This window comes from Sylvia atricapilla, chromosome 2, assembly GCF_009819655.1.
Source record: "Sylvia atricapilla isolate bSylAtr1 chromosome 2, bSylAtr1.pri, whole genome shotgun sequence".
In the NCBI taxonomy this organism is placed as follows: Eukaryota; Metazoa; Chordata; class Aves; order Passeriformes; family Sylviidae; genus Sylvia; species Sylvia atricapilla.
Genome location: NC_089141.1, coordinates 1598615 through 1669300, shown reverse-complemented (window position 1 = coordinate 1669300; position 70686 = coordinate 1598615). Strand labels below are relative to the sequence as shown.

The window sequence follows — 70686 nt, the reverse complement described above, 5'->3', positions numbered from 1 at the left end:
CTGCAGGGCTGGACATCTGATTACATTTACACGAGGAGGAGACCCATCTCCTGGTGGAGCCACCCTTCTTTCTATTGCAAATGCACTGCTTCCCCTGTTCCAGGCAGAGGCTGCAGTTTCCCAATGGACTTTTATTCGTTGGATTCAAAATTATTTTATAGCATATATTTCTATAAAATACGAATTAATTCTCTAAAAATCACCACAAAGGCTTTCTCTGTCTATGGCAGGCCACTCTGTAGTTGAGTGGTGCTTTACTTTATTAGGGTTGTTCCCTGAGATGTGGATTAGGCAATGCAGTGGTTTATAAACCTCTCACTTGTGAGTCACTGTGTGTGGAGTTCACAAAAGACACAAAGGCCTTCAGCAGTTTTTAGATGTAGGTGCTGTAAAAACATCCAAACTGCATAAAAAAAGCAGCAGACAGTGCTACTGGAACACAAAATTTTTAACCATTTATGATTTATGCCCAAATATAACGGCATAAACTGGGAGCATCCCATTTTAAGCAGCTGCATTTAGCAAGCCAGTTCCCTGACAGCAGATGACATTAAAGCACAGCTCTCTCTCGTGCAAGCTGCTTTGTGAGCCTGCCCACTGTGACACCAAAATCCATCTCCATTTTCAGCTCTGGCATGAACATTTTGTCCAGCTCATGTACTTCCAGTGAGACTTGCTGGCACTTTACCACATATTTCATGGTATGCTTTTATTAGTCCAGGCACGTGGAGACATTCTGTTTCAGTTTTTTGGGGTTTTTTTTAACTGCATGTCATACATGATTTTGAACATGAAAGGGAGGGATTTCTTAGCTTTCCAGGTCTGGATTTCATCCTCTGGTTTTAGGGTTGTATCTTTTAATAAAAACAAAATTCTGGAGTCCAATCTGTCAAATTAAAGCAAAGATTTACCAAAGGAAAATACTTACAAAGTAAATCTAAATTAATTTAATCGGTTCCCATTATCACTTGTGTTGGAGTCTGCAAGCATAATCTGGTGGTGAAGTAATTGATTATGTGTGAAGTAGCTACTGCGCCAAAACTTGTAGGCAGTGAAAGTCCCAGACTTTTTGGCCTGCTACCTGCAGCATCGTGGCTTTGTTGTTTTGTACAGGGGAATGAACTGAACGCCAAGCTCTGCAATCAAATGCTCAGACAAATACCTTGGTTTGTGTTTTCATGACGGAGTGGTTACAACTACAGGCGTTTTCCCACCAAGACTGCTTTCAGAAGGGAAGTCAGCAGGTAGGTTTAGCACTACTGGGATGTCAGGCACTGATTTTTGTAGTTTTCTCTGCCTTAATATTGTCTTGGCTGTAATTGCTCTGGTTTTTTTTCCCCTGCCTGCTGTGACTGTACAATAAAGGAGCTTTGTCTGGTTGTGTGCAGAGGGGATGGGGAGCACTGGTGGATGGAGGATGCAGTGTTGGTACAGGCCTCAGCAGCAGCAACATTGAGAAAGCTGCCACTCACAGTCTTTCATTTCATTTTGCAAGAACTGTCACTCATGTAAGCTGGGAATTAGCTCGGAGCCCATCTGGATTAAAATAACCCAGAACTGCAGAGATTTTTGAGATCCTGACATATCCTGAGAGGATGCTCAGCTGCTGCAACTGAAGCAAACAGATGATGCTTCTTCCCACCTCCTGTCCTTTTGGGATGCTGGGATTTTCTTTTCATGAATCTTTCCAGGATCCCATCACACTTTCCAGCTACTGTCATTTGCCACCTCGGGCAAGTCCCTCCTTTCTTGATGGCAGCATCCACGAGGAGAGCTGGGAACCACTCTCCCATTCATCACTTACTTGATCTTGAAGCATCTCTAAACAAGAGGAGTCCCATTATGTTCACAAGCCAAATTCTTCCCTGGGCCGGATAAATATGGAGCTCAGCTTGGGAATTCACCCCACACGTCAGCATTTGCTCTTTCTCCTCTGGGTCTATCCCAAGACCCAGTGGAGAAAAAAAAAGCAGGTGTGAGGTTGGAATGGTGCTTGGCAAGAAGTGCTACATGGCTTAAAGTGCAGGAGCTAAAATCAGCACATGTTCTACCTCCTCCCCTGCACTTTGTGTTTATGGGGTCTCACGAGCAGCTTGTGGCTTTTGGGGACTGCTTCAAGACACACAAAAAAATTTTAGAGCAATGAGACAACACTAAAAATACAAGGACTTTGGGGTGATGGCTGCCCACACAAATTCCTGATCAGGATTAGAAACAGACTTTGATAGGGACAAGCCTTCACATGCCAGGACACCAGCTCTGTTTCCTGCAGTAAAATCAGACAAGACAAAAGAAGTGCTCCTATTACTAGAGCTGATGAAAATGCAGATTTAAGAAAAAGGGTGTTTTCTGAGCAAGAGCCCAACCTTAATAGGAACAGCCTGATCACTATTTTTCTATCTTTCCTCAAGGGAATGCAGAGACTGACCTTTTTCTTATACTTTTGAAGTACTATCAGTGTTCTGATTCTCATTAAAAATTTAGTTTGTGTAAAATTGTTAAGGTTTTGGTTTGTGAAACTTGTTTCTTTCCACGTCTTCTTTTCTCTATAAATATTTATGTGCATATTTAAACAAAAGCTTATTATTAATTATGTATTTCAGCAAGGGCCAGCATCTTCTGTATGAGTCTGCAGTTTTTTGCTCAATTCCCAGCCCTGCCAAGGCCACCTCTGTGCATCCTCCACCATTTCATTGTATCTACATATTTGGCTAATGCAATCTCACATCACTGGTGGGACTGGTGGGGAGAGAATTAAAGTAATTATTCACAAGCCACACTAATTTTCCTGAATGCTCAGGATGAAGGCAGTCCCATGGGATCACAGAATCCCAGATCACAGAATAAACTGAGTTGGAAGGGAGTGACAATGATCATCAAGTCTTACTCTCAGCCCTGCATAGCACCACCCCAAAGAGTCACACGATGTGCCTGAGAGCATTGTCCAAATGAAAATCCATTATCACAGTGCTCTGTTGTATTTTAGGGAGAAAGTCCCAGGTCACACAGGAGTCAGCAGGAACCAAGCTCACTCAGGATGGTGTAGATGCACCCCAATGCAAAGGCACCCCACAAAAGTGGGGTTGGTCCCCATCCAAACTGTCCAGAGCTTACAAACAGAGAGTGGGCATTTTCCAAGTGCAGCACCTCTCTCTAAAGCCCTGATGGACAACAAAGGAGGAAAGCACACAGACAGTTCCAGGTAGCCTCACTGTGAACCACTGAGGCTAGGAATGATTACAACTCACAGGCCAGCCCAGGCTGCAGAACCTCACAAATCATGTGGAAGTGCAGAATTATGAGTTTCCTCAAAGACCACTAATTGCAGTCTGCTCTCATTGCTGGTGAGAGGCCATGCAACTCACTGGTGAGCCTGGGAGGGGAGGTCTTGGGTGGGGTGATGCAGTTTCTGAGGAGGGCAGGTGGACCAACACCCCTCCTGAGGTGCAGGGCTGGAGCACAGCTCAAACGAGCATCATTCCCTGTCAGTGCTGTTACAGAGTTAGCAATCTCTGCTAAGGAAGCATGCAAAGTCTTAGCCCTGAAAATTGTCTGAACGTGCACAATTTTACTCCTGTGAAGTGCTTCTGAGCAAAGCAAAAAGCAGCTTAGACTGGGAGGAAAGTCAGGTTGTGAGACCAGCATCAATGGGAGCTGTCTGCAAAGAGTGATTACTTGGTGGTGCAAATGCTCCAGGGTCTGTGCAGTAAAACAATCCCTGTGATCACTCCACGCCTGAGCTGAGTGACTCAGAGGAAAAATAATTAAACATGTTAATAATTATCAAGGCCCCTTTTGATTAAAACAAATAAAGCTGGTGATGTGTAAGCAAGGAGGAATGTGTAGGTTTGCAGGGCTCATCTCACAGCCAGGAGCTGATGGCAAAAGCAGACGTGGAGTCTGAGTAGGGCATTAAAGGTGCTGGGGGCAGGCTCAGTGCACCCCAGCCAGAGGTGTCAAGGTTTTTTAGGTTCCTGCTGTAGCAGTTGCCACCATCCTTGATCCCAATGCACTGTCTCAAGGCCAGAGATGAAACAGGGGACTGGAGGTATCACATCTCCACATCTCAGCCCACCCAAGGGGGAGAACTGCTCGGTTTTGGGTAACTGCTCCTGGAACTAGCACCATATGAATTGCCGAGGGAAGGTGGGAAGCAATTTTGGAAGGTGAAGAAAATGTTAAATACAATTAAGTGAAGCTTGAAGCATATTCTTTCAGGAGCTCTGGGCACCTGATGAGTGGAGGAAGCTGGAATGGGGCCAGAACAGGCAGGCTGCAGGGCACTCACAGCAGTCTGGAGGTGCCTTTTCAAGGCCATTTTGATCTCTCAGGTGTACAGGTGATAAGAATCTACGTCAGACAGTGTTGGAAGGGCACTTAGAGACAAAGCAAAAGCTGCCTGTGAGGCAGGAGGGTGAGTTCAAGTCATATCACACCTGAGATCAGTGATGCTCTAGGGAAAGAATGTCCCAACTTCCTGGCAGGGCGTGTTTCCCACATGGTGCATGTAACACTGCACCCTGGCCATGCTGACTGCCAGGAGCAGGAGAGGATCCATCTGCCTCAGCTTCGCCACAGGAAGGCAAACTCTTGGTTGAGTGGAGCTGCAGTTGTTCCATGAGCAAATTCCAGGGTGGGAATGCTCTTTGTATCCCAAAGTATTTTTATGAATGGAACACAGGATTCAAATTGTCCTCTGTACACGTGCAGTGTCCCAGTTCTTGAGCAGATGCAGATTTTCCACTGGAATTTACCCCCTCTGTAAGGGGCAATCTGTAAGAACACAGTAAAGCATTGCAATGATTGGGGGAAGAAGCAAGAAAACAAAAAAACCCAAACAGCTCCAGTTCAAATGAAGGGGGAACCTGAGGATATTCAAGTGCATTCTCCCTCTCTGGAAATCAGCAGGGCCCTGGACCAACCACACCTTTTCAAGCCCAAAAGGGACCCAAAGACAGAGCAAAGAACACTACTCACAAACAGCAGACAGCTCTCCAACATTTTCCTCCCACTGTGGAGATGGAGCTTGCAGAGGGAGGGCAGCCACCACCACCACCACCCTCTGCCACATGGACTGTATTTGTTAGTTTGCACCCTGCTTTCTCACTAATAAAACAAGCAATGTCCTTGTAGTGCTTTGCTGGGGGGAAGCATAAAATGCATTTGGAGTTGGTTTATTTTTGTTAAGTCCTGTTTAAGAAAAGGAGAGGAAGGGGATCCTTGCAAAGGGTGCACTTGCTAACACGAGAGCACAATATTCTTGATTGTGCTTTCTTCTCCCACGGCACCTCACTGACCCCCTGGAAGGCAGAACAGAACATAAGAGGGGTTAGGTGATGCAGCTAAACCACGGATAAAGCAGCTGCTCCTTAACATGTGGTTGTAGTTACGCAGCTGGGGAGTGGACACATATTTTGGGAAGATACCTAGCTGCGATCTGACATCCAGGGTAACTGCGCCACCTCATGGTTCCCAAAGTGGGAGTTCACAGTTCACAGTGTTCACTGAGAAGCATCACAGCCGCCTCTGAGGAAAGCTGTAAGCAGCTTTATTCACTGTAGTGAAATCACCTCCTTTAGTAAGGCCAGGTGGGGATGTGCTCCGTGGCTTACTGCCTCATTTTGACAATGCTTAAAATAATCTCCAAAGGAGCCATTATTCTTCTTAAACAAAATAAGAGCTGGAGATGACCTTGGGCACAGTTGTCTCTGGCCTGTTCTGAGATTGTTCCTTGGAGCACACACAAAGCCAGCTTCTGTGGCTCCTGCTGATTCCCAGCAGATGGGAGCTCACAGCCCAGCAGATCCCACCCTGGAGAAGGGCAGTCCCAGATTATCAGGTTCTATTTCCTTTTCCTTTGATCCACTTGAAATAATCTCGCTGGTTTGGCACTCCAGGCAGCCCTTCTTTTAGCCTTCTCTTCTCACTCTTCACACATGAAGCTGATTGTTAGCTGTGTATCATAAAAGCTGTCAGTTGGACATTCAGACCTGGAATTTCCCCGTTTCTCCTCTGTAAGAGATGTGGTGGGAGTAGTTTTCACCTGCCAGTTGGACATTCAGACCTGGAATTTCCCCGTTTCTCCTCTGTAAGAGATGTGGTGGGAGTAGTTTTCACCTGCTTATGTCCAGCACAAGGTCATCACCTCGTGGTCTCCCACAGTAAAATGGAGAGCAGGGTATCACCAAGGGTTAAGCAAATCCACCCCAAGACATCTACCCAGCAAAGTCCTGGGACCCTCTTCTGGGAATGCCTCACTTGTCCCTCCTGCTGTCTCCTCTTTAACCGTGTTCAGCCACACAGATTGCATTTCTGTGGATGATTTCCCTTTGTCTCAGTTATCCAGCACCAGCCCTTGTCAATAACGATTGCAGTTAATTTATGTCCATATATCACTGACTCTTGGCATGGGTAGTTCCTGGCATCATAAAACATGCACAGTGCAAGGAAATGGAAATCTGATGTATCCTAAATCTAGATGCAGCTATTATTTTTCGAATTTCCCCTCCCTGCCCTCTACATCAATATTTGTTCATGAAAGGTGGCTTTGGGAGAAGATGCAATTTGCAGTAATGGGCTCAGAGTCATTGTGATCGTTGTCCTGCCTCATCTTCCTTATTCCCTTTGCTTGTCATAGAATCCCAGAATCCCAGAATGGTTTGGATTGGAAGGAACCTTAACACTCATCCATTTCCACTCCCTGCCACAGGCAGGGACACAACTTCCACTACATCGGGTTGCTCCAAGCCACATCCAACTATCTTAAGGTGATTTTATGATACTCTATTTCCTAATCATCTGCTCTATGCCCAGAAATGGCTGCTGTAGGTTTAAGATTAAGAACCCCTGGACTCCTGCAGGGGTTTTATTCCAAGCCTCTCTCCAGAGCTGGGCTTTCCCTGGGTTGGTTTTTGCTGGCTTCCAGCAAGTTTTCTTTTTCTCCCCTCCCCTAGCCTGGAGGCTGTACCGGGAATCCTCTTGCCAGCTTTATTATTATTATTATTATTATTATTATTATTAACTGTTCTCAGCTTGATTTTTGGTTCAGGAAGCCAAAAACCCAAATGGCTTTGGATGGGAGCTGCTCCAAACTTGAGACTTCAGAGAAGCTGAAGCAGCTTGGAGAAAGGACACCAAAACCTGCCAGCTTTGCCTGCTGTGAGGAGGATACCAGAGGACCAACAGGTTTCCCATCAGCTTTGCTCTGGGCTGATGCCTGAACTCCTTTTCCTCTCCCTTCCTGGGTACAGAAGAGGCCAACCAGCATTTTGCTTTTTGGGCAATGCAATCAGCCTGTGTCTATCCCATGTCTGTCCTCCCCAAGCATTTCTGATTTTTTTTTTTTTTTTTTTTTTTTTTTTTTTTTTTTTTTTTTTTTTTTTTTGTTCTTGGGGGCAGGGGATGTGTGAGAGGTAAGTTTCTGGCTGTTCAGTGTCTAGCATTTATTCAGTCATTTTCCGTGCCTTGCAGACACCCCCTTTTTGTGGTTAATGAATGGGTCTTTTCACTTTCACCCACTGGTATTAATTTCCATCATTGGCAAAAGGGATTACTGGAGTCCTTCTCTTCGGAGGAAACACTCATTTCAGAGTGGTTTTCTCCTAAATTTGTCTCCAAACCAAGACACCAACCTGGCCTTGAACACTTCCATGGATGGGACAGCCACAGCTTCTCTGGGAAACTTATGCCAGGGCCTCACCACCATTGCAGTCTATCCCACCTAACCCTGCCCTCTGGCAGTGGGAAGCCATTCCCCCAAAGCCCCTCTCCAGCTCTCTTGCAGCCCCTTTAGGCACTGCCAGGGACTCTGAGGTGTCCCTGGAGCCTTCTCCAGGCTGAACAGCCCCAGCTCTCCCAGCCTGTCTCCAGAGCAGAGGGGATCCAGCCCTCAGAGCATCTTCATCCTTTCCTCTGCGCTTGTTCCTGCAGCTCCCATCTGTCTAATGTTGTGAGTCTCTCTTTTTCTCCTGGCACTCACTGGGTTTCAATGAGCACTGCTGTTCAAGGGGAGCTGAATGCTGGCCTGTGATGAGCTGCCTGGGGGGACAGCTGCTCTTACAGAAACGAAATTCAGCTTTGGGAAAGGGATTTTACCTGCTTTGTTTGGAAATGCTATCCCAGGAGTCACCAGGTAAGTTCTTCAGATCAAGTCAATTTATCAAGAGTGGGTTACTCGCAGTTTGGAAATCTCATCTCTGGTTTGACCCAAATATGATAGAGAAAATGTGAACAGAACACTTAGGAAGCATAAATGCAGCTGTCCCTGTGTACAAACCCTTCACAAGGCAAAGGAGGAACTGGTTGGCAAAACAACTGACAGACCACCAAAGGAACCTATTTCAGGATATTTGAGAAGGCATTTGTAAACTTTACTTGAAATCTTTGCCTTTATCGTCCACAATGGATATAATCTTCCACTTCAAATCCAGTGGTTCCTCCTGGAATGAAGAACTAGGGACAGTTGTAAAGCAGAGAGAAGTGACTGATGCTTTGAGCAAAGTCATGAGATGCAAGGTGTCCTTGGAAAGCTGGGAACATCAGCCTAAAGTAATTGAAAGTGATTCAGTAAAAACTGTTCTGCTTTTTCTTCACTTCCCCTGCCAGCTTTAGGATTAAGGTCCTAAACACACTGAATATTCATGAAGCAAGGGAACTGAACAAACACATTAAAACTGTGACTTCTGGGACTTTCCTCACTGGGAGCAGGTAAAGAGAGGAGACACCCACACATCCTCCTGTTCTCAGGTCTGTTATTTGGGATGCCACATCAGGCTTGGGGACCAGCCCAAGTCCTGGATCCCATTTTCTATTCTACAGAATAGCCTAATTCTATTTCCCTCAGGCTGAGTGTGCTGTCGTGTTTGTTCAGAAGATATGTTGACCATTTTTGTCAGGTCCTAGAATTTATATCATACAGTGGCTTGTCAAAACTCCACCTATCCTGTACAGCACTTCCTTTCAGATAATTGCTACTGAGATACAGAGCTAAATAATGGAAAGGAGAGAAGAATCTCACCATTGTCTTGAGGGAAGTCTGTTAAAACAAGAACTCTGATATTTTCTTCCATGCTCCTCCCTTGATAGGCTTCTGAGCATCCCTGGAATTTCCTTGCATTTGGACACTGTCCTGAACTGTCATGGGAAACACAGTGAGATTGGGAAGGTGCCATTTGGTGTTGAAAGACTCTCAGTTTTGTCAAGAACAAATGGAAACACAGAGTGGTGAGGTGCTCTTAGTCTACAGCACTCCTGCATGTGAGATCCAAGGAGAACAAACACCTTGGAAATGAGCAAAGAGACCACCAGGGAGATGGGCTGTGGAAGATAATCAAAATATCAAAGTAGAAAACAAGTGCTCCAAAAGAGGACCAGTGATGGATGACAGCAAGAGTCTCATTGCTGGGATCCTTCCTGACTTTCCCTTAGCACCTCCTCTGGGCAGCCACATCCAGGGATTCTTCAGGGATGCCCCTGGTCCTCCTCTCCTCTGTCTCCAGGAAGCTTGAGGGAGTATGGGGAAAGACAAGGAAATCATTTGAGGGCCAGAGGAATTGTTCTTTGTTTAGTTCCTGAAGCAAAGGCGGCTGCAGTGTGCTGGGATTACAGTTCTGAAAGCAGACAAGAACAAATCCTGCAACTGGGAGCCAGAGAATGTCCAGGTAGAAACCCACCATTGCAGGCAGAGCAGAAGAAACTCCATCCATCCTGGCTGTTTTGGGGACTAGGGATTCAAAACAACTCCTAAAGGCAAAATCCCACAGGGCAGGAACATATAAGGTAGAAAATGTCACTGAAGATAAATTTCATTTGGTGTCACACAGATCAAAATGTTGAACAGTGTGGTCATGGTCCAGAGGCACAACTATCTATTAACATCAGGTCTATCATCCTCCAAATTATATATATATTTTTTTTCTTTGAAAGAACTCTATGAAAGGAATATGTAAATTCCAGGTGGCAACCAGAGTTTCTAATGGAATCATGTGAAAGTTTTAAGTTTTGAAGTGATGATGAAAACCTTTCAGACACCACGTATTAACTTTAAACAGTGACTAAAAGTTATTTTTGAAAGAACATTTCTTTGAGTCTCAAGAAGACAAGTATTTTTTGCTTTGTGTGTGTGTGAGTGTTGTGGAAATGATGACTATTGAGTGACATCTAGTGGATGTGAAGATGCTGAGCAGAAGCTTTTCAGAGGTACAAACCCCTCTGAAATACTGAAGTGCTCACAAAGGGACCATAAAATTAAAATGCTGTGAATTGTAGCAAGATGTAGGTAACAAGCCAGAGAGATTCCAGCTCTTCAAGGAAAGGTCACGAGCACCATGTTGCTGTATTTAGCAGAGGAACTCACAGAACATAAAATGGGAAACTGCACCAGGAACTGTAGTGACAGAACAAGGGAGAATGAATGGCTTTTAACTAAAATAGGGGAAATTTACTTTAGATATGCAGAGGAAGTCCTTGGCTGTGAGGCTGGTGAGGCCCTGGCACAGGCTGCCCAAAGAAGCTGTGGCTGCCCCATCCCTGGAAGTGTTCAATTCCAGGCTGCACAATGCTTAGAGCAACTTTGGTCTAGTGGAATGTGTCCCTGCCCATGGTAGGGAGTGGAACTGTAGGAGCTTCAAGGTTCCTTCTAACCCAAACCATCTGATTTTTGATGTTTGATTCGATAAAAAAGTTATAAAATTGTCATGCATCAGGATAGCTGCAAAACTTTACTTTTGAACCATTTCAAATTTAATCTCTTTCTGCCTGCTTGTCAGAATTTCCATCAGTAAAAGCACTGTAGTTAGTGCTAGCTCAGAATACTTTAAAACCCTGCAAAACACACAGAGCAGCAGTTTCCTCTGTCTTCAGCAAATGCTGCTCACTAGAATGGCAAAAACAAAGAAGAAAAAATCGTTAAAATAAAAGGCACCTTTACAGAACACATTCCCAAAGGCACAGCTTTAGTAAGAAATCCAATGCTATGTAAAAAGCAATTAATATTTTATTTTAAATCTCCATAAACTGTACAAAAAAGTTTCATTCTTGCCAAAAATAACAGCAATATTTTCAATCTTACTTCTAGACAAACAACGAACTCTTATTTTAATCTTTCCAGAGTGAGTTTACAAATAAACATACTATAAGATGCAAGGGTTTGTGTCAGAGTCTGGGCAGGGCAAACAGATTGAAAGGTTTGTGAAATAAATTTTAAGTCTTTAGTGTCCTTTAGGAATTTAAATACTCCTACCATGCCTGTTAAGCCTAAAGAAAACAAGTTTTGCATCCGACACAAAGGAATGTAAACAGTCAGCAAGAGATTAAAGAGGTTGACTCTTCCAACAAAACCATTAAAGTACCCCTATATCACTGACATTCACTTTACACTGAGACCTGTCCACAGCACTGGGATCGTGCAATAGCTGAATCCACTCTCCAAAATGCCACTTAAAAACACATCAAAGACTTTCTTAAAAGTTTGGGTTTGAAACCAAAAACCCTAAGTAACAGAACTGAAATAGATTATATTCCTTTTAATAGTTTGAGTTTCTTTCGTATCCTAAATTATCAGTGAATATGTAACAGCCCCATCAGGTCTACAATCATAATGTCCTTTTTCCACAATGCAATAAAGTAAATGAGCACCCAGTTAAGCCAATCAGATGTAGAAAGCACCTCTGTCAAGAGCATGGGCTTGTGTCAGGCTTGATTTTGCTTGCCAAACACATTTAGGATGGACTAACAACACATAATTTATTGATCACAGCCTGTTCAGTCCAAGGCCTACCATGGAAACACAGTTGCAGTGATTCTTTAAGATTTCAAGGGGGTTTTTTTCTCCCCAGCTTTGACACTTAATTAAGAACAAGCTTTTTCAACAGATTGGTAAGAGCTTCCGAAGTTAGGCATCATCTGTCACTTCAGAATTGTTAGAACGAATACAGTCTTGAAATTCCACTTTATCTGGACAGAGTTTAATGTAAGTGTCCACCATCAAATCTAAGTCATGTTTTATGTCAAAGTTGATGTTCAGCAAAGCAAGGTTGCTTGACCTTTGCCCTGTCAAGGTGTTTTTCAGGTACGCCTTTAAGCGCTTTCGTCCTATTCCGTATTTTTCATTCTCCACCTTCATCACTGGAAGCAAGCACAAGACTTTAAGCAATGCATAAACATTAGGGAAAAACTTTATGTCAGGCAAGTGAAGCGCTTCATAAATAGTAGCTGGAAGTTCAATGTCTTTTCCTCTGTGTTTCCACTTGATTCTCCAACAATGAAGCTCAGCAGAAAGCGTGTCTGGATTGGGCAAGTCATTTTTGAACATGTCAGCATGATGCTCCTCAGACGTATTGAATTTCAGCTGTCCCATGACTGAGGGCACTAAGGATAAACATTTAAGAGCTTTTAAATGTTGTTCTGAGAAAATATCTTTTAATTCTTGAATAATATGCTCCACTGTTGGGACACTTAGGATTTCTTTGTAGTAATTTTCTGACGTCATGTCAGGGTCAAAGTTCCCCTGTTGCGCCCTGCGAAATTTTCCTGGAAGTTTAATTTGTACGTCCAGTTTCGTAGCCAAATTTGTGGCTTCCTCAAACCAAAACTCATGGTAAACTTCAATGTTCTCCATCACTTCATTCAGAGAGTGCAATACTGCTGTTAAGCTGCCAGCTGCAAAGAACACATCTGACGTTTGTCCCTGGAGATTTTTTCCAAACGCTCTCGTAAAAGACAGAACATTTTTCATAATTACAATAGTGACGATGAAATCAAAATCCGTTAATGCACTTGAAAGCACAAATGCTCGACCAACGATGAAGTTGTTCCACCTGACAGACAAGTCACTGCTCACAGCATCCAAGCACAGTACCAGTGCTTGCAGGAGGTCCACTAAAACCTCAAAAGTATCATGCCTGCCTGTCCACTGAGAACGGCAGATCTTCTTCAACTCATTACCCTTCTCATCATTGTCCTGAAAAAGAGCAGAAATTGTATTGTCCAGTTCTACCAGTAATTGTGGAGACTGATGAAAAAGACAGCAAACTTCTTCAATTGTTCCTAATGCGATGGAAACGCCAACAACAGGAACAGATTTTGCCAGCCAAACATTTAAGGCACACGAGGAACACAGCGTATAGACAGCTTGTGGATACTTTTCCAAGAGTCTTGTAGCCACAACTTTCATTTTAGAAGCAAATCCACTGGAGACGATGTAGGCTTGACCTCGACAGTACTCCATGTTGAGACCCCACTTTTCAGTAATAGTTGCATGGAACTTAACAGCTAAAATTTCAGGATCAGCCTCATATGGTAAAAACCCTACGAATTCTTCTCTTAGATTGTGAGAATCATCAACGAACCTCACCAGCACTGGCAAATGTTCCTCTCCTGCTATGTCTACTACTTCATCAGTGACAATTGAAAAGAAGTGTGAGTCTCTTACTTCCCTCAGTGTCTCCTCTCTAACACAATTTTCACAGATCTCAAGCATTTGCTTCTGCTGAGTTTTTGAACAATACTCAAGGTTGACTGCAGTCATCTCAAATCGTTTCCTCAGAACTTCATCGCCACCATTTATTCTATATTCCAGTAGAGCCTGAAAGTTGTCTGAAGTAAAAATACCTTCTGGAAGTTCATCAACATTATGGCCATCCAAGGGAATATTTTGTTTACCCATCAGGATCAAAATTTCAAATAATGATTTAAGGTAATCTTTGTTTTCTCTTTCTTCCAGTGTTAAAGGGGGAGCTTTTTCCTCCTGCTCTTCTCCTCCTTCCTCTGAGACAGTATTTTGTTCATTGTTTTCATTCAATTCTTGGGTTGCCTGTTTCCGTTCAAAATCTTCATCAACTACAAAATAAAAAATACTGTAAGTGTCAAAAATAAAACGTAACACATACTTGTCCATTACTTTTAAGTTATCAGAGTCCAGAGAAGAATGTTTCCAGTTTAAAAGTGAATGAGTATTTTGGAAACAATTTAGACTGGCTAGCTGAATCGAGAAGGAACTCAATTAGCCTCCTGCTAGATATAAACTAATAGTTATGAGTCCTGCATTACCTTGTCAGCCTTAGCAAATAAAGTTATTATTGCAATTATTTTGACCACTTACTCTTTTGCTGCTTCAATGTTCTTATTTCATCTTCACTCTTAAAAAAACAAACAAGAAGAACTTACATTCACGACAATGTCTACCACGTGACCTTAAAATATTAACACATCATGAGCAGATACAAATACTGTAGATGAGACCAGTTAATATTTGCCAAAAAGTGCTAGAAATTCTAAGACTTGAAGTAGTTTATTACTTGAAGCAGTTTATTACTGCCATGACATGTCTCTACTAACTACAAGAGAAGAGTTGTATTAGGAGGTCCTTCAATATGTATAATTTTTACTAAATAGATTCCATTAAATAGATTCTATTGCAATTTGATAATGTACTACCACTAGACAGTGGACTCCATTTTCAGTCCACAAATGCAACCAAACTCATAAAGAAGTATTTAGAATGTAATTTTTCAAGTGTAAACAGAGTTTAGAAGTGGAATGCCTCTTAATTGTCAGTATAATTACAGCCACAGAGACACTTTCTCCCTCAATGACACACAAGACACAATCCCACAAAAAATTTTCTCAATCTTCATCTTATCCATGGATTATTTTCTCAGAACAATAAGCTAAACCAAGCAGGTCTGGACTGATTAAGATTTCAGAAGTTAAATGGGTGAACCAAAGACCACAATCAATATGCAGCAAGGATTTGGGGATATCATGCTTCAGTTGTGTTCAGTTGGCACTGTAGTAACAAGGAAAAGAAAACTATCCATTTGATTTGGATGAAAGAATCAGATCTGGATCAACACATTTAATTTTCCAGATTATTTCTTAAAGACTTCCTTAGTAGATAAAATTTTTATCATGCATCTAACCTATAATCAACAAAAAAAGCTATAGGAATAGGCAGCAAAGAAAATACAAAATGCTAAATATTTTTATTTGACATTTATGTATAATAATTTCACATTAACTTACTCACCTGTTTTTCTTTTTAATAATAAACAAAAAAATCTAACATTTAAAACTTACCAGCTCTTTTATCCTTTTCCTATGCCTGCTGTGGGGATTGTTCAGGTGACTTGTAAGATCAAATATCGTTGGCACAGCGTTATCCCGTAAAACTGTTCTGTATGGGCTCTGTAAGAAAACAGACATGTAGACCAGGGAAAATGTGAGAAATTTCAACCACTGGACCCTTTTTTTCTCTCCTTCTTTTCTTGTTCATGTTTTTATTCTAAAGTACTTTTGACCTTTTGATGTTGCCAAAGAGAAAGCTAAGCTATGCAATTGACATTTCAGGGATATCAAAAGAACACTGAAAATAAGAAGATAGATACTATCTATCCAACTCCAATCCAAACTGCAAATCCATTTTTTTGGTCTCTATCTTCATAGCAAAATTCATGGATGCAATAATTTTAATTTACTGCAATATTATAGTTTTTTTAAGAATAAATATTCTGGCTAAAAAGACACCTATGCATCAGCAAGGAAACACTTTGTTGCTTATTTCACAATTCGAGAAAAATTTCATTGTGAAAATGTTCAATTGCTTCTTTTTGTAGAAGTATGAAGTCCACCAAGCACTACAGTGAAAGATCATACTGAGGGAAAATTTATCTGTGAATATAAAAAAAAAAGAAGAGAAGATTTCTAGATGATCATGTAAGTGCTCCCAAGTAAAAAATATTTTAAGTAAAATTTTATATTTGGATGCACTGTAAACCTGTGTTGCCTATACTGGCTAATTTCCACTAAGTACAAAATTGTAACTGATGGCATTTGTCATTAGACTGAAATACATTTCAAACAAATGCAGTGTCACAGTTCCATTTCAGAGTCATCATTACCTCCAATTTTCATTTGTTTCTGGGATGATGGCTAATTAGAGACCTCATCATGGGTAATACCATCAGGACTTCAAAGTTTGACCTGTATTTTAATTATCCTTCAGAGTTAAAAGATTGGTTTTGCTCATGTACCAGAGTGAAATTCAGCCTGGAAATTAAAACTTGATGCAAAGTCCCAAGTCCACCCTTTCCTACTCTTCTGCAAGCTGTTAAAATCAAATTGTTGACAAAAAGAATTGAAAGCTATTACTTCATTAACAGAAAACAATGCCTTGATTAGAGCTGGATGAAAAACTGACAGGAAATAAAAGCCTGACAGATATAAAGAGTATTTAAATCTTGTGGCCATAACAGAGTGTGATTTAACCAAATCACACCCATGTCAACACTTCAGGAACAGGATATTAATAAGTTTAAATAATTAGATATATGCAAACGTGCACTAAATAAACTTACATAATACTGTAAGTATTATCTCTAGTGAATCAAAACAAGCAGGAGTAAAGCACTGCAGTGAGGGCCAGCTTTCAACAAATACATTAAATTGGCAGGAGCACCACTTCTTCTATCTCCTCTGACTGTTCATTTTCATTATCATTTTCATTATCATTTTCAAAGACTGGGAGCCTGTGTGCAGCCCAAGACAATGCAGTGATCCCAATTAAGCCTAAGAAATTAATTTTCCTAGGGACCAGTTACCCAGGAGCTGAAAGGTTACAAGGCAGAATCCTGGTAAAAAAAAATGTCAGTCACGTTTTGCAAGATGCAGAAAACAAATGTTTGGTTTTTACTTACACTTCTGCAGATCATAGAAGTCTCGAAATGTTTAGCACACAATCTGTAATGTTTGTTGAGTTGATCAGGAGTTTTGTCTTCTAAATCCGCCCTTCGACAGTTCTCTACCCACCTCTGACATCTGCACGTAAGGAGAAGAATTAGATCATTTTAGGATAAAGCAATATCCCTTACAATTTCAAACCACACTCAAAATTGGAGTGTAAGTGATCTTGGTGGGAGGCTCAGGAAAGTTCTTTACAACTTCCTTTGGAACATCCCATCAAATCTTTGTAAAAACTACTTTTTCTGCTGTTGCTCACCATGCAACATCAGCCCAACAAATGCAGGAGTCTTTTCTCTTAATTTATACATTCTTGCCTTTGTCAAACACACACACACACACAGAGAGTGCAGATTGTAGCACAATTGCTCATAAAACCTTGCTATTTAATGCTAAAGAATTTGCTCTTAAAAAGAAAAATAAAAAGACAAAGAGATGTGCATGTAGTCTAAAGTTATAATGTTTTCTAGGCAGCTTTTGCACTGTTCCAGTTTGGTGCTCTGAGGATCCTACAGGGGCACCAAAACCAAACTGCCCTGGGTTTTTGTGAAGCAAAGCCCTCGAGGTTCTTAGTACAGTTTTTTGTTATTAATGCTGTAGTTGTTGCTTTTTGTTTGCTTTGTTATACATACTGGTAAAGAACTGCTATTTCTATTCCCAAATCTTTTGCCTAAAAGCTTTTAACTGCCAATTTATAATTGGAAAAAAAGGGGGGAATGGTTTACATCCTCCATTCCAAGGGAAACTCCAGCTTTCCCTGGCAGATACCTGTCTTCCCAAACCCAGACACCTGGAGAAAAGGAGGCTCAGGGGGGCCCTTTTCACTCTCCACAACTGCCTAAACAAGAAGGTGCAGCCAAATTAACACTGAAGCTCAGACAGCACCAAATTTCTTCAATTCCACACAACCTGCAGATATTCCTTTGTGTGAGATCCTGAGGGTCTCAAAGGAGAAGGCAGAAAGAAACAACAGTAGCAACAAATCATAAAAAATGAAAGAATAAGAGTAGGCAAGCAACCACTTTGATTTCAGTTCTTATTAAAGCATGAGCATATGGAATATGGATTTTACTGCAATTGATTTCAGTTCTTATTAAAGCAAGAGCATATGGAATATGGATTTTACTGCAATACCTTGCATGTACTATGCCTCAAGAAGAGGTCTGGATGGCCAAGCTTTACAGCAAGGCATTGCATTCACCCAGAACTTCACAACATCCAAAATCACAACTTTAGAGAGCACCTACTACCTATATAAGCTTTTTGTAGCTTCATTTGAAATCGCTTGGAGGGTCTGTTTCCTTAGAAAATACTACATATGCATAATTCCCACGGGGTTTGGACTTTTCCAAAAATCAGGTCAAGCAGCTTCAAGGAGGGAAGCAAGCAAGGAAATACCATGTATAAATCATAAAAAAATTCAGCCTTAACTCTCTAGTCTTAGAAAAGAAGTAACTGGTGTTGCTCTATGCCTGTGCACCTTTCAGTATTGCGAGCATCACGTTAAATCATAAAAAATTTCAGTCTTAACTCTCTAGTCTTAGAAAAGAAGTAACTGGTATTGCTCTATGCCTGTGCACCTTTCAGTATTGCGAGCATCATGTTAAAGCCAAGTGATTTTAAGAGTGTTACCTCGATTGAAGGGTGAACATCCACACGGATGTGTTTAAGTACACGACTTATTTTTCGTGGCATTTCCCACTCTCTTCCATACTCTCCCACTAACACACTTTTTGCTGTAGCAGTACACCCACTGGGAATTCCTCCCATCACTTCTGCTGCTGCTCATGACGCTTTGCCACCATCCCATCCATCCATCACAGGAGTGTCCCATCCGCCACGCACACACCTCATCGCCTAACACACAAAAGCAGGACTGACAGACCTCCACTGCTTGAGCCAGTGCTGGGCCTCCCACAGCGCACGGCTCCAGCCGCCGCACACCTCTCACAGCCGTACATTCCAACACAACGCCACACTCTCACACACACAGAGCCCTCAGTCCCCTCACAGCCCCGTTCCCCGCCGAGCCCCGGAGCCGCGGCCGCTCCCGGGCGCAGGCGCAGCCGCCGGCCCGCCTCCCGCCGCCACAGCCCGGAGCGTCCCGCCCCGCCGCCACAGCCACCGCCACCGCCACAGCCATAGCCACCGCCACAGACACAGACACAGCCACAGCCACAGCCACCGCCACAGCCACAGGGACAGCCACGGCCAGGGCCACAGCCACGGCCACGGCGGCCTTCGGCAGGCGCTCCCGGGTGAGGCGGCGGGCGGGAAGGAGGCAGCCGCTTTCCCCGGCGCGGTGTCTCCTCATGCAGGCAGCGCTGTGGGCCTGAGGGCCAGAGCCGGGCGCCCCTCCCCGGGCCCGCCCCTCCCGAGGTGGTCTCACCTGGCCGGATCCCGGGGGAAGCGGAAGAAGGCCAGGTCGGACTGGGTGCTCTTGCGGGTGCAGTTAGGCGCCGCGCAGAAGTTCGGCATGGTTCTCCCGGCCGGCGCCGCTGCCCCTTTAAATCCGCGGGCCGCCGGGAGGGGGGCGGGGGGAGGGTGTGTGTGTGTGTGTGTGTGGGGTGGAAGAGGAGGAGGCGGTGGCGGCGGCCGGAGGGGAGGCAGGGCGGGAAGCGGCTCCACAGTGCTGTGAGCGGCCGGGAGGATTCAGCGCCGCGTTCCGCCGGGCCGGGGCCGCCTCCTTCCCACACTGCACCGCGCGCGGCCGCCGCGGGCACGGCGCTGCGCGTGCGCCTGGGGCAGCGGGCACGGCGGGGGCGCGCATGCGCGGGAGTCTCAATTCCACCGTGTGCGTGTTGTGCTGTGTGTGTTCCCCCGTGTGTGTGTGTGTGTTATCCCTCTGTGCATTCCGCCGTGTGCGTGTTGTGCTGCGTGTGTGTTATCCCGTGTGTGTGTGTGTGTTATCCCTCTGTGCATTCCACCGTGTGCGTGTTGTGCTCTGTGTGTGTGTTATCCCTCTGTGCATTCCGCCGTGTGCGTGTTGTGCTCTGTGTGTTGTGCTGTGTGTGTTGTGCTCTGTGTGTGTGTTATCCCGTGTGTGTGTGTGTGTTATCCCTCTGTGCATTCCACCGTGTGCGTGTTGTGCTGTGTGTGTTCCCCCGTGTGTGTGTGTGTGTTATCCCTCTGTGCATTCCGCCGTGTGTCTCTTGTGCTCTGTGTGTTGTGCTCTGTGTGTGTTATCCTGTGTGTCTGTTATCCGTCTGTGCATTCCACCGTGTGTGTGCTGTGCTCTGTGTGTGCTGTGCTCTGTGTGTGCTGTGCTCTGTGTGTGCTGTGCTCTGTGTGCTGTGCTCTGTGTGCTGTGCTCTGTGTGTGCTGTGCTCTGTGTGTGCTGTGCTCTGTGTGTGCTGTGCTCTGTGTGTGCTGTGCTCTGTGTGTGCTGTGCTCTGTGTGTGCTGTGCTCTGTGTGTGCTGTGCTCTGTGTGTGCTGTGCTCTGTGTGTGCTGTGCTCTGTGTGTGCTGTGCTCTGTGTGTGCTGTGCTCTGTGTGTGCTGTGCTCTGTGTGTGCTGTGCTCTGTGTGTGCTGTGCTCTGTGTGTGCTGTGCTCTGTGTGTGCTGTGCTCTGTGTGTGCTGTGCTCTGTGTGTGCTGTGCTCTGTGTGTGCTGTGCTCTGTGTGTGCTGTGCTCTGTGTGCTGTGCTCTGTGTGCTGTGCTCTGTGTGCTGTGCTCTGTGTGTGCTGTGCTCTGTGTGTGCTGTGCTCTGTGTGTGCTGTGCTCTGTGTGTGCTGTGCTCTGTGTGTGCTGTGCTCTGTGTGTGCTGTGCTCTGTGTGTGCTGTGCTCTGTGTGTGCTGTGCTCTGTGTGTTGTGCTCTGTGTGTGTGTTATCCCGTGTGTGTGTGTGCGTTGTGCTCTGTGTGTGTGTTATCCCATGTGTGCGTTGTGCTCTGTGTGTGTGTTATCCCGTGTGTGTGTTGTGCTCTGTGTATGTTACCCCGTGTGCGTGTTTTACCGTGTGTGTGTCACTATGTGCATTTATGTTACACCGTGCATTTATGTAGCGCCGTGTGTGTGTCAGCACGTGTGTGTGTTGCGCTCTGCATGTGAGGCCATGTGTGACACCGAGTGTGCATGCACGTGTTACGGCCTGAGTGTGTGACACCGTGTGACACCACATGGTGTTTTGGTCACTCCAGAACCGGGTAGGAGGGAGTTCATAACATTTTTTGTAGAGACAAACGCTTTCCCCTCCTACTCAGCTCTTTCTTCTCCAGTCCAACTCATTCACGTCATCGTCACATTCCTGCTCTTTCCTGCCACGGTATCCCTTTTTCTCCATTCATGTATTTGCAGCCCTACATAGTTTTCTCATGTAACCCCAGTCTCCAAGCACAGTTCCCCCATTAACTCCATTACTGGTTTCTCCCCTCTCTTTGCTCACAGGGGCTGGTCACCAGCCGCAGGTCTCCAGCTGGCCAGCCTCAGTGTTACAGTTCTGATCATTTGTAGCTAAGTTTCCCTTTGTTTGCCTCACTGAGGAAACTTAGAGAGGGGTGAATGGAGCACGGCAGGGCTGGTGTGCCTTCACCTGCTTCCCATCTGTGTATATGCTACACCACATCTGCTTTAAAACCAGGCATGGGGTGGACATCGAGGTCATAACATTGTTCTCTTGTCTTACTTTCTTTTGTTTGGCTCTAGGAGGGTGCTGTTGCTCTTCAGCCTGATGGATGATCCCACACAGAATCACTGGATCAATTAGGTAGGAAAAGACCTCTGATATGATCAATTATAACCTTGTCAACTGGACCAGAGCACATCCAGGCTTTCCTTAAACATCTCCAGGGACAGTGACTCTACCCCCTTCCAATATCTAATCACCTCTTCTGTGATTATATACTGTATTAGTGGTGAACATATAATCTGTATTCTTATAAATTATTCTTAAAGGAATTTTTGTGTGTTTGTGTTGCTTTTTCCCCCATGTCTTCAAAGGTTAGCTGTATCTTAAATGCAGGATTTTCTTTCACGTAATAGTGAATATAAAAGAACTTTATCTGTGGGCTTCTGGAAATGGACTGTATGTCTCTTTTCCAAGGTGAAAGTTGGTATACCTTAATTTTCTGAGAGTACTGTTAGTGTGACAGTGTACTCCTGCAGGTTTCCTGCTATGAAAAATTCATTTTTCAAGAGAATATTTAAAGTCTGAAGTGCTTCCATGATTCTTTCTACTACTGCATTTCTCTTCCAGGCCTTACACAGCCCTGCTGTTGGGATAACCTGAGTATAAGACCTAAAGGGACATCATTAGTCCCACAGAGCTGGTTTTGTAGATTTGTATCCAGAAGTATCCCCCATAACTCAGAGAACCCCAAGATACTTGTGTCCAGTTCACAAATCACTGTTGTAGATTTGTATCCAGAAGTATCCCCCATAACTCAGAGAACCCCAAGATACTTGTGTCCAGTTCACAAATCACTGTTGTAGATTTGTATCCAGAAGTATCCCCCATAACTCAGAGAACCCCAAGATACTTGTGTCCAGCTCACAGAATCAATCTCTTGGTGGGAAGAGACCTTCAGGATGGAGTCCAGCCCACGCTCTGTTGAGCAGACACTTCTCTCACCAGCTGAGTTCTGCCTGTTGTATCTGTGGGCAGGTGGAGCCCACCAGCCACTCTGGGTGGTGATAAGGACTCAAATGGCTCAGTGGAGCAATAACTTCAATACTTTACCTTATTCCATAGCTTCCTGTCCTGAGCGAGCAAGTTCTTTGCCAATACAGCAAGCCATAGAGGATGGAGGTTTCCATCTGCCTCCCAAGATTGCAGCGGGTACCACGTTTAATTCCTTCTTTGATATGTCACAAAGAATGACACAAGTGAGTTTTTTCATTAGCTGAGGTTATGCAGTTGAGTTTTTTGCCTCAGTGTAGCAAACTGTTTAAATAGATGCTCAACTCGATACACAGTGGCATTTTGATGCCTGTTTAATACTTGCTGAATTAAGATACTTTCATCTCAGGAGCTGTTAAGATTCCTAAAACAAAAGCATTTGTTGAATAGAATACATATTACTTACAGTGGCAGGAAAATATCTATTCATTGCCAACACTTCAGTGAAAATAGTTGAAATATCTTCGAGAATTCAAATACAAATAGTCCTGGGTGACAATCTACCTGACAAGGCTGTGTATAAAAACCTCCTCTGCAAGCTGCCAGCATCTGGACATTGTTGAGGCTTCTCCTTTTCTTTTAGTCTGGAGGAAAAATGTGATGGGAAGGTGTTTGAGGAAGAAGAGAGATTTTTAACAGTGGTCTGAGGGCAGAAGAATGATATTAAAATAGAGGTGCTTATGTCAGGAAAATGTATTGAGTCACTGAATAACCTATTAGGAGAAGTGGAAACTCCATTGGTTAAGCCACTTGGAAACAAAAAAGGCCAAGAAATAATTTAACTTCTGTTAGACTCTAGGTCATATTTTTCCATGAACTATTTTCCATATTCCAGGGACTGTTTTGCATGGCCCCTCCTTGGGTCTGCCTTTTTAGAGCTGTGTGTTTCTTGGCTGTGTCTTCATCATCACCTCCAATTTGGGCCTTGGTCCGTGCTTTCTTCAGATGGGAGATGCTGATAGTTGGTGTATCAATAGCAGAGTCTTCTTTCCATGTTCACTGGGTGTTATCCCAGCCAAACAGACAGTTTAAGCAATTACTATATCACTACTATCACTGTGCCTAATTTTCTTTACTAACAGCAGAAATAAAAACTTATATCCTTACCACAAACTTATCAATCATATAGCACACACCAACTTTAAAATAGGCATTTATAACACCCTGAAGTGGGTGTGATTTCTCAGCGATTTCCATGCAGCCAGTCTTGTGGATCAGATTCTTTTATACTTTCTCGCTGCATCGCGCAGCCGCAAATGGATGTGTTGCTTTTCGCCTGCACCCCAGAGACATTTTATTTTCTTTCCTAATTTGATCCGAGGATTTTTCAGATAAAAATTTTACTGCTTTTCACGGAAATCTTTAGGCAAACAAACTATAATGGCTGTAAATACCCAAAGCAGCGGCCAGGCGCGGGGCTCTGCCAATGGCACTAGCAGTGCTGGGGTGCGGGTACTCGGGGGAGCGGCTGTGAGGCGGCTCTAGCTGCGGAATTTATTCCCTTATTGTTCCCTGTAGGCGCTTCGCTACAGTCCCGCGCGTCCCTTTTAAGTTACAAAACTGCAAACGGCCAAATGGCGTCGGGATGATGTTTTCCCCTGCCACATTTCGCTCCAGAAGTTGCGGCCAGATGTTAATTCCTGAAGTTCGTTCGAACGGCGCAGCGCGCCTCAGCCCGGACGGAGAACGCGAAAAGTATTTTGTCCCCTCCGGTTGCCCGTAGCCGCCCGCGTAGCCATGGCGGGAAGGCGGGCGCCGCTCCGCGCGCGTCGGGCACCCACGGAGAGAACTATCATTCCCGACATGCTCTTCGGCACCGCGCGTGCGCAGTGCTGACTCGAGCGCCCATCTTGACAGCCGCCTCTTCCAGCTCCTAACGGCCGAGGCGCGGCGGGGACTACAATTCCCAGCGTACCTCGCGGCGCCCGCGCATGCGCAGCGCTCTTGTCCGCCATCTTGACCCGAGTAAACGCCGTCGCCGCCGCCGCCACTGCCACTAAACAAACCCGAGCGCGGCATTGGCGAACGGTGTGTGTGTGGGGGTGCGGCTGCTGCGGAGCCTTCGATGTACTGGGCACGGCCGGGCAGGTGGGTCCTGCTCCTCACCCTACCCGCGGCGCTCCGCCTCGGGGAGAGGGGCAACTCCGTTTCCGGGACGGCGGGGATCCGCCGCCCCCTTACGGGCCCAGGGCAGCGCCCCGGCCCCCGCCCGCTCCACCCGTAGACGGGGAAGCAGCGCCAGCCGCCGTCCTCTCCCTCTCTCTCTCTTTTCCCGATCCCAGCCCCGCTGGCTCCGGCCGGTCCCCCTCACCCTGGGCCCAAGAGGGGCGGGCGGGGAGCGCCCGGGTGGCGGCTGCCTTCAGGCGCCCTTGTGGGAGAGATCCTTCCCCTCCTCCAGCCCCCCGCTGGAAGCTGCGACGGCGCCAGGGCTTTTGTTCCCGGTGCATATTCCCTGCCACTGTGTGCAATTCCCTGCCCAGCCCAAGCCCCGCTTGCCCAGCTCGTCTCCAGCTGCTGTGTCTCCTTTATTATCCTCGTCGCATCCGGGAGATGCGCCCTCTCTCCCCGCCATCCCCGGAATCTCGCCTCGGCGGGGTCGAGGTGTTCCCGTGTTTCGCGTATTTTGGGGGGCTCGGGAGCTGGGGTTGCTGTGTGGAGAGCGGGTTTTCCCACACGATGTTTTTGCCATCCTGTCATATATAATCTGGGCTGGCGCTAAACGCCTTCTCTGGGGGGAAGGGGAGTGTGAGGTTCACTGGAAGAATTCTTTTAATAGGTACTCCGCATAAAGAGAGGGAGGAGACTTGGACATCAATTCGAAGAGCGTTTCCGCGTGAAAAAAGAAAAAGGCTTGAGAAGGAGATGGGAAACTCTGTAAAAAGGCTTGGGTGATGAGTTTGAGCTGGAGAGTGTAGGAAGTCCATGGCTTTGTGAAGCCACCGAATTCCTTCATGCCACTACAAAGATTGGGGCAGGGATGGGAGTGAATCTGTCCGTGGAGTTGTGAGCAGGCTGAGGGGAGTTCACATTAATCGGCTTGGGGAACCAATAAATTATGGGCTTGAGCATTTATATTCCTTTTCCAGCAAGGCTGAGCTCTGTGGGAGCACAGACACAAGGGAAGGATGCCTGTGGTGTGGCCAACTCTTCTGGACCTCAGCAGGGATGAGTGCAAGAGGATCCTTCGCAAACTGGGTACAGTAAGATATAATTTGTGGGTTTGTATTTTACTCTTTTTAAGATTTGCCTTCATGCTGCTCGCATGAAGTAGTTTAATATGTCTGCAGGGAAACTTGCAAGTAATTTCCTGTGTTTTTCATGTGTCGTTGGTTTGACAGCCCTGGTTTAAAGTTATGTTTGGCTGACACTCAGCTCTAGCAAAAGGAATAGAGAAGAATTGTTTTGGTTTGGTTGGATCTCTCTTGGATGTCCTAGCTGCTGTGTTTTTCTGTCACTATTAACATGCAACAGAATTTTCTCTGAAAGGAGAACCTTTGGGGTTGGTTTGATTGGGTTTTGTGTGTGTGTGTGGGTTTGGGTTGGTTTTTTTACCTCAGTTCTGTATTAGACACCTTTTTGTACCCCCCCAAAAAAAAACCTAGGGAATCCTGCTTTAACTGGTACTGAAGGAGTGAATTCAAGTAATGAAGTTACTATTGTGAAGACATAAAACAGGATTTTAAAAAATGCTGTTTGGGGTTTGCAGTTACACAGGTTTTCAGGGAAGTGGGAAAATTATGACCTCCCTTAACTGCCATAACCACGGGAGCCTTTTTCATTGTTTCAAATGTAGCTCAGTATTTGGGGCCCCTGCCCAAGAGATAGACACTGGGAGATATTTTCGTGCTTTGTCCTTGTAGATATAAGTGTATAAGGAAAGATGCTTCTGTGTTCTGGAAAGTAATAAAAACATTTGCTTTTTCCTCACATATCTGCTTTTGGCTACTGCAGGGGAGAGAATCCTTTGTTAGACCTTTGATGTGAGCTGGCATAGTTGGTTTTGAGTTCTTATGGCTGAATTTGTGTAATTACAGGTTTGGGATTTTGCCAGTTAAATGATACTAGATGGAGGGGGGGAAAAAAGCTTTAGATTTTTCAGGGTTTCTTCTGAGGACCATAATCTAGGAGATGATGTCAGGAAGGAGGTTGAGATTCCCTCTAACTTCCTGTGACTGTCACATGACAGCTTTTCTTGCTCTCATTTTGCTTGACTGCTAAGAGATGGTGTGCTGTATTTCTCAACTGTGCCAAGGTTCTCCTACACTTTAGAACCATCCATTTTCTCTTTTGGGAGTTGAGAATTTATTTTCCCTCCCTTTGCCCCTTTTCTTTCATCCCTTGGGAATATGGATTTTTTTTTTTTGTGCTTTTGAAAGGGTGCTGAGATGTTGCACACAACATTGCAACAAGCTGTGCTGTCTGTTAAGGTGGCAGCCCTAATTCTTAAGCGAGGCTCAAGAAGTACAAAAACTAGGAGAAACTGCAGAGTGCTAAAAGCTTTTGAGCAGTGCTACTAAGTTTCATTAATGCAGCTGGAAGCATGAAAAAAAAAAAAACCCTTCCACCTGAGCTGACAGCGGAGTGCTGGTGCAGCTGAGCCAAACAGAACTGCAGCTACACCTCCTTCAGTGACATAATCTAGGCTGACAGGAAGGAAAAAAAAAAAAAATTCGAAACATAATCATTTTTTTGTTTTGCTGGCATGAGCTGTGTCCCCACAAGGGGGCCCTGCCTCTGTGAGCTGAGAGCAGGCACACCATGGGACTGGGGCTGAAGGAGCAAGTGTGACAGTCACATTCAGCAGTAGCCATCTGCTTTTCCAGCTCACAGCCCAGCATCTGATTTAGCAACAGTACAGCTGTAGTGGGAGCACTCGGTGAGGAGTGAGGCTGAAATGCATCTGGAGGTGTGCAGAACCTGGTGTGGATCCTGGTTTCTTACTGAATGAGGTGATGATGGTAGCACCTAACACTAGCCATAGTGGTTTTTACTTGCCAAACCCATTTCAGCTATTTCATGTGTTTTGTGTTGGAAAGAGAGAGCTCCAGTTAATGAGTGCTGCATAAACACGAAGGGGAGGAAGTTACAGCTGGTCTGTAAATCCTTAGTAGCTTCCAAAAGACCAGAATGTGCATTTTTATGGCTCTAGTGTAGAGGATCTTTATTTGTGATGCATAAGGAAAAAAAGCATGCCCTTCATAAATAATGATATGGTTGCATCTGAGAATTACTTTAAGTTCTTAACAGAGGAAGATAATTAATATCATAAATACTGTAACGTGGTTGTCTAAATAAATGTTGATATTAGTAATAGTGATTGCATTAATTAGTGAATGTTTTATAACTGAAACTGTAAATGCCTCTGTAGGTCACTCAGCATCCCTGTGCAGGCTGCATAGTTAACCAAAATGACTCTGCTTTTTGTTTTTTCTGCTTAATTGGGACAGGAGAGCAGAATTTCTTTTCAGCATAATTCCTTGATTTCATGTGTAAATTAGCTCTTTGGAATCCTAAACTGAAAATTAATCAGAATAGCATGAGCCTTTTATTTTGTAGCAGACTTGGGCAATGTTAGGTTTTGGCCTGCACCTTTTATTCTTGGTTTTGGTTAACTGGGTTGTTTGGGTTGGCTGCTGAAATGTCAAATGAAAGGCACCTATGTAAGGATCAAAAGAATTTTTGTTTCTGGTTTCCCTAAACCATGTGGAGCTGAGAATAGTAAGTCATTCTTTGCCAAATTATCTTTATTTGAAGCCAGTTAGGCTTCATTATTTGCACTAGGTATATCCTCACCCTGTTTAGTAGGACAAAATTCAAAAATATCAGTAGCCTTTTATGGTTCCATTTTTTTAAATTGCTGATGGCATGACATCAGAGTCACCTGGAATTACACATTTCTGGTAAATCAGAATTGCATTTTTGTGAGTTAGTCTCTGTGGTAGCTCTGTGTTTAGGAATAGCTGGATTGTTTCTTTTGGGTTGGGCAGATTCAATTGTGTTGCATTTCTGTCAGATTCAAGCAGTTTTACCATATCAAGTAAATTGGCATAAAAGATTATGATGATCATATTTAACAAAGCTGATGTTCTCCATGCTAATTAAGGAAAGGCATTAAAAAAAAAAAAACCCAGTTGCTCCTTTGATAGTGTATTTATTTTCCAAGCCAAACTTTTCCATAGAAGTCTTAATAATGATACATGTAAAGGGAATTCTGAACTACTTTCCAAACACTTTCTTCAAGCTTTTTGCTGGAATTTTCAGGTCAGAGAGAGTTTGACACATTCATCTGGGTTTATAAACTAGATAATCCTCTGTGATAAGAGTTGTTTCATAGGAATGTTTTGTGCTGCAGAGTAATTGACTGAGTGAGTTCCGAATCATCAATCTCTTTTGAAAAAGCACGAAGTAATTGAAAAGCATGTTCTTCTTAATGATTTTGAAAATTATTAGAATACTGTCAGTAATATGGAAAACAACATTTTTTTTCCCCCTTGCTGTGAGCATTAAATAGAAATATTATTCACTCTAATCCTTCAGAACTGGAGGCCTATGCAGGTGTCATCAGTGCCTTACGTGCACAGGGAGACCTTACAAAAGAGAAGAAGGATCTTCTTGGAGAACTCTCTAAAGTGCTTAGGTAACCCTGATCTTTTTCAACTAAAAACCTGTTTTCTTTTAAGGTGTTACATGCTTTTTGTTTCACTAGAATCACAGTGTAAATCTGAATTTGGAGAAGTAATTCTCTGTGTTGTCGAGGTTTCATTCCTGTTCTCCTCGGAGTTTTTGATAAGGAAAAACAACCATTCTACAAGTGGTAGAAGCCTTTCTGATTGGTTGGTGCCTTCTGGGATACTGAATGTTAAAAGGGTTACAGCCAGGTCAGGAATGTACACTGGCTTGTGGTTTTGTCAAAGTCTTTGAACCCAAGGTACCTCAAGAAAGAATGCTGCATGTCCTGTGTGAATTTTTCTGCCATATCCTTTAAATATATTGCTCTCATTAGAAGGTTGGATTCTAGCTGTTTTTCAAGGATACCCTGTGAACAGTAATGTTCTTTTTTTTCTTCAGTAATAGTTTTATTTTTGAGCAATAATAAGATTCATTTTCTCTGTGACAGCAAGGGTTAAGTCACAATCTCGTAAATTTGAACTCCTGTTCCTTTTCTTCTCTTAGATTATTCATAAGTTTAATTTTAGCTGAAATATTTAGAGGAATGTTCATGTCTTCCTCTGATTAAAATATATTGCTTTATCGTTTTTTTGTTTAATAGTATTTCAACAGAGCGACATCGCGCTGAGGTTCGGAGAGCAGTTAATGATGAACGACTAACAACAATTGCACACAAGTAAGTTCCACATCATTTTGTCACTGATTTCCAGAAGTACCTTTGGGGAAATTTATTATGCTTTAAGTGAATGGTAGAATTTTCAAAGATTGATGATGGTTTAAAGAGTCAGTAGTTAAAACACTGTGTGGATGAAGGAATTACTGTATCAGATCTGCAGGGACCCACGAGTAGTTATTTAGTACCACTGTACTTTGGATCCAAGGCCATCCCTGTACAAGTACAATGTAAGAAACAGTTTTTTGGTGTGGAGACCTTTATGTAAGATAGACCAGAATAAACAGAGAATGGAGAAAATAGAGAAGCTCTTAAGTAGGATAGACATGTTTGCTTTTGTTTGGTTGGTTGTTTTGCTTTTAGTTTTGTTTTAATCCGTTTGGAAAGGCTGTGTTAAGAGGAAAGAGAAAACTACATAGGAAAGACAAAGAGAGGGACAGTGGTGGCAGATTAGTGGAAAACAGTGTATCAGCACAGAAAGGAAAAAGTGGTCAGAGTAGAAAAAGCTGCAGCAAGCTGGGGACATCAGTGTCCACCACTCTCTACGATGCAGCTGCTGTGCTGCAGCTGAATTTGCTTTTACAAACTCCAGGTGATTTTGAGAGGTGGGGGAGCAATAGATCAAGTGGTTATATATGTCTGATAATTAGTAGTCTTACTGTTAAGGACTGTCTTTAAACAGAGCTGCATTGTAAGTGTTTGTATTGTTTTCTTTCTCTGTGTTACAAATGTTGACGTTTTTAAGTTTGACTGTTGTAGCTTAGGTGTTGTGAGGAGGAAAGAAAGGAAATGATATGAATAGCAGGACACTTGGAGTTAGCAATTGTTTCATCCAAGTCTAGCCAAAATCAGCATACTTGTTTAGAGCTGTGGAAGGACTTGTAAGTTTTAATTTTCAAGTTTACAAATTTAGAAGTGTGCTGTTCACCAAACAAAACGCACAAACTTCCTTACACCCCTTTAAAGAAATAAGAGGGGAATAATGAAAAGCATATTGTTGTCAAATCAGGATTCTTTTCCTGAATCAAGTTTTCCTTTTAAGTAGTACTTCTGGTCTTAGCATTTTGCAGAACATGAATAGGTTGTCCTGAGGTGTTGCACTTCAATGAAATATTATAATCCAGATAAGGTGCAATTTTGAAGTGCTGCTTTTCTTTATTTTTCCTGTGGTGGTTCCTAATGAGTGATGGTTGGTAATACAGGATTTGACGTACATAATTCTCTTAACTCATTAGGAAAGCTTACTTTGCTAGCTTTTGTGCCCTTTATTTTTTGTTTTTAAAATGTATTTTTACCTCAGCTTGTGTAGCTCTCTTTATATGATGTGCATATGTATGAGGAATGCTGAAGCATATCAGGATTTAACAACAGAGCAGATACTCTGCATTTTACAAACTACTTTGTAGTATCTCTTGCTGCAACTTGCTTGAAATATTTCATGTGAGAAGTTATTTTTTAGAATATATTAATACATTAAAAGGGTTGATTGGCTTAAAAACGTTACAGCGTTGAAAAATAATTTGCCATTTTGGTTTTGCTTATTTGACAAATGACTCATGTAGAACAGTCAAAAATATTTCTCCATCCAGATAAGAGTGGGGCTTTTGTGAAACAGTCTAGTGTGGGTGTAAGTGCTAAGGTTAAGAGTAAATTAGAGCAGAAGACTGCTTTCTGTTTATTAAATAATCTCATGTTCTGTCACCTTGTTTGGGACTACTTTAATAAGGATCAGAAACTCTTCTATTCAGGTAAAACAAAATTTGCCTTAGAAGCTGAGAGTTTTTCCCTTATAACATAATCCATTTCAATAATCTTTTATGATGTCTGTTTGGTTTCTTGGTATTTTTGTAATCCAGAAGTAGAGTGTATACCAAGTGTACCTGAACAGTAATAAACCTAATGTGAGGGGCTGAGTATGGCCTTCACACACCTCTGGCCCATCAACAGCTCTGCTAAAACAAAACAACAAAAGAAGAGTCTACTCTTCAATTTAATGTGGGATATTTTTTATATCAAATGACAAAAATGCAAGGGCTTTCATGAAATAAAGTTGTAGTATGTCTTAAACTGCCTTTTGAACTTGCGCTACTGGAAAAAATGTACGTAAAGAAGATACTGAGTATTTGGAAACCTGTCAAAATACTTACAGAACATCCATTTCTGTTCAGCATGTCTGGACCCAACAGCTCTTCTGAGTGGTCCATAGAAGGTCGTCGGCTGGTGCCACTGATGCCACGGCTGGTTCCACAGACAGCTTTTACTGTGACCGCCAACGCTGTTGCCAACGCGGCCGTTCAGCACAACGCCTCTCTCCCAGTTCCTGCAGAAACTGGAAACAAAGAAGGTGAGAGAAAGATGGGGTTCTGCTGCACTCTGTGGGAATGTGACAACGATGTCACAGTAGAAAGTGGTATCTTTGATTTGAAGTGTTAAATATTAAAGATGTTTTTTTGAGGCCGGGTTGGATGGGGCTTGGAGCAGCCTGCTCTAGTGGAAGGTGCCCCCATCTGATGGCAGAGGGTTGGAACTGGGTGAGCTTTAAAGTTCCTTCCAACCCAAACCATTCAATGAACCTATGAAAAAAAAAATCCAAGTCGTTCTTATCAAACATTATTCACAGAAATATAAAACGCCCCTTTTTTTAAAGATACCTTTGTGGTGTCTGCAGCAATAATCTGACTGCTTTGTGTTATTGACACTCTAGCAACTGAAATATAAAAACAACCCCATTTGTCAGGAAATTACATTTACTGATAAACTTCTTCAGCTCTGTAAGCTTTAAAAACTTAAACTAATGGCTGGATTCTGTAAAGTTCTGTAAGTGATGAAAGCTGTTTCAGAATGTTCTATTTTAAGAATGAAAGTAGGTTTTTGGTGAAAGTCAAGAAAATACTGCTTTGGGTTTTTCCCTTCAGATTAAATGTTCTATTATAACAAGTAAAAAGGTTACTTTCTACTTTCTCTATGCTTTTTAAATAATGGTAGTATGCATTCCAACTAGCTTGGCTCAGCAGGCTTGAATTAGGCTTCATACAACTGGAGAATGTTGAACACTCTTTGAAAGAAGCTGTTTCATCCTGGTTTTGTGAGAAATACGGTATCATTGTGCTGTTACTTAAAAGTAGTGGTTTCAAAAAGCTGATTAGCACAATCAGTTCTTCACTACTGAAGGAATAGTTTGGGTTTTTTCAATTGTTGTACTGTTGAGGCAATAATACTTTTCCATCAGTTGTTTTTGAGGCAATAATACTTTTCCATCAGTAGATGTGGTCACTGACAGAAAAGCAAAAAGATTTACATATTGAATTAATGCTAAAATTAAAAATAACGAATTATAAAAGTAAAACAAAGATTAACATAAAAAAGTCTCCCATTGGCAGCACAGATTTTTGGGTATGGGAGGACGGGAATTTAGATTTCTGTGTTGTCTTTGAAGACCACTAATTCCATTCTTAGCTAAAACTGGGGAGCATTCCACAGTACAGAAATGCAGCGGCAAATACACAGATATTTACCCAGTAAGTCTTTGGCTTCCATTTCAGCTGTAAAAATAGTGATAGAATAATGGGATTCTGCACTGCAGTTATATGGAAGGTGTGTTTTCTCCTCTTCAGTGGTGGTTTGCTATTCCTACACAAGTACCACTTCAACCCCAACATCTACCCCTGTTCCAAGTGGCAGTGTAGCAACAGTGAAGTCCCCCAGACCTGCCAGTCCAGCCTCCAATGTAGTCGTCTTGCCAAGTGGAAGTACTGTTTACGTCAAAAGTAAGTGATACTAGCAACTGATTAACAAAAGGGAAAGAAAGGGAGGACATGGCTGAAGCAGAGACCCAAGTTAAACACTCCAACATTGGGCAAGTCATTTAAAGCCTTCGTGCCGTCGTTTAGTCTAGAGAATGAATTTATTGCTTTCCTTTTTCAGATAAATAGTGTTCAGGATAAATCCCATCGCTGCAAAATGTTGCAAGGAGCACTAAAGCTACAAGGACAACAAATGAAAAGTGTTTTGAAAATTAAATCTAGAAATTTCTGGATATCAGTGGATTTCTGATCCATCTTGTTGAGAACTAATGCATAGTAGTCACTTACTTGAATTAGAAAAGGTCCCTCTTTTACTTTCACAGTTGACATAGAATTTTTTTTTTTTTTTGGATGCAATTTGGCAAAGGTTTGTGTTTACATATTATGTCTGGCCATTTTGTGATTTACCTGGCAGTCATTATTATTAGTGAGGTTTATGTTCCTTGGCAGCTGCGAAAACTCCCTACAAATTCCTACCAGAGACCCATCTTCATGTGTTTAAATCTGGAAATCCAGGATGTACAATCTAGAAACAGTCTTTTTTCTTGACTGTGTATGTGTCCCCATCTTTGTTTGACTAATCAGTCAGCATGGTCTAAAAGCAGATTATATTCTCCTATATATGCCCTCATCATGGGTAGTTTTATTTTACTATTAAAATGTTTCCTTCTGTTCTTATTTGAGTCTATTAAAACAACAAGTAAAGATTAATAGTGAAGTAGCTAAATGCTATTTTTATGCTTGCTCTGTATAACTTTAATATTTTTTAAATTATTTAATTATTATTATTAAAATTTACTCTTTTTATGCTATATGTGTACATCTGTGTAAGCTTCTAGCTAATCAGAAATGCCACATAGTAGATAAATATAATGTTACTTGCAAAAAACAGTCGTTAATGGCTCTGTCAACCCATTAAACCCATTACATTAAAGTTTTTCATTTTTCTGATCTATGCACTGATCACTTGGCTTTAGTTTGAAGATTCAGGGGAAAACGTTCTTAACATCTTGAAATTCTAATGTAGATTTTATGGAATTATTACATGGTGATGAGTATCAAATAAGTCTAGACACATGATACAGGGATGATCATTTTTATCGTCTGTCCTTAGATTTAATTTCTTCCCTACTTCACGTGCTTCATTTTGTTGTTATTGTTTTTATTGGCTTTTTTCTAAGGAACTGTGTTTCTTTCAGTGTATCTTACATCAGTCACACTGATTTTAACAAACCTGCTTAGGAGCAGATTTGGGAGATCTGAGTTACAGTCAGATTTCACCACTGGTCTGTGGTGTAGCCTCTTCCAAGTCACAGTCTGATTGAGCCATTAATCTCTCCATGAATTTGCTTCCTTACTTATTAAGTGTGAGTTGCAGTCAAAGCTGTATTACCTTTTAACTGAATGTCTGTGGAAAACTTTGTACAGCAATTTCTAACATGAAATGATAGCAATAATATTCTTGCAAAACCCCAGCAGTGGAAACAAGAGGTGAAATGAGCTGTACTTAACATAAAAAAATGCTCTGCTTGTTTAATGTTACTTTCTGTCTTGATTGATTGTTTGGTGGGGTTTTTTGTGGATGAGGACCACAAAGAAAGTTTTCTTTGTTTCTTGGTGCCCTACCAAAATAACAACTGTGTCCTAACATGCTAGTTGCACGTGGATTTTGGATTTAAATGGGCTCTGGGATTTTTGTTACTGCATTTTTATGTTACTGCACACGTTCAGTACGATTAGTGCACTCACAGCAATACCTAGAAGGCTGTCTATAATAAACCTTAAAGTTATGTAATCTAACCTCTGCTTTATAGAGGGAGATTGCCACAAGGCTTATTCAGGGGCATAAAGTAAATTATTGCTTAGAGCTTTGAAATCTGGTTTTGTAGATCCACACTTCACTTGTACTGCTACAGCCAACTAAAGCTACATTTTTGAAGTTTGCTTCTCTTTCCTAGTTAGTTTCCTATCTCTGATAAAACTGGATGCATACCTGCAAATGAGCTTCTACTCCTGTTGAGAGAGAATACCATTTTTTGGAAATGCCTGTTGTGGCACTGGGCATTTTCTTATCCATGTTAGTTCTTGCAACTTCACTTTTTGAATGCCAGGATATTTAGTAATTTTAATTAGAGATCGTGGTGCCACACCAGTGCTGTAACAGGCCAGGTGCCACTGTCCTTGCCCACCTGGGCACACCTGGCTCATATCCAGCCAGCTGTGGGCCAGCATCCCCAAGTCCCTTCCTGCTGGCCACTCTTAAGCCACTCTCCCCTCAACCTGTAGCTGTGCATGGAGTGATCCAAGGGCAGGACCTGGCACTTGGCCTCGTTGAAACTCAACCCATGGATCCTGCATGTTCAGATCCTTCCTGCATTCAATGCTACCAAGTAGCTCTTAGAGGTTTGCAAGGTTATTAACCTGTGTCTTTCTGTAATCTACACCTGTGTCTTTCTGTAATTTACAAATCTGTTGCCTGCTCTGGCAAGTTTCATTTGGATTTAAGATCCATTAGTTGTGCTGTTATCCTTTGCTGAGCTGAATATCGCAGCAGATTTTTTTTTCTGTGTGTGCAGTATATGATTGTGAGGACAAAAGAACGCCTTTGAGCCAGTTTTTGTTTTTCATGATTGTGTGTCAGGTGCCGTTTTATATCTGTAGCACAGAATGCACCAAAGAAGGCAAAAACTGATGGAGTATTGACCTTCACAGTTAAACTATATAATTTTAAAAATTACATTTCAAGATGCTGTATTGAGGTGAAAGACAGAAGGGTACTGTAAGGATAAACATGACATGGAAGTAGGTGGCAAGGCTGAAGTCTAAGGAAACTATTGGGGGATAAACTTTGACAGTCCAGTAGCTGTAACCACCACCAAAAACTCCCAAGTAGTGTAAATTTTTAAATTGTGTGTGGCACAATCCCAATCTCCTTGTGTGTGTACTCTCAAACTTCTGTAGACAGAATGAAAAGCCTGTACTGGCTCTTAGGTTCTTTTAATTTCTCAAACTGAATGAAGTAACCCAGTAACTGAGTAGATGGGGTTTTGGAGGATGTTTCTCTGATCCATGGCACTGTGAGGGTCAAGGACTAAGAGCATCTGAGGTGTGCTACAGCTTGGTTGCGACCATAAGATATAATTTGTCCTTTATTTCTTCTTATCTTCCCTGAAAGAGGGTGTAAGACTCAAAAAAGGATGTAATGTTTCAGAAAGCACTGAGATCTGCAGACAGGGGAAACACAATTTAGAAAAAGCATTTCTTTTCCAGGCGTCAGCTGCTCGGACGACGATGAAAAGCCGCGCAAAAGACGGCGAACGAATTCTTCTAGTTCTTCCCCTGTTCTCCTGAAAGAAGTCCCGAAGGCAGTGACCCCTGTCACTAAAACTATCACAGTGCCTGTAAGTGGGAGCCCCAAAATGAGTAATATAATGCAGAGCATTGCCAACTCCTTACCACCACACATGTCGCCTGTGAAAATAACCTTCACTAAGCCCTCAACACAGACAACAAATACCACAACACAGAAGGTATGTGGGGGAAGCTGCCAACTGTTACTCTGTTCTGGTTTTATCAATGAATGATGCCATGTGATGTTTGACTCTTCCTTTCTGTGATCTGACTAGCTGTTTTTTAAGGATTGCGCTTGGGATAAAGTAATCCCTCTTTAAAACGAACAAAGGGAAAAAAAACCAAACTCTTGTATGAATTTAGTTCACCTGTGTGTGAAAGGACCTGGATTGACAGCCGTGGAGACTGAAGCCCTCTTTTTATCCACAGAACAGGTACAGCACAGGCAGCGGGAGTGCAAGCTTCCCCCAGACTGCCCCACCAATGTGCCTCAACCCTGACCTGAAGGGACCACTTCTAGGGATGAGAGGGGATTCAGTCTCCATGCTCATTAAATTCTTGGCCTGTCTGGTGAGACTGCCAACAAGTTTACCAGTTAGTACCATTTGTGGTGTTGGGTTTTGTGATATGGACACTAGTCCACTGAAAACTGGATCACATAGGCCACTGAACAGCCTTCAGATGGTAACAACTGTTGGTCAAAGGTAATATTTCTTATTTCTATTTTCATTATGTATAATTATTCTTTGCAGTAGTAGAATTCCAGGAGAGGTGGCATGGGCTTTCCCATGCCAAGCCTTTTATCTAGAGACTAGTTTTTTGGGGTCTATAATGCTTATTCTTGGAGCTGGTCAAAGTCTGGGGGGCTTTTTTTTCCTTTCAATACTAGTGTGCCATTTCTCATCCTACATTAACAGTGTTACAGTGGTCAAAATCAGTTGTGTTATTTCAGCTGAGTGTGCCTAGCTTTCACCACAATGCAGTGTGCAGAAAAGGTTTTCCTTGTTTAAATTTTGTACTGGACTTAGATTTTTAAGTGCCTGATCTCTGGCATGACTACATTACCATTCTTTAGGAGGCATTTCAGCTGTGTCTGTTCTTCTGTTTAAAAAAAAAAAAAAAAAGGGTTTAAAAAAAGATGAATTGTTCAGACCAAATTAATTCTTGGTACAGTTATTAATTACAGCAGACTTCAGGAAGAGGTAGGGTCTCTGTGGAATTAATTTTGCCTTGATACCTTGAACAGACTTGTGGTAGGCTGGCCACTGACAGGCATTTTTTTCCACCTGCTAGAATTTGACTATTGAGCTCAAACCTTTGCATGTATTTGTCCTACTAGTCTTCTTAATTGCTTTATGGCTCTTTTTGGATTAGCAGCGTTCCTGTGTCTTGATTTTTGGAAACTTTAAAACCAAGTAAGGTTAACTGAAGTAATGTGCAATAATGATTTTGCTTTCTGACCTCTTCCCACTTCAGGGAAGATGCTTTCATTTGATTCACTGTTCATTAACAGTGCCCTTAATCAAATTTCATCTCTGAATACATGAGTGTATAAGAGAAATCTGTGAGTGAGCATAAACCATCAAACTGAGTTCAGTGCATCAACTCCACAGCTACTACAGGGCTTAACCTCTCCATCCTGTTGTACATTAGGGTTATAATTTGTGCAGGAAGAATTTTTTTGCCTTAAACCTATATAAGGTTGTATTAAGTATGGGTGTTATATATTATGGAAATTAATGATGGAGTGTTGTACTAAGTCTCCAGAAGAGTGGACTGTTGATAGGACCTTTCCTGCAGTTATGCCTCTCCACTTGTTCTGGCATGGAAATTTTAGTGTTTGCTTTGCATTGTATTATTTGACTGTTGTACTAATCTGCAGTGACAGAAAAATCAGTGCTTGTTTTGTTAGGTGGCCAGGGTAGTGTTTGTATCTGAATTTGTCACAGTGCCCTCTTCTGTTGGATTTAGATATGCCAAAATGGATGATTTTGGTGGGAGAAATACCCTTTAGTAGTTTTAAAATAAAAGTCAGTCTTGTTCATTCATATGCAACGGCACATTTCCAGTTTAAGTTGTTAGATATGAATTAAATTCTGTGTTTCTGCATGTCAACTCTTTGAATTGTTTTGACATTTTATTAGTTGGAGGAAGATTTGTCGTAACAACTAATAATGTCACAGCTCCAGTTTCTGGATTCTCTTGTAACAAAGTCACCTGTGTAGGGCACAGAAGGAATCTAGCTAATGAAGCTTCTGACAGTTATAATAACCTTATTTTTTTCAGGGACTGAATTTCATCATCTCTCAAAATAGAGCTGACAGGACTCAATTCAGTACATGTTGGGAATTAGATTTTACTGTAGCAATTAAAACCAACAACAGGATTACCACCTTGATTTGTGTGTGTATGCATGTTTACAGACAGGCAGTTTCTCTGCTGTAGAACATGGCATGCAGTTTTGCTACCCTTGATGAGATTATTTGGATCACTTCAACATACATGACAAAATAGTATTTCAGAAATTCAGTGGTTGTGATCTGAACTTTAATACTTAAATTTTGCCTGAATTTCATGATTTTTTGGATATACTTCATACATGAAGATTCCTGAACTTTGCTCTGCTCGGTTAATTTTGGAAGATGAGTTAGAATAGGCAGACACAAACCTACTTTGTCACAGCATAGCAGCCACTGTTGAACTGTAAGGCTTTACAGGCTTTATTCCTTCCTTGATTAAATAAAGTATTTTTCAGTGACACTCTTGAATTCAAGGAAGTGCAGTGGTCCACAGGAGTTGGAATTATGCCCAGATTCATTCTACATATCTATACTTAGTTGTGATGCTGAACTTGCCCTGTCATTGTGTAGTTTATATTCACACTAACCTATAATCTGGCTTTTTAAACTGCAAATTGTCCTTTGACTGTGTTCCTAAATTAGTTACCCTGGGTGTGGAGTGGAGCTGACCATAAACTTCAGACAGCTGGAAGTATTCCTAGTGTTAACTGACAGTTTAAGAAACAGGATAAAACTCCAGAGGCTTATCACAGAATCCTTTCACTTCCAGTTCTCAGACTAGAACAAGTTGTGTTATGTTCAGCTCCATCTGCATGTTTGTAGCCTAAGAGCAATTTGAGAAAGGTGTTTTGATGAAATCAAGATCAGGCAGAATGCAAAAATAACAGTGATGCAGAGAAAATGTTCTCACTGGAGAATGCAATCAAGTAGAAAAGCAGCAGAATATGGAAACCTTGCTCTTCAGACACTGGTTAGTTGTGGTTAACCTTCTGTAGCTTGTGGGATAGTAAGGTTTTGATTTTCCTCAGATCAAGACATTAAAGGCTTATCTGAGCAGCAGAGACCATCAAACTAAGAACTGAGGCAAAAGAGGCTGAACCAGCCATGGTGGTGAAATTTGCTGCTTTTATTCCATCCATGTGGCTATTTCTCTCTTCTTTTTTTTTTTTTTTTGTTTTTCATTTTTCTTTAAGCAAATGATAAACTCGTAATCTCTTGCTGCTTGATTTGTTGCTTAAGTCTATTTCTGGTGCCATTATCATATTATTTCAAGGTTTCAGTAGTGCTTGGCTGGCAGTGTCAGACTTCCTGTGTGAGCTGACACAGGTTTTCTTTGCCTCTTTTGTACCTTGTTTTTCTATTGGCTTTTGTTACATTGAATCATTAATAAGTTTAAATTCTCAAGGTTTTAATAAAATTTTTGTTGGGACAACAGCGTTGTTAAAATACTTTCTCAATATTTTTGCATGATAAACTGAAATTGTTGTATTTTTATGCTTCTTTTTCTATTTTAACTGTGTAAGTACAAGAAGGGACATATAAGTTGAATAAAAGGAATTTCTTTACTTTAACAGTCCCCATATTCAATACTTAATAAATGCTTAGTTTTCTAGACCAGTTGCATAAGGACAGACTTCTTCCAATGCTGTCATGAATTCTGTGTTGTCTTATGTCAGGTCAGATTCATGAAGTCCTAGTTGTAACTTGCACTGGAGTGGTGTTTATTCTCTTCAGACAAATGCTTTTCAGACAAATCAGAAAGAATTTCTCATTACTGAGAGCACTAAAAGCAGAGAAATTGCTTCAAACTCGAACCATTTTTCTTTCACTGATGAAAGAAGTATTGTTTACAGACTTGTAGATCAAAAGCATTTCCCAATACTGACTCACCAAGTGCTTGTTAAATGTTAAAGAAAAAAAAAATCTATTTTCTCTCGTTGCTGTTTCTTGATATTTTTGCAAGGTTTGGAAGAATGGCACTCAAAGCTTGCTGGAAATCTGTTCAGTTTCTCTTAAAATGAGTTTCAAGCTTCTTGGCACAGTTTAACAAAGTCAGGTTCATTCCTGACTGTTTGCCTTCAGACATGAGATAATTCTACTTTAATTGAATAGTAATTATTTTCTTTAAAAATCCTAATTTTTAGGAGATGTTGATCACCACTTCTTCAAAATAGTTGAAACTTTTTCTTGTGAGCAAATGCAATTGACCTTCTTAAAAGCTCTTAATGAACATGTTTCCCTGAAACTAAATGCACAGATACAAGTTCTTTTTGAAATTTCTATGCTTCTGAATAGATTCAAGGAACAAATTTCTTCTTGTGTCTTTTTCTTTTTTTTTTTTTTTTTTTTTAGGTCATAATAGTAACCACCTCTCCAAGCTCAACTTTTGTACCCAACATCCTCTCCAAGTCCCACAACTATGCAGCAGTTACAAAACTGGTGCCAACATCAGTCATTGCCTCAACTACTCAAAAGCAGCCCGTGGTTATCACTGCTTCCCAGTCCTCTGTGGGCAGCAGCAGCACCTGCTCCACTCCCTCCTGCACTGCAAATACTATTGCTGTGACTGCTGTAGTGTCATCCACACCTTCAGTGGTTATGTCAACAGTAGCACAAGGTATGGCAATTCTCTGACAAAAGGAATTGGACTTTGCATTGAGAATAGCACCGGGGAGATGCATTTTTTGTGTATATATGAGTAAAGCACGGGGCATGTGAAAGAAATCAGCTAATTCAACTAATCCCAGACACTCCACAGAAGTTCTTGTTGACCTGTTTTTCTCTGTATGTCAACAGTTAATGTGCAGATCCTCCTTTCAGAGAGGGTGTGACCTGATTCTAAAACAATATAACCTCAAAATGACTGGCTTTATGATTGTCTGGCGCATAGAAAAATGTGTATTTTCAGTCTTTGGAGGTGGTTGCATATCTAAAAGCCCAATTTAGAAAAACATGCAAAGTTAACATCAAGTAAATACAACTTTTGAACATGCACAGATGGCAGTTCTGAAAGGTAGAGAAGTGTTTACACCTTTTTATTGGTGTTTTTATCAGCATGTCACTTTTAAAGTCCTTGATGATTAAGACCTGAGTGGGCCTGATTAAAAATCTTACATTTCTGATTTCAAATTCCAGCTGTGTATGCTAGCTTGACAGTTTTAGCTTCACAGCCACCAGCTAGAATTTGAAAGGGAAGCTGTGAATGAATGAATGCATGAATAAATGAATGGGCCTTAGTGAGCAGCACTTGAAAGAAAAACTGCCTGACAATGACAAATGTCACAATGCAGTTTTTCCCAGTCTGTATTTTCAATTCTTGTTCCATTCTACAAAACACTGAGCAGCCATATTAAGGAGGTGTTTTCCTTCCCTACTGCTTGTATTAATATAATGAGATATTAATCTGTGGAGCAGAAGGGCTCACAGGAGGCTTTTGTATTGTTTGAACAGTTGATTTTTAGTTGGGTTTGATCATGGAGGAGACTTTAATTCTTAAGTACATTAGGTGGAGTACCTCTCCAGTGTTGTGGGGTTTTTTTTCCCAAGACTATCAGTGTCATTGCAGAAGATGCTGGTGAAAAGTTTTGTGCTATGAACTGATAATATATTCATATGTAAATTTAAACTCATGAATGAAGAGAGCTGCCCAAGGAAGTGATGTAATCAGATTAAATGATGCAGTGGGAAAAGAGCTGCTTTGCCAGAATTACACCTTTACTGTATTTCTGTCATCATCACTGCAATCTGTTTCTGTTTTCCACTACAGCTGGGATTTACTTAAAAAATTACTTCATTAGATACAGACTTTGTTTATCTGTTTTGCTGCTTATGGATAGGTAATTTAGAATTATATACAAAGCTGGATTTTGCTGTAAATGTTGTGACAGCTATGTAGGGAAATGACAGAAATAAGTAATAAGATTTATTTGGGAACCTTGTCTTTCCATCTTGCAGCAGACTTCTTTTAATCACTTTTAATTATAAGATCACCTGACCTAACAGCACAAAACAGGTGACCCACAGTTTATAACTTACATACTTGATTTTTTTAAAATGCTAACTGACTCTTTTGCTAACAGAACTCTTTCCCTTCCAGCACTGATGGGTTTGGTATTTGACATCGTCCTATCACTAACTTTTTGTCTCTGTGATTTTTGGAATCATTGAATCACAGAATGTTTTGTGTTGAAAGGGACCTTAGAGATCTAGTTCCAGCCTCTCTGCTAGGGGCAGAACACCTTTGACTAAACTAGGTCATTATAAATATTTATAAATATATAAATATATATATATTTAAAATACTTTCACTATAGGTATTTTGCTGTCTTGGAGGTTAGAGATGAGTCTTTGAAAATATTACTGAATTATTTGTATTACAAAAGGTGCAGAAGTCGACTGAGTTTGTGCTCTTTCCATTAGCTGCTGTTCTGCTGCCACATTGAAAATCTGTATAAAGCTCCTTTATCTTCTAATGGAGCTAAATAGGAGCTTTATTTCCTCACATATATCAATGCATTTTTCCATTGACAATTTGCTAATTGAAATGTAAGATTATTGTAGAAATTGCGGTATTTCTCTTTCTCGTTGCGCTGTTGAATCATAAACCCTTTACTCTTCCACAGGTGTGTCTACATCAGCAGTTAAAGTTGCCTCTACCAGACTACCTTCCCCAAAAGGTTTGGTTGGGAATCCAACTCAGATCTTAGCACAGTTTCCCAAGCAGCATCAGCAATCTCCCAAACAGCAGCTGCACCAAGTCCAACAGGCCCAACAGCAGCAGCAGCAGCAGCAACCGCAGCAGCAGCAGCTGGTGCCGTGTTCTGTAGCCCAGCAGCAGCCACAGCAATCTCAGTTGCCAGCTGGTATCAAGCCCACCATTCAGATCAAACAGGAATCAGGTAGTTGGAGTTGATCTTGGGTCACATTGGTGAGGTCTGAGTGCAACTCAGGAAAGCAGGGCAGAATTCTGGGCCAAAATGTGCGTGGGGGAGTGAGTGGTCGTGAAGGCTTCGTTCCTGAAGTACAGGGTTTGGCTTTAAGCATGAATATGAGTAGGTAGTGAAGGGTGTTTTAATGTTTTCAAGTAACAGTAATGAAATAATTTGGTTCTTTCAGTCTTCTGGTTTGGTTCAGGTATTACAGATCATGCTTTAGGTACATGTGTTTTTATCTTAGAGGTTGAGAGGTATGTAAATAACTTCTGAAGTAATGTGATTGGCAACGTGAAACACACCAGTTTTCTGAAGATCCAAGAGTTGTTCAACTATATCACCTGGGAAAAGAAGTTTCTCTGTGTTTTAATTGTTTTCTTTGGTCCAGAAATCAAAATGTACTTTTGAGGTACTTGTCAAAACAAATACTGTTAGATCTGGAAGTTAGACTGGATTCTTTTTGTGACATTGATTCATTCAGCTGACTTTGGGCAAGTCATATGATCTTTATTTCTTGGCTTTTCTTTGCTGTAGCACACAGTTTTTTATCTCAGCAAGAAGTAGTAAGAAATAAAGTTTGCAAAGTTATCTGGTTCTCAAATAAGTGCTATAAAAGTGCAAAGTATTTTGATGTATATTAATATAAAATCAGTATTTTATTTTAATCCTGTCAATAAAATCATTATTTTATATCATACTATTTAGATCAAAGAATTAAAATAGACAGCCCTACTTCTGTCCTTTGATAAAACTACCTTTTGGATTATAGGACCATTTCTTAAGAAAAATAATAGCTACTAATTAAGACATTAAAAAAAGGCTTCCAGCCACTGGTCAATATCAATAGGAGCTTCATTTCCTTGTTTTCTACAATGAATTTAGGCTCACTGTGCTTTTTAGTTAAAAAGTTTCTTTGGAAATACCATCTGATACCAACTCTTCCTGGAAGATGTCAATCAGTTTTCATGGAGACTTTACTTTTTTATCCAGTTTTGCATCTGGATGATGCAGAGACTTCAATTTCTCTTCCAGTTTGGAGCTTACTTGCTCTGTAATGCTTTTTATAGTCAGAGTAGAGAGAAGAAAACATCTCTGGAGGATATTCCACATCTCAAGTGGACAGAATTTTTCACCTAGGAATACTTGTGTACAAACTTAAGTGCTTTATCTAGATGGGATTCATCCAGCCTGTGTGTTCCATGGCATTTATGTCATTGTGGAACAGAGCATTAGGGGCACATGTCCTGGTTGCACTTTTGAACAGATATTGTGAATCTGCTGGTTTGCAACTGAGAAGTGAATCTCACAGAGGTACCATTCCCCAACACAAACTGGAGAGAGAGGGAGCAGAATCCTGGAGGTGCTAAAGTGCCCTCATCCTTCATTCTTACTGATTCTTCTCATAGCTTAAACCAAATTTCTTTGTGACTTTAAGATAACCAGTAAATTAAGAGATAAAAGAGCACTTTACTTACAGAAACCTTCCCCAGCCAGTGTCACAGTTGCTTCCTTACAGTCACTAATACTCCTTGTGCCAAAATGTTTTTTTAATTTATTCAGGGTGCTAAAGTTGGTCTAGGCTTATGACCACATTAGGATTTACAGACTGAATTGATGGAACCACTTTGCTTCTAGGTGGTTCACTGTATATGAACCAATTTAGTCTTGGTTGTGACCTGTTGGCTCCTGGGAAAGTTCTGGATTTTTATATCATGGACCAGGAAAAATCAAAAATTATGTCAAGAAATCAGTGATAGAATGGACAGTGGAAGTAGCTAGGAACTGAAACAGGCACATAAAAGGCAAAGATGATGACTTTCTTGGTATTTGCAAAACAAGCAAAAAACCCAACCAAAACTAAGCAAAAAAACCACCACCACCAAAAAATCACCCCAAAACCAACCAAAAAAAAAACCTCAAAAATTAAATAATTTTTTCTTGATCAAGAATACATGGGCTCAGAATTGAAGCCTTGTGGGGCTACTTGCCCACTAGGCCTTGGTCTGAGAAAGCATTTCAGAAAGTAACTTATGGTGCCTGTATTTTAACAGTAACCTTTCTCCTTTCCTAGGTGTTAAAATAATCACTCAACAGGTGCAGCCCAGTAAAATCCTTCCCAAACCAGTTACAGCGACCTTGCCCAGCAGTAGCAATTCACCCATTATGGTGGTTAGCAGTAATGGGACTATCATGACAACTAAACTGGTCACTACTCCCACTGGTAAGTTATGGCTCTGAGAAGGGAAGGGAGGGTAAACCCAGCCATAGCAGGTGATCAAACGTGGTTTCTTAGGGTTAACAAAAAAAGCACTTACCTCTTCTGAACAGTGGGCACAACAGCACATTCACAATCCTGTTATTTATCCTAGATCAGGATTTTTGCACTGAGTGCTCTTTTATTCCTCTGTTTGAATCAGTACACAAAAATACCATTGTTCCTTCTCCACTGGGTTAATTTTAAAGGAAGTTTTCATGCAACCTGTACAGATACTTTGCACTTCTGTAGTACCTTATATTCTGTGATTTATACTGATTTAACTCAGGCAGGTCAGCACCATTCCTGTTTTGCATAGATGGAGTTCAAAAGACGTGTGACTTGCTCACAGTCCTGCAGTGAATTTATGAAAAGACCAGTAAATTGAAATTTAAGCTGCCAGTGGTTTTTGGGTTTGTTTTTTTTTTTTGGGCATCTGATTGTATTTGTGTTTCTAATAGATAATAATGCAGACTGTTCTTCTTGTAAACTTGCATGAGGAAAACTTGAAAGGCAACTTTATCCCAGCTTTCAGAAAACTCTTCATTTCTTGCTTTTTTATTTCCTAGCATGGGCTGGGAATATTAGAACCACGAAATTGTTATGGTTGAAAAAGCCCTCTAAGATCATCAAGTCTGACCTCTAATCCTGCACCACCGTGTTCACCACTGAAATCCTTGTCCCAAGTGCCACATCCACAGGGCTTTTCAGTGCTTCCAAGGATGTTCCACCACTTCCCTGGGCATCTTGTTCCAATGTCTGACCACCCTTCCCATGAGCACTTTTTTCCTAATATCCTACCTGAACCTTCCCAGGTGCAACTTGAGGCCATTTCCTCATGTCTTTAATGTAAACTAATGGTTCATATTCAGTTTGTAACTTTTAAAGTACTCCACACTTTTGAGTACATTAGAAAAAAACAGAAGTTTTGCAGTTCATTTAGTTGGTAAAATCTGTACTGTGCTCTTTTGGATGTGAACACACATTTCTTGATGAAACAAACTGCTTTGCTCCATGATCTTTAGCAATTAAGGGCACTGCTTGCAGCAGTACAAGTAGAATGGAATTTCAGTGTTTGTTAGCTGTTGCTATTTTTGAACAAGTTTCTTTTGTGGACTCAGTTCAATTTCCATTCAGAAAAGGACTGGTTCTAAAATAACAGCATTTTTATTATGTTAAGAGGTTTCTTCTGTGTTGCTGTATGCTAAGTCCATAAAATACCATAAAATGTAAATTTTATTTTTTTCTAAGGGTGTTACTTCAACCAGTCATTGGTGGTTTTCTTCATAAGCAATCTGTCATATAGAAGTGTCATTCTGGAGAGGAAGGGATGAGTTCTGGTCACATCATCAGATGCCTGCCTGAGTCCTGGGCATCTAAAGAGAGCAAGAGGCAAACCTACAGGCAGAATCTGCACATCTATTGAAAATTATGATTTTATGCACAAGGACATGAATTAAAATAAGGCAGAGGTGGAACATTTGTTAAAACACTCAGAAGACTGGTATATCAAAATTGAACTTAGTATATAATTGAATATTGCTCTGTGGATTTAAAAACTACTAGCAGAATTTTAAAGGGTGGTAATAGATCGCAGGGTAAGATATCTTTGAATAAATCTGACACACTTTTCCTAAACTAACATATTTTTCCACACATGTTAGTAGAGGATTGTGTTGTAACACTGAACTTTTTTTCTGTGTCTTTAAAACAGGAACCCAAGCAACATACACAAGGCCAACAGTGAGCCCCTCTCTGGGAGCTCGGATGGCTGGTACTCCTGGGGCTGCTACTTATGTGAAAACCACAAGTGGTAGCATCATTACTGTAGTACCAAAATCACTGGCTACTCTGGGAGGGAAGATCATCAGCAGTAATATTGTTTCTGGTAGGCATAAGAGTACTTTTGTTACTGTTAAAACTTTTATTTCAAAAGGAACTTCGGCCTTGCTTTGATTGTTCAGGGCTTTTCTGTGTGTTATATGCTCAAATAGTTATTAGGACCTTTACTGAAGAATTCAGAAGGAAAATAGCTGAGCATAAAGAAGAAGGTAAAAGGTAGAAGTTTGAAGGTGAAATGTCCTTAAGGATTTTGGTAGTTTCTGTGTTTAAGGAGACAGCAAATGTGAAAGAAAACTGGGAGGAAAGACAAATGTGTGATTGGGGCTAATACATTGTACAGAGAGCAGAAAGATCAGAAAACACTATTGGCCCATATTTAAAACATTTTATAATCTCAGTGCTGCCCTTCTGTGTTCCACTGCACGTCCAAAGAATCAGAATAAAAATGGACTGTGTAAGTTAAAATCAGCTATGTAGTCTGCACCTTATTTAAAAATTTTATCACCTGTCTTTCCTTTAGCCTTAAGCTTTCCCTTCCAGCTTTCTTTTAACGTGTTGCTTATCTTTGTTAGTCTGCTGCCTAGCCCTGGTTCTCCCTGCTGGTTATGTGCTGGCACAGGCTGCCCAGAGAAGCTGGGAGAGACAACTTCCAGCCCTGGAAGTGTTCAAGGCCAGGTTGGATGGGGCTGGGAACAACTTGGTTTAGCAGATGTCACTGCCCTTGACAGGGGTGGAACTGGATGAGCTTCAAGGTCTCTTCCAACCCCAAAAGTTCAATGGTTCTATCATCTCTAACAATAAGGGCTCTTTGGGACTGGGATCAAGCACACTGCTACTAGTAACATTTCTTAGTATATGTTTAGGACTTAAACTTTGTTTAGCAAAGACCTGACATGACACCAGCCAGCTCCAGTCACTGTACAGTGCTGCACAAACTGTCCAGTATAAATGCACTGTTGGGCTGTAATCTCCTAGAGCAGTTTTACACGTTTTGATTTCCACAAAATTATATTTAGTGATGATACAGCATCATCTTGGGCAGCAAGTAACTTTTTTTAACCTGTTGTGGGCATGGTGAATTGTTAAGACAATTTCTGGGTCTTGTAATGAATTATACACAAATGGAAGTATTCTCCTGAGCAGCAGCTAATGTGGGGAAACCTGTGAGTGATCCTGATAAGAATAATAATGATTGTCTTCAAAAAGAACACAAGTTTGGAAATCATGCCTGCTTTTTTCCTTTTGTTTGCTTAATTGTTTTTGCTAAGGCAGCAGTCTTTAGATGCCTCTGAAGTCAGTAGGATTAAATAAATCATAATCTTGTTTCAGCATTTCTTCCCTTTCCCAGAATTAGTAAAATTGTTAATCTGAAATAGGTTGTGAAGTCCCTACAGGCATGACTAATGGGTAGAAGGTGGTAAAGGGAATCATTGGGCTTGCAGCTCTGTTGTGACTGAATGCAGCTTTCCTCTATAGAAAGGAGAAATTATTGGTGAAAAGATGTCTGAGTAGCTACTGCAATAGCAGTCTGAAAGCACTGATGATTGATTCCAGTGTATGTACTTTTATAGCCTGTGGAAGGCTGAGCAGAATTTCCTGTCACTGTAGGTAACTAAAAACCTGATAAAGGGAATGGAACTAATGAAATACTAACCTAGGAAGAGAAATAGCCAAGACAACTCTTAAAACAAGAACCAAACAAAAAACCCAGAAAACAAAACCAACCAAAAAGAAAACAACCCCAAAACAAACAAAAAAAATCACCCAAGAACCCCAGCACAAAATCACCACACTTCTAAATGTAGCCTTTATGGACTGGTTGTGAAACAATAGCATGTTTTTCTTTTTTCCTTCTTTCAATCCACTACTCATCACTTACATTACAACAGAAAGAGCTGATGTTTCTCTTGACTGGAGATGCATCCTTGGTACGTAGATTCTTCTACAGAGGTCATCTGTAGGAAGAGTATTTTGTCTGTGCAAATAAGACCTTGAGTTGAGCATTAGTGATGTCATTATCCCACCCTAGCTCCAGCCTTTGAAAAGTTCCACGTGTTTGCCTGAGGAAGCTGTGTTAGTCTGCTCTGTAACTAGTGAGAAACAGTTTCCTGTCCTAATATTAATACATTATGTTCCCCTGGGCCTTTTTTTACTGTAGGTGAAAGATTTGTCAAGTTTGCATGTAATCTTTCTATGTTGAGTTGGGTGACATGAATTCCTATTCCAGATGCTGCTGGTTTCTTGATGTGCTGTCAGATTTAAATATAATGATTCCTCTGTAGCTTACCAACTTCTGTGGTGAAAGGAAATACGCAAAATGTTGTAAACTATACATTATTTCTTTTCTCACAAAAATTTAGGGACTACAACCAAAATCACTACAATTCCAATGACATCAAAACCCAATGTGATTGTGGTGCAAAAAACTACTGGAAAAGGAACTACAATTCAAGGGCTTCCAGGCAAAAATGTTGTTACAACATTACTGAATGCTGGGGTAAGTAATTGTTTCAAGTCTCAAATGGAGAGCCTAGTGACAAGCTGTGTGGTGGCTGCTGCATTCATTCTGCTAAAGGCTCAATTAAAAGCAAACTGTGCATGAGCTCTTTAACAGATCCATCCTGCCTTGATGTCAGGGATGTTTGAAAACTGACTGTGGTTTGCAGAATATGATTAAAGCAAACCAGGGATGTTTTCAGAGGTAAAGGACAACATAAACTTTAGAACTTTGGGGTTTTTTTCCATGGATAATCATTTTGTATTCCTGAATTAAATAGATTAAAATTACTAGAATCTTACCCTGTTTACTCCAGTGAGAACTGGGGTCCTGTGTTAATAATTGCATCTCCAGCCATTTGTCTTTTGGGTATAAAGGGTCAAAATAAACTGTGTCTTCACAGTAGGGGAACCACTCTCAGTTAATGTGGTGTGTAACATCATGACATCCTGTGCCCTGGGTATTGCATAGTGGTGAATTATTTTTTTTGATAACCTGAGGTATACCTAAGAATAAAATCAAATTTCTGGCATCAACTGAGCTTATCTGTAAGTACTTGTAAATAAAAATTATCAATGTTCCTAGGCAGAACTGTGAGATTTAATGCCTTAGTCCTGTAAAATTTAAAAGGTTGCTTGAGTAGCAGAACTACTGAAGGGATTTTTTTTAATCTTTTTTTATTTAAAATTGATATATTTTTTAAATCTTTTATGATTTTTGTTTAGGGTTTTGAACTTTCCTAGTTTTAGAATCAAAGGTGTATTTGCAGACAAGTGGAAATCTGAAGATGTTTACACAATAGTAGCTACCAAAATGAGATGGTATTTTTGGAACAAGTATGGTTTGGGGGATTTCCAGCTATTTCATGGATATTGGTAGGAACTGGCTACTAATGTTGTTACTCACTTGGTTTGTTGCTGTGCAGAGCTTAAAAAAAGCATGCTCAATGTCTTTGCTCTTCTTAATCTATCAGGAGTCTAGTTATATGTAAACACTATTCTATAATGAAATTATTCCTGTAAAACCACTGTGAATCTGCATTTTTTGATGAAGTGAACTTTTAGTTGAAAAAAAGTCCATGCATAATTGGATGTCTTGGTCCCAAAGACAATGCCAAAATATATATTTAAATAATTTTTTTTAGAATTTCAGTTCAAGTTTTGTAGATGTCTTGCCAAAGTTAGTGTTAGTAGAAGTTGATGGTCTTAAAAAACTATTTGTGAAGGGTTTGAAGAAAGTTCCAATTTAAAAAACTTCATGTATTTTAATTACTTCTTTTTATTCACCCCTTCAGAGCTGCTCAAAAGGTAAGGTAATGGAAAAGTGGATTTTGGTAGCTTTTTCCATTCAAAACCAAAAGTTCTTTTGTTCTTGGTCATCTAATGTATTTTGTATCAAATAAATGTAGTTGTAGCAGCAGATTTATTTCATGGTACACACACTCACATATAACTGTATTTTTATTTTTTTTTTTGGAAAATTGGGTCTCACTGAACAATTCCATTAAGTTAACTTGTAAACTTTGACTTCTCTGCAGGGGGAGAAAACTATTCAGGCAGTGCCAGCAGGAGCAAAACCTGCTATCATCACTGCCACAAGACCCATCACAAAAATGATTGTTACACAGCCAAAGGGAATAGGGTCCACGGTCCAGCCAGCCACCAAAATCATTCCAACTAAAATTGTTTATGGTCAGCAAGGGAAAACACAGGTACAGTGAGGACCCCTTTCTGTCTTGGAATGTACCCCTAAATTTTAATGGGAAGTAAATAATTTTTTCAATGTGTTTCCTCATTTGTTCCAGGTTAAGTATATCTATGTGTGGGGAATGAGACTTAGTGGTGTAATGAGGTGGGCTTGATCCTAATTTCTCAAGCACAATATCTGCATTTGTTAGCTTTTTCTGAAGGCCTAGAGCAAGCCAAAAGGATTTTTAAGTCTTTTCTGTAGCTGAAACTGTCTGGCCATGGCTCCAGTTACTTGTTTACAACTAATGTTTAGACTATTAGAAATAAAGATGCAGAGTCTGAACAGGGGTCATTCTTCAAATCTGAGGTTTTATTGAAGTTTATTTTTTGCTTAAAACCTGTTCTGGCTGTCCCTGCAACCTTGTGTAGTTTATGGGGCTGTATACAGAGAATCTGGCTTATTTCTGGATGCTTTCAGTTTCAGCTTTTTCTCTGGCTGCACTTAGTATTTGAAAGAACTAAACTTTTATCAGATGTAACCTTTTGTGTGTTTTGGTTGTTCAAGACTGTAATTATTGTGGAAGTGCTTGTTCTTATCAGTGGCAGTGCATGTTCCAGCTCACTTGTGTAGCTTTTTATCACACTAGTTTTATCTAGTCCTGAAAAATAACTGTTTAGTGGTTTATTGTGTTAAACACTTCAAATTACCGAGTGAGAAGTGCATTGCCATTTATTGGACTTTGTGGTTTAATAATCAAAGTCGCTGAATTTAGAGGTAGACTTTATCAGTAAATTATTATGTAGGTGGTGTACATAGATCTGAATGGTACCCTGTACTCTGCTCAGATTTGTTTCTTGAGTGCTTTTACTATAAACAAAATTTACCTTTCTGATTAGGTCCTCATAAAACCAAAGCCAGTGACATTTCAAGCAACAGTTGTGAGTGAACAAACCAGACAGCTGGTGACTGAAACCTTACAGCAGGCTTCAAGGGTAGCAGAGACAGGAAACTCATCTCTCCCAGAAGTGAAAGAAGAACCACAAACCTACACTGACAGTAGCTCTTCTTCTACAGAGTCTTCCCAGAGCTCTCAAGGTCTGTGTTGGTGTCACATCATGTATGAGTGGACTGTCTTCCAAGCATGCCAGCTTGCCCCAGGGAGCTCTGTGTGTCTCCTTTTAGCACAGGTTTCACCCCATTTGTTCACAGTGAAGCACCATTGTTCCCTTACTTTTATATTTTTCTTTCTTTTGAGCTACTTACTTTGTTTCATTAATTCTTTAATATTTTAAATTTCTTTCATTCATTCTTACTTACTTTCATTAATCATGAAAAGCAGTGATAAAGGTGTCTTACTGAGCTCCAACTTGCTGTTACAATGCAACCTATTCCCTCTTCCTGGGGAGTCTGCCAGAGGTAGGCAGGGTGGCAAGTTTTGGAGGTTATTTTGGCAGTCCATGCTCTGCCACTGTCTTTCCAGAGTGTATCAAAGCATCTCTCTGCTGCATGTCTGAAAGCTGCCATGGGACCAGCACAAATCTCAGTCCTTCTATGGATGTGCATGTGCATCAGGACATACCTCAGACATGCAATCCTGATGGGAATTCTGCCCTGGCTTCAAGCCATGATACAGCTGCAGCTCTTTGTGTGTAAAAGGAGCATAAGGAATAGGGCATAAACAAAATGCAACCTGCTCAGGAGTGACCATGATATAGCACTACAGCAAGTAAAAGCAAGTGTCTCAGTGAAACCTTTGTATGTAATTTTGTAACTGTTGGTCTATATGGCCGTTTAAGTAAGTTTTTAAAAAGTTCTGAAGATTCAGCCACTTTACCAAAATTTAGATGCTGTTAGTTCAGAGTGCTGAATACATGGTGATCATCTGAACTGCAGAAACCTTCAGGGAAAAAAGTTCAATCCAAGGCAAATTCAATATACAAAGAAACCTGCTAAACTTTGATTTTCCAAACAAAATCTTTTACAAAAAGCTAAGATACAGAACTTCAGTTTTTTGCTGGAAACTGTTCATAACATCAACAGTGTTTTTACTTGAAGAATCAATTGAAATAGAAAATGAAGTGTTGCAGAATGAGAATATGCATCCTTCGGTTCAAAGCTAATAAGTAATGAGTAATTTGGTATAATTTTGAACTATCACTCTGCTTTAAAGCAAGAAGTTGCATGAGAGCCCTCCAGCTCTAAATGGTTCTGTGATGACTTGAACTGACACAGGTTGCACAGAGAAGCTGTGGCTGCCCCATCCCTGGAAGTGTCCAAGGCCAGGTCAGATGGGGCTTGGAGCAGCCTGGGATAGCTGCTAAAGGAAGGTGTCCCTGCCATTGGCAGGGAGTTGGAATGAGGTGAGCTTTAAGCTTTCTTCCAACCCAAACCGTTCCATGATTCTTTGATGTGCCTTTGTTTTATTTTTGCAAACAGATTCTCAGCCTGTAGTCCATGTGATTGCTTCAAGAAGTCAAGATTGGTCAGAGCATGAAATTGCTGTGGACACAAACCCTACAATAATTTACCAGGATATATCCAGTGAATCTCAGTCAGCAACTTCCACAATAAAAGCTTTGCTGGAACTTCAGCAGACAACAGGTCTGAAAATCCACAAGATGGTTTAGGATAACTTCAGAGGTTATTTTTTTTTTCTCAAGTAGGCTTTTGTAATAAGTTCTGTAATTGAAAAGCACTTACCTTGAATCAACTTGATTCCTTCCTTATAATCCTGTATCAGTGTGTTTGCATCTGTTTTATAGTATTCACTATATTTAGTTAAACTGGTAAATTTATATTGTAGGTTTGTTTTATTATGAAGGTTTATATATTAGAGGTTGATTTTATGCTTTGCTTTTCTTTTAAAGCAGTGAAGGAAAAGTTGGAATCAAAGCCAAGGCAGCCTACCATTGACTTAAGCCAAATGGCTGTTCCAATCCAGATGACTCAAGAAAAGAGGCATTCTCCAGAAAGTCCTTCAATTGCAGTTGTAGAGTCAGAACTAGTGGCAGAATATATCACAACTGGTAAGTGGCTAAGGTAGTGTGAGGGTGGCTTTGCAGTTGAACTCAGAGGATTTGATTTTGGAGTTTTTTCTTACAATAGGTTTCACTTCGGTGTTTTTGCTGTAATTTTCTGTAGAGGAAATGAGTCTTTTCTTCCACTCCTGAGTCTCTGTGCAGTGGACAGAGATTGCATCTGCCTTGCTGAGGCTTAAGGGAAAATGTTTCTAACTGAAACAAAAGGTGGTTGCTTCAGGATAGCCCACTTGAGTAGATTTTCTGTTCCCTGGATGTAGAAGAGAGACTGTCCTACCACCCTTAAAGGAAAATGTCCAGTAAGGAGAAGGTAGAAAAGCTGCAGGAACCATAGCCTAGTTTTTGTGCACACTGAAAGGAGTCAGACATTGAGTTTGTTAAAATCCATATAGTCTCAAGTTAAAGCCAGATGTGCATTTAGCATGCTAATGTAGCTCCAGTTTCTTCATTTACTAGAAAGCTTTGAACTAATTAACATGAACTTTTAAAATATGTAAGTTACTCAAATTCATCTCTTTAAATTCTTGACTCCTATTTGGACATCCATTTTGAGTAAGTCCTTTCTCTTGTCTCTCTGATGTTCCCTACTACTCCAGAGCACCAGGTGTGAGCCACTTCCCATACAATCCATGAAAGGATCAGATGACCTGTTTTCCTTTTAAATTTCTTAAACTCACATTGTTATTTGGAAAATGAAACCAAAAATGTTCTGAAAGTTTACATTGGAAAAGAGAAATGCAAACTTAATTGTATTAAACTCTATTACTACATATCTGTAGCTCCAGTGATTTTAGTGCTAAATGCCTAATTTGATATTTTCATTTTGTTCTGTACCTCCTCCCCTTGCTCCCATCCCTTGAATGGCCTGAATTTAAGTTGTATGAAATTGGAGCTGGGGAGATGTTACTGTTTTTCTTTTAAATAGTGCTTATTGTATCTGGCTTCAATTTCAAATGTTTGAATCATGCTGCCTTGGAGCTCCTTTAAAACAAACTCCAAAGTATAATAAATGTGTTCAAGTGCTTTCCAATTAGCAGTCAGATATCTTCACTGACACAGATGTTGTGCATTGAGCTTCTCTTCAAGGTTCTGATTTTTTTGTGGTCTTGCTGTGAAAGCTGATGTATAAGAAGGCCTTTTGCAGGGAGGATAGAAAAATCACAGTCAGTGTCTTTTTAGACTTCAGTACTTTTCTGCAGCTTAGAAGCCATACAAAATACAATGGCTAAAAATTTCCAGGACATATGGAAATACTGTTTTAAATATTAGAATTTCTGTGAACATTGATTTGAAATGTGGGAATCTACCAGAGAAGTGCAGACTCCCGTGGGTTGGCAGCAGCAGGTTCTGCTGCAGCACTAAACTGGTTATTTTGCACTTAGATTTTTGTCCCTTCCCCAGTTTCTCTGAACACTGCCAAGGAATGCAAATAACTGAGTTTCATTTTGGTTTAATTTGTGCTTCTCTGAATTTATCAGTGTCCCATGTAGCTATATATTTTCTGCTAAAAATTCAATAGTAAGATAGTAAAGAATCTATAGTTTGTTATGAAATGTCCTGCATGGGCCTAGACCAGAGGATATTAGGTATCTGGGAGCTGGGATTCAGCATGTGCCTCCTCATGAGATGGAGGGAGCAATTCACACATCTTAGTGTCACCATTTTTTGTCTGTCTGCAGACTCAGGAAGACAACACTGTATTGGTTCACATTCGGAAGAATATCTACACAACCATATAGGTTAGAAACTTTATTTTTAAATTAAGTTTTCAATTGTATAGGAATTGTTGGGCAACGTCCAGGGTAAATCTGGCACAGCATGCAGGCCAGTATTGATATAAACCAGCTTTCTTGGAGTGGGAAAGTAAAATTACCCCATTAATTCAAAATTTGACCTTTCTTTGGGCATTCAGGAAGGTCACGAAAAACTTTTTAATGTTATGTTATGTTACAACTGAGTTTAAACTTTGCTTGTTCTGTTTCAGTGATTAAATATTTTGTAACTAAGAAATTAGAATACAGAAATATTTGCATGTTAGTATGGACAGACATAAAGTGATTTGGATTCATATCTTATCAGTGACTGGCATATAGACTGGTTTTTTTGGGTTTTTTTCTCAGTAGCACATGATTTTCTGTCAATCCACTGTTTAATTACAGGCCTGTCACTATAGCTCTGTAACTCCTGCTAGATCTGTTCTCAAAAGTCACATAGACCCATAACAAGGTCTCAATTTTTTGATCTGTCATTTCTGATCAGCCTCACTTGCTTTCATAACGCCCAAATATTTTCTGTCTGCTAATCTTTCAAATTTAATTTATGCTCTGGGGAGTTTTGTGTGCACTTTATCAGTGGTAGAAACATGGTGAGCAAGGCTTGCTGTTCTTAATTGCAATCAATTGTGGAGGTTCTTTTAACAGTGTGAAAACCACTGAATAACTTGTGTTCTACAGCAATATTTTAGTGCTGTATAAAGAACTCAGGTGAACATCAAGTATAAGCTCTGCTTGCAGAATTGGTGTATTGGGAAAGGGTGACCAGAGGAGGTTTGAACCAAATGTGGTGACTTAGTAAACAGAGGCAAAAAGCAAAACCCCCAGAGCTGGTACTTTAAAAGGTTTCTCAGAATAGATCTATCCATTAAGGTTGACACTAGCACACAGTATGGAAAGACATTTTTCCATACTTAGATCTTTTTCACTCATATATGCTTTCAGTTGAAGCTTAACTGCAGAGCAAACACTTGAAGTTCCTGCAGTTAGCTCTGGAGAAGTGCCACTGACCTCTTTACTTTCAGTCAGTCATCGTTCCCAGCCCCAGCAGTCATCATCTCAGCCCCAGAGGACTCTGCTGCAGCACGTGGCTCAGTCACAGACAGCAACACAGACTTCGGTGGTGGTGAAATCTATTCCTGCGTCCTCCACTGGTGCCATTACCCACATCATGCAGCAGGTTGGACCCTTTCTTTTCCCAGCAGTCTATAAACAGCAGTAGGTCCTACAAATTACATAGCACCAGGGTTTACTCTGAATGTGTATATATCTCATGGTGCCGCCACTAAAAATGTCTGGCATACCAGCAAATTAATGATTTTTAAATATTGCCTCAATAGCCAAAGGAGAGGAGGTTTGGATTTAGTATTAGCAATAAATATTAGGAGTAAATTCTTTACTATAGGAGGCACTGGCATGGGTTGCTTAAGGAAGTTGTGGTTGCTGCATCCCTGGAAGTGTTCAGGGCCAGGTTGGACAGGACTTGGAGCAACCTGGTCTAGTAGAAGGTGTCCCAAACCATTGTCCAGCCCAAACCATTCTGTGATTGTGTTTTGATGATGAAGGTGGTTGTTGTATTGCAGTGCCTGACCACTTTAGGTTATGCTGGTGGTAATGTAGGGGGAAGAGGGCTGAAATGGAATCTGGTCAGTACAGAGAGCACAGAGTATCTTACCTTCTCCATTTGATGCCTTTAGTTTGTGAATAAGGAAACTTTTGTGAATCAAAAACTCAGATCATACTTAGGTCAGGACTATGGGGATTCCAAACAATTCAAACATGCAGCACAGCTTGTGGTGAAATCTTGCTGAGCCACTTGAGTGACTGATCAGGACCTGCTCATCTCTGCAGTGCTTTCACTTGGGATCTGAGTTCTTGAAGTGGGAGCTTCAGCTGCAGTTCAGAACAGTACTGCATTAAAGTTATAAACTCATGTTAGGCAGTATATTTTTACAGGTGTTGGATTAGGCTGTTTGATCTTGCTAACACCATTTGTCAGTACATTTATACATTTTGGCTTACAAAGCAGAGGTTGCTCATTCCCTCAAAAAGTCAAATGTTTGTGGAAGGCCCAAGAAAAATTGCAATGCAATTTTGAGAAAGGAAGAAGAGAGGATCTCTGCTGAAATAGGACAGCCTGTAGTTACATGGGGCCCTGCTGAAGAAACCCTAGAGAATATGATTAGGCTTTCAAGAGGCAGAATAAAAATTTATTATGCAGAAGAGACTCTGGCTTGAATGAGGAGCTACTGGCTCAGCCACCTGCTTCTCCCTGCTGCTTCATATCCAACTGCCAGGCAACCTTAGGGAGCTTTGAGTCTCAGTCTGACACAAGCAAGATGTATGTAATTCCACTGAGGGTTAGTTGTGAAGCTCATGTTCTCACATAGAGATGTACCACAGTTTAACATGATAATAATAGATCTTGATTGCTTATGTATTGTGAAATACCCACGTAAGAGTATCTTTTTATACATTAATTGGGAATCTGTAATGATAAAAAAAGTTATAGTACATTTGAAACATTAAAAATTATTTCTAGGTTGTGTATTGTTATACTTCTCTTTACTAACTTGCTCTAAATTCTTCTTCTTAAGGCCTTAAGCAGTCACACTGCATTTACCAAACACAGTGAACAACTGGGAACTGAGGAAGGAGAAGTGGAGGAGATGGACACCTTAGATCCTCAGACGGGCCTGTTTTACAGATCTGCCCTGACACAATCACAGGCACAAAAGCAGCAAAAACTGAGTCAGCCGCAGCTGGAACAGACTCAACTGCAAGTAAAAACTCTACAGTGTTTCCAGACTAAGCAAAAGCAGACAATCCACCTGCAGGCTGATCAAATCCAGCACAAACTCCCACAAATGCCCCAACTTTCCATAAGGCATCAAAAGCTAACCCCCCTGCAGCAAGAGCAAGCACAGACCAAACCAGATGCACAGCACCCCCCACACCATATGGTGGCCAAAGAAAGGCAACTCCCTACCTTAGTGGCACAGCCACAGCAAACTGTAGTACAGGTGCTTGCAGTAAAAACCACGCAGCAGCTGCCCAAACTGCAACAGGCACCAACGGCACAAAAAATCTACGTGCAACCCCAGCCCCCCCAGAGTCAAATGCAGCTACCTGCCTCTTCAGAGAAACAGCCAGCAAGCCAGGTAACGGAATATTGATAGCATGCAAAATACACGTCGCTGTTCAAGGCAAAAAAATATAAAATAAAACACCGACCCTATCGCTGTAGCAGTGTTTTGTCCTGGCAAAGAGAGAATCCCCTCGTTCTGCTGGTAGTAATTCCCCCAGCAGAAGGTTGACACTAGGAGAGAGAGAAGCACATGTTCTAGAGGAAAAAGCCGTAGAGCTCGCAAATGTGTTTTGTTGGACAGTTTTTTAATGATTTCAGCCACCGCTGGTGCGTGGGATTTGTCCCTAGTTATTTTCTTTTAATTTTTATAGATGATGACACGTTAGTGATTTCCATTCCCGTAGCACTTTTTATTTCTGTAGAAATAAAGATGAATACAGTGCAGTCTCCTAACGCTCTCCATTGTTCCTCTTCCTTTACATCTTCCTGAAGTTATATGGCTTTCATGTACAGGAGTAATTTGATTTTCCTTGGGAGGGAAAAAGGCAGAGACTGAGGAAGATGGGAAAAAATGTATTTTTAACTAGCTCCAGAAAAGTACAAAACTTTTTGGCCTTTTCAAGAATAGATGTTAAAACTAGCAAACACACCAGAGGGCTGTAAATCCCAAAGGAAAATTAGGCTACTGCTACAATCCTTATCTAGCAGCCTAAAAAGCTGCTTTTCCCCAGGCTTCAATTAACTGTTGCCTTCTCATTGCTAACTCCTTTGTTAAAACACTGAGTTTCAATTGTCTTCCTTAGTAGCAAGTATGTTGTTTGTGCCATTCTGTCCTTGGAAATATTGATGAGGATTTCAACAAAAAAAAAAAAATTAACTGTAATATGCACAACAAAAAATTTGATTTTCAGGTGCAACATCTAACTGTAATGCAAGGATCCACTGTTAGAGAGCTAACTTTTTGAGGGGGGCACGAGGCTCCTTTTGTTTCAAAGGTAGCAGGTGGCAGCTCTGTGCCCAAACTGGCATTGCTGGTTACCAGCCTATTTCCCATGCAGGCATCCACGGAGACATCAGTAGCAGATATATTGAGAGTGTCTGTGGTGGAAGCTCAGATTGATGCAAACATAGAACATCCCATAGTGGATCCCCCAAACAAGGCCACGTCCACTAATAAACCTGCTAATGAAGCAGAGTCGTCACCTTGTACCCAGGGCCCGAGGGTGGCTGCAGTAGGAGTGATGGCACCTTCCATCCCCCGGCAACAGACACATACAGAATCCAGCTCCAGTCCTCCTGCCCTTGGGCCTGCTTTGCCAGAGAGGAAAGGTGATGCACGAGGAGTACCCACAACCAACCAGTTGGTACACGTTCAGAATATAGCGCAAAAGAAAGCCGAAGAGAGCTCGTCAGAAATCGTTGTCCAGGTAAGAGGAGGCTGAGGAAATGAGGCAAAGATTGAGCAAACCAGACACTGATAGTGTCTGATGCAGTGATAGTCACTGAATGGTGTTGGAGTACTTGCAGGTTGATTCCCCAGGTTTTCTGCTCTTAGATGGTAATTAATTGCTACGTTGAAGTGTAATTCTTAATAGGGCTCAGGTTTCTCTAGTACTGTATCATTCACTGTGTCCTCAGTGCCTTCTTCTTCTGTTAAGAAAACAACCAAACTCTTCTCTTTTTGCAAAGTACTTTCATTTGCGATGCCTAAAACTGCTTCAACACTTAGTATGGAGTTATGTTCTAGAATCTTTTTTTATTATCTCTTATTAATGTTGCTTCTGAATATAAAATTAATGATGTAGTAGGGTTGTGCTTACTAGGAAAGTTCAGCTAATAAGGTCTGAAATCAGAAGAAAGCTTTTTAACTTCAGTTAGGATAAGACCACTTCTAAGTTAGTCTAAATGTTTTGAACATTATTTAACTGCTCTGCTTGATATTTTCATTGATTCTGCTGCCTGAAACATGATGGTTTGTGTTGCAATAAGTTGTCAGAATGTCAACTAAGGAGATATTTAAGTCTTCCAAGTGGTCTAATGTGAATCTTTGTAGACAAGTTGGCATGGCATATGTTCACACAAATGGTAATGTGGATTGAAATTGTTCTAATATGTATCATACTTGTGTTAGAGTGAAAGTACTTCTGATGTGGGAAGCTATTTGTGGACAGAGGGTTCAAATTTTTCATGCTATTTTGTGAAGTCTTTACTGGGGCTAATTTCTCTTCTGTAGAAATTACCAGCTCTGTATTCATTTTTAGTCCTCCCTGAATAGACAAGAACAGATTTCTGTTTTACTTCAAACCTGTATCTCTTGAGAATTGGTGCCATTTATCACTGTGGCATGCTACAAGCTGTTTCAAAAATCAAATAATGTGCCAGAATTTCGTATAAAGTCAGATTTAGCTTCTAACCTATAGAAGTGTAAGCAAAAAATAAATAATACAATAACCATAATAATAATTTTGGAAATAAATAGTTACTGTGTTTCCTCAGCCTCTGAGCTGCAGCTCTAAGCAGGGCCAGGGCTTGAACTCTGTTGTATACAAAAAACATAGTCCTCCTGGAGTGCTTGGACAATGCACTGCCTGGTGGGATTCTTGGTGTGCTCCTGGACTCCATGCTCCTTGTGAGTCATTTTAACTCAGGTTATTCTTTGAGCAGCACGTCTGGTGTGAAAAAGATCAGGCTGAAGAAAATATTACCTCTGCTTTGGGTTTGCAGAATGGTGGATGATGGGCATTGGTTATGCTGTCACAGACCTTTAGGGAAGATCCAAGGCCAAGATCGCTGCCTGGGGAGCAAGATCATTCAAATTTTACCTTTCACAACCCAATCCAGTGAAAGGGAGCTTTGAAGCCTTAGTTAGGGGAAATTGCCCTTGGAAACCAAGTCATCCCTTTTCCACAAATCTCTGTGCTTGCACAGCTGCCTTGACCTTCAAAATTGTTCATTAAACTTAAAATATTTTCTTTCAGACTCTCCCTCACTATTCCATCCCTTCATGTCACTCCAGCTCCAATGTGGTGGTGGAACCCAGCGGGCTGCTGGAGCTCAACAACTTCACCAGTCAACGCCTCGATGATGAGGAGACAGCAATGGAGCAAGATGTGGACAGTAGCACTGAGGATGGCACTGAGCCCAGCCCCTCTCAAAGTTCTGCTGAACAATCCTAAGGAATAGGGACACTGGAGTGCACTTTAAAATGTCTTGGGATTTTGAGCATCCGAGATGCCCTTCTGTTGTGATGTCTTAGAGCACTTTGCCTGTTAGAATTGTTCATTAGACTCTTGAAGCATCAGTATGTTTTAACAAGACAGCATTGCAAAAGCTGCATCTTACAAATTGTTTTGGGGAAAAAAAAAAAAAAAAGGAGAGAAGATGTAGGTACCAAGATTTAGTAAAGGTGTGACAGTGGAATGTACTCCTGTTCAAAAACAAATCTGCAATGAATTCTACAGCTTGTGCTACTGGAGCCCTTGCCCAGATACTGAAACAGCTTAAAGTCAAAAGGGATCATTCTTTTGCTGTATCTTTTTAGCTGTTGAGCAAAACACCATTAAAAAATTCAATAAGTATTTTTATTTTCAAATAGCATGTGAGAGAAAAAATATCCCAGACAGTGCTGGAAAAGCCCCAGGAATTTTGGAATTGGTTAGCTTTCTTGCACTCATGCTCACTTAGATTTTTTTCAGAAGCTTAAAATATTTTTTTAAAAAATTCTTGCTGGTGAATGTTTGGAAATAAACAAAACCACTAACTGGTAGCAGAGTGGATTTGCTAGTGAAGTTTTGTTTCCATGCTTTACAAGAAGTAGGGTAATGGTAGATGAGGCATTTCTTTGTGCCATAAGCATGCAAAATGCTCATCTACTCTAGTTAACCTTTGCTTATTTATTTAAATATAAAATTTAGAGTGAGAAAAGTTGTTGAGAAACTTCCTGTGAAACAGGCAGTTGTATTAATTCTAGAAAAAAACAGGGAGAAGGAGGTCTATTTTGCTATTAATCAGTTTTTCAAAATTGGGGATAAACAGTTCAACATCTTTCCAAGTTGAACTTGAGAATTTAGAAGTGAGCTAAGACTTTTAAAAACCTGTATTTTACTCTTACATGCTGTTTTTCAAGTTGACCATTTGGGGAGTTTAAAAGCTTAAATGGGTACACAGTGGTATGTTTCCAAAATTAGCCTTATGCCTTGGCTTGTTGAAGCAATACATTGGGGTTTTGTGATAGTTATAGGTCACAGAGAGCAGTTTGGGTTCAGATGGGACAAGAAAACCAGTTTTAATACATTCTGGTAACCAAGACAATACAATTTTTTTTTCCAAAATGTATATAAAACCATGTTTTTAACTATTTTGTATAGATTTCATTATAAATAACTAAGCATTTTATGACTTTGACATATCATTTAATTGTATATACATGTATAAGCCTAACTGCCCACGTTTTGGTGCTGAAGTACTGTAAGTAGATTTCATCCAAAGTCTAATACAGCTTTTTGTGTCAGTCTTTTTCTTATGCTGTCATTTTACTGTTGATATTGTAGTTAAGGTTAAATTCCAATTGGAGTAATTCACACTGAAAAATACAAACCCTAAAAACCATTTATCTTCCCTGTCCTGAGTATCCACCTATGTTAGGACTTAGAGTAACCCCTAGAGGGGGCTCTTGGTTTTCTCTGATTTAGTTATCCCATAAACTAAGTCACTAGGACCTTCTATACTTCTTTTTTCCTTCTGTTTTCTTTTTCCATCAACATTATTTCCAAAATAATGTCGTTTATAATTGTGGAGAAATGTCCAGATTTTATTTGACATGCAAATAGTGGAATAGTGGGTTATGAAACAAATTATTTTTGTGTTGTATTGGAATAAGTTCTGCTGTCCATAGTGCTCAGGATTGAAGAGAATAATATGTTATAAATGAAGCATTCCACATTTCTTTCTTCAGTTAAATAATAACCCTGCCAGTATGTCACTGTAGGTAAGTTTTGATCAGGAGATTTGACTCTTGTTTTACTGAAATCACAGCAGTCAGCAAAAGTGAAGAAGTTATGCTCTTAAGTTGTGAAAGTTCCACATTGCTACTGAATGACAAAAAGTGGCTTAACACTGATGTTATCAGCAGTGGACAGTCTGTTGTGCTTTACAAAGTCAGCATGAGGAATGGTCAGGATTTCCATACCCAGTTTTGAAGGGCCAAAGCAGGTATCACACAGAGTTCTTCTGGCTTGTATCAGGTTTTCTTTGTCCCCTGGGCTCTCACAGTGCTTTGAGTGTCCCTGGCATATCTGGGACTGGAAGGCTATGAAAATATAAGAGAGAGCAAGATTTTTCTTTAGTGCTTATGACTGACAACATTGCCCTAAGTTATAGTTTCACTTTTAGGTGAAGGTATATACTCTTTTTGGTATATCTATCTAAAAATAGATACCAAGATATGGCCTAAGGTGAATTCAACACCTAATGCATTCACTATATTGTTGACTTCTGGTCCAATTTATTCTGATGTTTTATGTAAGACTTTATTTGCCTCTTCAGTGGTGACTGGAGCAAAGACAACTGCAGTGGACTATTTGACAGTTCTTTGAAGACAGGAGATTTTTTTAACACCTCAAAGCTTTTCATGTTGCTATGAGGAGTGATTGAATGAAGGTAGGCAAGTTGAAGCACTTGGTGGGGATGTCTAGGGGTAATGTAAGAAATTTAGAAGGAACTTTGGTAATCAGTGCCTTCATTATTGACGTTATTCTCTTGCTGCTTTCCCAAATTTCAACTTGTTTTTCTTCAGATTCTTTCATTGAATTTGTCTGTTTCAGCACTTCAGCCAGTTAATACCTTTACAAATAAGAAATAGATAAGATAAGCTATAATGTGGGGGTTTTTTACTTGATTTTTGATAATGGCAGTAAGACAAGGTGCTTGGAGCATTTGACCCTCTTCCCTCTGCATGAACTCCAGGCGTCACTGCCTGTTCTTTTGTCCCCCATGGCAGATGTGCAGCTTTTTCCTACCAGCTCTAGGGATACTTCATCCCCCTGCAGCCATGTATCCACTTCTCACAGCCCTATAAATATCAGCTAAGCTGCTGAAAATAAAACATCAGTATGTAAAATAGTATTTGCATATCCCATGTCCCTCATAAGCTGCATCTTCATTCCTGAAATTAATTTGATTTTCCCTTCTTGGAATAGAAGAAAGAGTAGGCAGGGTGGTGATAATTTTTGGTACTGGGGATTCACAGGCAATAGGATTGTATCTTAACAGAAAGCTGTGGATAAATTGTAGAGCAAGTGAAATGCCATTATTGAGTCACTTTGAATTCAGCAGTTTAATGAACGTTCTCTGGTCCTGCAGTAACACAGGAATTTTCAAAAAAGGATGCTAAGAAAGTGAACTGAAGTTAGAGGAAGTACTGAAACTAGGGGGAATTAATGTGTGCTTTAAAGATGCAGGGAATCACAGAAGACTGCATGTTTTCTGGAAAGATGAAAGCATTGCAGTGACTGTGTTTTCAGTCTCAGTATTTCTCCCAATGACAAAACAAGCTCTTGAAATTTCAGGGCAAAAGAGAAAAAGGGCCCTTTGAACAGAACACATGACGTAATCAATGGGATTTTAAAAAATACCAAAACAAACAAAAAAAACCCCAACAAACAACCCACACCTATCCAAAGCCTTCTAAAAAAATCTTGAATTAAGAATATATGCTTTTCTTTCTAATGCAGAAATAGTTCTGAAGTCTAATGATTTCACAGGTGAAGGTGGTTGTGCATCCCCAAAGGAGCACACAAAGGCAGATGATTTCAGCTTGGCAGCATTCAATCCAGAGAAGACTGATCATAATTTAGGACAATGAACTAGAAAAATACTGCTCTGGGATTTGCCTGTATTGGAAGAAAAGGTATGTTTAGCACCTGTGTGTCTATGCTCAGCTCCTTTTCCCTAAGTTTTGAAGTAAACCATGAAGAATGTTTGCTGACAGCCTGTGCATGGTTTCCTTTCACACTGTGGACTGGGTTTTTCCCCTACTCAAAGTGTCCTGAGAATCTTTGAATCTGTTTTCTTCCAGTAGAAAAGAAACACTTAACCTTATGATAAATTTAGAGCTTAACATAGCTTATCAAAGGGAAAGTTAGGGAAGAAGTACCTTTAGGTGTATTTATGGGTTCCTTTGCAAGAAGAACTCGTTGTTGGGATGTTTCAGTCTGGTATAGAGGCAGAGTATCATCCTCAAATGATTTGTGTTGGAATGGACCTTAAAACTCATCTAGTTCCACCCTCCAGCCATGAGCATGGACACCTTCCACTAGATCAGGTTGCCCCAAGTCCTGTCCAACTTGGCCTGGAACACTTCCACAGGTGAGGCAACCACAGCTTCTCTGAGCAACCTGTGCCAGGACCTTGATACTCTGACAGAAGAAAAAAGAAAAAGAAAGAAAAAAATCAATGGTAAGATTAAGGATGATTAACTGGGATTTACAAGGGGTATGGTACTTTTAAAATTTGCAGTCTTTTCTCTCCAATCACCACAGATGCTGCAGGTTGAAGTCTAGTGGCCTTGTATCTGATACTGGCAATGAATTGAGGATTGCATTGGAATGTTAAGCATTTAAACTGTGGGGAAAGAAAAAAAAAAGAAAAATGAGGAAAACTTGGTGGTACCTTGAGACATTAAAAGCTATGAGTGGCATGCAGAGATGGTTAGTCATCTTGGATGGGGTTGGAGGAGGGGTGTGTGTTGTCACTGTGCTTTGGTGAAAAGTTGCTGAAGTGTTAAAACAGGAAAGTCAGTACCTGTGATTAATTGCTCATTAATTCTAGAGCCTTGGTACAACAATTCCCAGGCAAAAAAAAAAAAAAAAAAAAAAAAGTAGAAAAACAAAAGCCTTTCACAAGCCAAAATTTGATTATTAGTAGAAAAACAAACTCCTCTAACAGCAGCTGGTGTTTTATATGTTGGCCTTAAAGCACATAGTATGATGAAACTTGTAATAATATTTGGCAACTGCAGTAATCCAGTTAATTCTTTTAATAGACGTTCACTTACATCCTGTTTATAAGATAACCCTGAGCATATGCAATATTACAAAGATGTATTGTCATTACAAGGTAATTAGAGGAGATTGCTTGCTTGGGGTGGTGGTGATTAATTTCAGTTTGATTTACGGTCTAGAAAGTAAATTAAATGAAGCATGTTAACACTTTGGTTGAGAGGTCTTCAGCTAATCCAAACTGACCTCGGCCATTTGAAGACTAAACTCTAGTCTGCCTTTTTATTCTTGGTTTTAATCAAAAACAAGTCATTTTACAAGACCATATAGTTTGTTTACCTATTTGCACTATGGTTTTTGGCATTATTTATACTGTGTTTTATTTGATGATGTTACCCAAACCATCATCTGCAATTGAACTTGAGTGTTTATAAAAAATCTGATATTTACCTAAAGAGCTTTTAACTCAGGAAGTCAGAATGAAATAGGGAACAAATAGGGGAGGGCTGTGTAAAGATTCCAAGTTCAGTGCCAATTTACCAGGTTATAAAGTTTTCCTCAACAAGTGTTCCCATGTCAGGATGTCCTGGAAGATACCTGTGCATGACTGAGGAATTCTGTGCTGCTTGTGGAACTTGGAACTGGGGCCAAGTGCTTGCACAACTGCTTGAGTGACTGCAGACCTACAACACAGGCATGAGGTGAAAGACTTTCTTAGCAGCCTGAGCATCTTCACTGACATGTCAGAGGCAGCAAGATGTAAGTCATCAGGTAGTTTAGCAAGATGGACAAAGCTCACAGGCAGTTTTCTATGCTGGTATAGCTGATTTCATCACTTCTTGCAGCAAAGGCAGAGCAATAGCAGAGCCTGTGTCTCATGTCACTGTCTTGGTGGCTGCCATTTGGCAGTGTAGTGTAGGGACAACCTGCAATGGCCATAATCCCTCCTCCATTCATCCTGCAGACAAACAGGATTCTCTCTGAAGACCTACTTGGTGACTTCCAACAGCTCCAACGTTTTCAGCAGAGAACAGGAGGGGCATGTGGGAGGTGTGGAAACCTCCACCCTGAGCAATTTGCAGAGTACTAGCAGGGAGTGTTTGTGAGAGTAGCCAAACAACCTATTCTCCTGGATTGTGCAGGAGTTAGTCCAAATCAATAAGACTGAGAAACATAAAGAACAATTAGCACACATATACAATTACATCTCCCTGCCTAAAATATCATCTAGGAGCTTATACTTCCTACTAAAAATAAACAGATTAAAATCACAAACCTACAGTGTGAGTAGGTTGGGGAGAAAACATTACATGTGAAGCGTAGCATGTGATAGAAATTCCTCTTTGATATGTGTTCAGGCTCCCTTCCCATCTCCCCATCCTTGCAGCAGTTTAGATTGAGTTGCTAGACAATTCTTGCCAACTAATACCAGGACAGTGAGTCTGTTTTGTGTCTGTGTTCTTACCCCTTATCCACAGCTACTTCAGCCACATTTCCAGGCAAAAGTTACCAGAAATTCTTACCTTATTTTGGGGTGGGTTTCTTTTGTTTATTTGGTTTTTTTTAGTGTTTGTTTGTTTGCTGGAGACACCAGGTTAAAGACTCAGATACTAAGTTTGTTTTCTGGGTTTGCCACTGATTCACTGGCATTGTGGGGAACAGCCTGCACTTATGGCATGTGCTGAAAGTTAGTGTAATAAATGAGGCAGGGACTTGATGGAACAGAAAAAAAGGCACCTTGTTTATTTGTATAACTCTCAAGGAGGGTTTCCTCAGCCCAGATTTAGGTGGTTTGAAGTCCTTGGCCCTCTAAAAGCCCTGAGTCGCATTGGTATGAAAAAAGCAGAGTCCTCAAGGTTTGTTTTCAGGTTTCTCATGGTGTTTATTATTTGATATCTCAAAATTTTCTCTGCTCCCAGCCGAGGTCTGGACAGCAGCTGGGACACGAGGTGACTGCCCACGATGGGATGTCCCCTAACATTTATACAGATAACTACTTATTGGTTATTTACTATTTTGTTCCAATGCCCAGTGCCCACACTAAAAGTGTCATTTCTACTTTGATCCAATCCACTCTAACTCCTTTGTGCCATCACCACCCCAAAAGATGGAGGGCGAGGAAGAAGAAGTACATGAGGTACCACCCAAATTGCACCATCTTGTCCCCATTTACTTCTATTCTATAAACTCTAAAACTACTGAATTCTGTATCATCTACTGTACTAAACTACTGTTTTCACATCCTGGTGGTTTGTAATTCCTTTTGCAGTGTTGGAAGCTTTTCCCATGGATTAAAATCAAACCTGGTGTTTTCCTGGGCTCTGTGCCAAGGTCTCTGAACCCCCTGAACCAGCTCCACACCCCCCTGTCCAGGGCTCAAATTCCCTTCTTCAGGTCCCAGGTCATCCAAGGGGATGTCCTGGACTCCAAC

At 40.9% G+C, this 70686-nt stretch overlaps 2 protein-coding genes and 2 long non-coding RNA genes across 15 annotated transcripts; 3 read left to right on the top strand and 1 right to left on the bottom strand.

Moving 5' to 3' along the window:
• Positions 1-10975: 10975 nt before the first annotated feature.
• On the bottom strand, positions 10976-23672 carry THAP12 (THAP domain containing 12). 2 transcript variants are annotated; one of them, XM_066340648.1, is made up of 5 exons: positions 23459-23672; positions 16692-16812; positions 15076-15183; positions 14099-14135; positions 10976-13836 (listed from the first exon to the last, which is right to left on the bottom strand). In XM_066340648.1, the coding sequence occupies exons 2-5, from the start codon at positions 16704-16706 to the stop codon at positions 11891-11893; spliced, it is 2106 nt and encodes a 701-aa protein (XP_066196745.1). In that variant the 5' UTR covers positions 16707-16812; positions 23459-23672; the 3' UTR covers positions 10976-11890. The 2 variants fall into 2 exon arrangements, with proteins under 2 accessions (XP_066196745.1, XP_066196744.1); XM_066340647.1 differs by lacking the exon at positions 23459-23672 and adding an exon at positions 19124-19438.
• On the top strand, positions 19027-21887 carry LOC136375250 (uncharacterized). The gene is made up of 2 exons (XR_010746048.1): positions 19027-19158; positions 21379-21887. It is a non-coding gene; the product is annotated as an uncharacterized lncRNA (long non-coding RNA).
• Positions 23673-24005: 333 nt separating the features above from the next.
• EMSY (EMSY transcriptional repressor, BRCA2 interacting) lies at positions 24006-64866 on the top strand. Of its 11 annotated transcripts, none has more exons than XM_066340636.1 (21): positions 24006-24439; positions 25442-25546; positions 28889-28988; positions 29622-29696; positions 31862-32037; positions 33308-33460; positions 36767-37026; positions 41500-41764; positions 43770-44045; positions 46150-46299; positions 48047-48220; positions 50535-50671; positions 52209-52382; positions 53257-53455; positions 54797-54961; positions 55228-55386; positions 57078-57137; positions 58196-58350; positions 59768-60331; positions 61317-61685; positions 63237-64866. In XM_066340636.1, the coding sequence occupies exons 2-21, from the start codon at positions 25477-25479 to the stop codon at positions 63432-63434; spliced, it is 3879 nt and encodes a 1292-aa protein (XP_066196733.1). In that variant the 5' UTR covers positions 24006-24439; positions 25442-25476; the 3' UTR covers positions 63435-64866. The 11 variants fall into 11 exon arrangements, with proteins under 11 accessions (XP_066196733.1, XP_066196738.1, XP_066196735.1 ...); XM_066340641.1 differs by having other exon boundaries at positions 25438-25546; positions 36767-36897; XM_066340638.1 differs by having other exon boundaries at positions 25438-25546; positions 55231-55386.
• A 276-nt stretch (positions 64867-65142) lies between these two features.
• Positions 65143-67860, top strand: LOC136375246 (uncharacterized). The gene is made up of 2 exons (XR_010746047.1): positions 65143-65916; positions 67020-67860. It is a non-coding gene; the product is annotated as an uncharacterized lncRNA (long non-coding RNA).
• The last annotated feature ends 2826 nt before the right edge of the window (positions 67861-70686 follow it).

Coding starts and splice junctions, on each gene's coding strand:
- EMSY (XM_066340636.1), top strand. CDS start 25,477: ATGCCTGTGGTGTGGCCAACTCTTCTGGACCTCAGCAGGGATGAGTGC. Junction 46,300..48,046: donor ACTGGTCACTACTCCCACTG/GTAAGTTATGGC, acceptor TCTTTAAAACAG/GAACCCAAGCAACATACACA. Junction 58,351..59,767: donor TTACCCACATCATGCAGCAG/GTTGGACCCTTT, acceptor CTTCTTCTTAAG/GCCTTAAGCAGTCACACTGC.
- THAP12 (XM_066340647.1), bottom strand. CDS start 19,212: ATGCCGAACTTCTGCGCGGCGCCTAACTGCACCCGCAAGAGCACCCAG. Junction 14,136..15,075: donor GGAAAAGGATAAAAGAGCTG/GTAAGTTTTAAA, acceptor TGTTTTTTTAAG/AGTGAAGATGAAATAAGAAC. Junction 13,837..14,098: donor AACATTGAAGCAGCAAAAGA/GTAAGTGGTCAA, acceptor TTTATTTTGTAG/TTGATGAAGATTTTGAACGG.